This window comes from Prionailurus bengalensis, chromosome E4, assembly GCF_016509475.1.
Source record: "Prionailurus bengalensis isolate Pbe53 chromosome E4, Fcat_Pben_1.1_paternal_pri, whole genome shotgun sequence".
Lineage (NCBI taxonomy): Eukaryota > Metazoa > Chordata > Mammalia > Carnivora > Felidae > Prionailurus > Prionailurus bengalensis.
In genome coordinates, this window is record NC_057360.1 from 11,106,886 (window position 1) to 11,178,538 (window position 71,653).

General features: G+C 48.2%; 1 protein-coding gene across 1 annotated transcript; it reads right to left on the minus strand.

The window, feature by feature from the left end:
* Nucleotides 1–25,607: 25,607 nt before the first annotated feature.
* DPT (dermatopontin) lies at nucleotides 25,608–52,413 on the minus strand. The gene is made up of 4 exons (XM_043567511.1): nucleotides 52,023–52,413; nucleotides 39,996–40,121; nucleotides 29,722–29,829; nucleotides 25,608–26,810 (listed from the first exon to the last, which is right to left on the minus strand). The coding sequence occupies exons 1-4, from the start codon at nucleotides 52,352–52,354 to the stop codon at nucleotides 26,744–26,746; spliced, it is 633 nt and encodes a 210-aa protein (XP_043423446.1). The 5' UTR covers nucleotides 52,355–52,413; the 3' UTR covers nucleotides 25,608–26,743.
* Nucleotides 52,414–71,653: the final 19,240 nt, after the last annotated feature.

Sequence of the window (71,653 nt, forward strand, 5' to 3'; positions counted from 1 at the left end):
GGTTGCCCTTGCCAGACAAGGAAGATGGGGGCAAGCTTCCCTTGCCTTTCGGGGCACCGGGGAAAGGTCCTGCTTGGATTCCACCCTCTCCAAGTTGGCAGAACTGAGACGTACAGAGACAGCGTTGAAAAAGGAAGAAACGCGGGGTCTGCTAACAGCAGCTACTGTGGTTCCCGGTGATCTGCTTGGCAGGCAAACCTAGCAGATTTCATTTCTAAAGAAACCGAGGACTAACAAAGCCATGGCAGATTTTGCCCCCGGCACTTGCAGAAAGCCAGGACCCCCACAGCTGCTTGCGGTGCCTGTCTTCTGTCCCTGGCCTGCACGACCTCACTCCTCTGTGACCAGCCTTTCCGGCCACGTGCCTGCACGCTCCCGGCCTGACCCCCATCGTTGGCCTCCACTGCTGTGCACATATGACAAAACCCAGCAGCCACGGCAGTACGCATCAACATCCAGGGCTCCCGCAGCTCCCAGGGTGCCTGCCGTTGGCTCCGGCCCTTGCTGCCTGCCCTGACCCCATCGCCATGCGTGTCTGCAAATGGCCTCTGCTAATGCAGAGGCACCTGTAGCTGGCTCTTGCAGCTACGTTTGTGGTGGTACTCCACCAGCTCTGGCCATCACTGTGGCCTGCTGGACCTGGTCGCTGGACCTGGGGGCGCCACGGAGGACCCCCCAGCCCTTTTAGCCGCTGCAGACTCACTGCTGTGCTTGCCAAGGACCACGCATTCGTGGATATATAAAGAAAAAGTGGCTGGGCATGTTTCAAACCTGGGGAGAAATTTGAATATCCAAGTTAATAAAGCTTGTAGGTCACCAAAGAAAGTAAACCTAAAGAGATCCTCTCTAAGACTCAAGTGCGGAAAGGAAAAAAAAAATTGCCAACCAAGAATACTTTACCTGGCAAAGTGGTCCTTCACGGGAGGGCAATAAACCTCCACTTCTTAAATGGAAGTGTCCCCAAAACTTTCTGGATATGTGTTTTAAGCTCCTCCCTCCACATCATCTGCTGAAGGGAAGCCATGCGAAAGGTGTCAAAATATTGGGTGGCCATAAAATATTTTTTGATGGCTGGTAACAATGATGGCCATCTTTGAGACACATGTTCCAGGAGGCTACCTCCTTTCATTTCTGTAAAATATCTCATTCAAGGCTTCTGCACATTTTGAAGAAAGCAAAACATTCTTCATAGCAGAAACTTTCATTATGAGAGCCTCAATTTCAGAGTAGTAAATCACATCTGCTTTTAGCAGCATTGGGTACCAGGTGGGTAGGGCATTTAGCAACTACATCTTTCATTTACTTTCATCAGAAGTGTATAGACTGAGTGGAATTCACCCAGATATTCACCTGCAATGTCTGTCAACTATGCAGATACATTTGCTAAGTCTAGCCTGTGGTTAGATAAGATATCAAGGATCTTTTGTTTTATGTTGTCTGTGGTTTCTTTAAAATCTTCACAGAATTCAAGGGAATGATTGGAAAGCCCGTTTTTCAAACCCGAGTTCTGAAGAGCAAGGAAGGACATTTTTTGTTGCCTCAGCTTGACTCAACACTGCATTAACTGAGGAAAGCATGGTCATTGGTAATATCTGAAAGAATCAACATCTACTGTAAGGGGCCAGCACATCTATTATCAAAATTTTCATTTTGGCTCCATGCTCAATGCACAGCCCAACACAGGTCTCAATCTCACGACCTGGGAACAATGACCTGAGTCAAAAATCAAGAGCTCAACCAACTGAGCCACCCAGGCACCCCCCCCCCCCAATTTTCTTTTTTATTGAACAACAGGCATTTCAGTTGTAACTTGAGTCAGAACATATAACTTCTCCAGTTCATAGAGATGCCGTGGGAAAGATATCACAACGTTCCTTCATTGTGAGGGATGCCTCAACTAATTCACTGGTTGCTTTTCTCAACTGAGTGTTGGTGTGTTTTAGGAGACAAAAACAAAACAACCCCTCTACACTGAAAGAAATATGTGCCTGTCTCATTTTGAACCGACGAGATTAGGTCTCCAAGTCTGTGCTTTCATCATAAGTGCCCCTTTGCTGCGCCCCGATCTAAATTCTTTACTGCAGACAGTGAGTGCACCGTGCTCTGTTTTGATTACTTAGTCCCTCTATCCCGTTGTACCTGTCCTTCCAACTGTCATGAAAATAGCAGAGTCATTTGCCCCTTCTTTTTTAGCAATTTCCCGTCATGCTGCAGTAGGTGTTGCAATCCTTCTCATTTTTGTTACCTGAACTCTTAGAAAACATGGTCACAACCATCACCATGTGGAAAAATTAAAATTAGGTTTAATCTGATACAGAGCACAATAATGGATCCAGGGTCAAAGTAAAAAGCGGAGTGTAAATGCTTAGGTATACCACGCACGTAAGTTGTGCACTTAATGCTTGGAGGAAGGGAGTTAAGATGGCGGAGAAGTAGGGGGACCCTGGGCTTTCCTTGTCCCTCAAACACAGTCGTATTAAGGTCAGATTACTTGGAACAACCAGGAAATAGATCTTCTGCGGCAGAAGGATCTCCACAGTTGGAGGGAGACAGCTTGGCAGACACGAGGTGTGTGGATGTGAATTGGGGGAGAGAAAAATGGCAGAGCCACGGAGGAGAGGAAACCCCTTCTGTGGAGAGACAAAAGGGAGAGCAAGGGAGAGGGGTTGAGAAAGTGCAGCATCGAGTTAACACGAGATGAAAACCTCTCTGGACCGCAGACTGGGGAGCGAGAAGTACTGAGTGTCCCAGTTCTTCTTTTGCAAACAGCTTTTGGAGCTCAAAGTCTCAAGTGTGGGGAGTGTGCAGCTTTCTCTGGAGTGGAGCCACAGTGCCTGCTCTTGGGGAGCTGGCCCAGAGTGCGTCGCACGGTGTAGACATCTCTGGTGCACACCGGGAGAGAAGTCCCCTTCCTGGAGTACTTTTGGAAGAGGGTTTATTGTGTCCCCAGGAATTAAAAGATGCTGCAGGGGCTCACAAAAGGCTTTCCATCAGCAGGGTGGAGAGGGTCTACTCCAGAGGAGGGGAGCAGGTCCACACCGTGCCAGCTCCTTTAAGATGTTGGGTTTTGAATCCCAGCCATGCGCCAAAGAGAAGGCACGGAATACTTGTGGCACAGGGCGATCTGGCTGCCCTCGATATCCTGTGAGGGCTGGTGGGAGTTGAGATCTTCGGTCTGGGAGTGAGAAGCTGGGGTGGTGCCATTTCCCCCTACGCTCAGCACCAACGTGGTGGGACTTCAGAGAACAACATGGCAGCCCCCAGTGGAGGTGGGACCTGCTTCCACCAAACCCTGCCCCTCTGGGCTTGACAACTGCTTATTTCCTGGGGCAAGACTGATTCTGAGCCAACACAGCTGGCCTCCCCTTTAGACCAGTATAGCCGCCACCCTCAGGGACCTACAGACAACTCATTTTTAATTTTTTTCCTCCTCCCTTTTCCTTTTGGAATCAGGCTCAGTTTCTGTCTCTCTCTCTCTCTCTTTTTTTTTTTTTGGCATTGTATCTTTTTTCTTGGATCAGAAGGCTTTTGTTTTTCCTTCTTTTTCTTTTCTTTTTCCTTCTTTTTTCTTCTGCTTTTTTTTCTCTCTCTTTCCTTGGAATCCGCTTTATAGTTTTTTGACTCTCTGTTTTTGCGTGCGTGTTCCCTTTCCTTTTCTCTTTTTATGGGATCAGGCTTCCCTCCTCCCTTCTTTTTCCAGGGTTACTTCAACAAACAAAAGCACATCTAGTTAAGGGTCCAAGCCAGGAGGAGCTCTGTGGAGGACTGGCCAGTGGGAAAGAGTGACCAAAATGCAACAGCAGACTGCAGGCAACATACACTAGAAATGCTTCCCAAAGTGCCAGGCCCTGGACAACGTATGGGCCCTTTTTAATAGAGCAGTACTCTCAGGTGCAGGAAACATAACAAGCTTTTAAAACATGCAAAAGATAGAAACTTAGCCAAAATGACAAGACAGAGGAATTCTCCCCAAAAGAAAGGTCAAGAAGAAGAAATCACAGCCAGAGACTTGCTCAAAACAGATATAAGCAATATATCTGGGCAAAATTTAGAATCACAAGCATAAGACTACTAGCCAGGCTTGAAAAAAAGCATCGAGGACACCAGAGAAACCCTTGCTGCAGAGCTCAAAGACCTAAAAACTGGTCAGGCTGAAATAAAAAAAATGCTATAACCGAGATGCAAAACCGACTGGATATAGTCACGCCGAGGACTGAAGAAGCAGAAGAGAGAATAAGTGAAATAGAAGATAAAATGGAAAATAATGAAGCTGAAAACAAGAGGGAAAGGAAGTTACTACATCATGAGGAGAGACTTGGAGAACTAAGTGATGGAATGAAACGGAACAATACCCATATCATAGGAATTCCAGGAGGGGAAGAGCGAGAGAAAGGGGCTGAAGGTGTACTTGAACAAATCATAGCTGAGAACTTCCCTGATCTGGAGAAGGACACAGCCATCCAAGTCCAAGAGGCACAGAGACCTCCCTTCAGACGTAACATGAATCGATCTTCTGCACGACGTATCATAATGAAACTGCCAAAATACAAGGATACAGAGAGAATTCTCAAAGCAGCTAGGCACAAAATGTCCTTAACCTACAAGGGTAGACACATAAAATTAGCAGCAGACCTGCCCACTGAAAGTTGGCAGGCCAGAAGAGAGTGGCAGGAAATGTTCAATGTGTTGAATAAGAAAAATATGCAGCTAAGAATCCTTTATCCAGCAAGGCTGTCATTCAGATAGAAGGAGAGAGAAAAACTTTGCCAGAAAAACAAAAATTAAAGGGGTTCGTGATTACTACACCAGCCCTGCAAGAAATTTTAAGGGGGACTCTCTGAGGGGAGGAAAACAACAACAACAACAACAACAACAAAGCAGCAAAGACTACATAGGACCAGATAACACCACCAGAAACATCAAATCTACAGATAACACAATGGCACTAAATTCGTATCTTTCAATAATCACTCTGAATGTAAACGGACTAAATGCTCTAATCAAAAGACATCCGGTATCAGAATGGACTAAAAAATAAGATCCATCTATATTCTGCCTACAAGAGACTCATTTTAGATGTCAGGATACCTGCAGACAGAAAGTGAGGGGATGTAGAACCATTTAATATGCTGACGGAGGTTGAAAGAAAGACGGAGTAGCCATACTTCAGCCATACTGAAGAAGGGTATTATATCACAACTATCCAGGAGATCAAACAGTTGTAAATACTTATGTCCCCAACTTGGAACACCCAAATATATAAAGAAATTAATCACAAACATAAAGAAACTTATTGATAATAATAACATAATACTAGGAGACTTTAATACCCAACTTAAAGCCGTGGACAGATTGCAAAGCAGAAAATCAACAAGGAAACAATGGCTTTGAACGACACGCTGGACCAGATGGACTTAACGGATATATTAAGATTTCATCCTAAAGCAGCAGGATACACATCCTTCTTGAGTGTACATGGAACATTCTCCAGAATAGATACTGGGTCACAAATCAGCCCTCAACAGGTACAAAAATATTGGGACCATACCATGCATGGTTTCAGATCACAATGCTATGAAACGTGAAATCAACCACAAGAAAAAAATTGGAGGGCTCCCAATATATGGAGGTTAAGAAACATTCTACTAAAAGATGAATGGATTAATCGGGAAATTAAGGAAGAAGTAAAAAAAAAAATACATGGAAGCAAATGAAAATGAAAACACAACAGTCAAGACACTTTGGAATGCAGCAAAGACAGTCCTAAGAGGAGAGTACATTGCAATTCAGGTCTATTTCAAGAAGCAAGAAAGGTCCAAAATATACAACCTCACCTTACACCTAAAGGAGCTAAAAAAGGAGCAGGCAATAAAGCACAAAGTGAGCAGAAGAAGAGAACTAATAAAATTGGAGCAGAAATAAATGATATAGAATAAAAAAAATAGTAGAAGAGATTAAACTAAAAGCTGCTTTTTTTGAAAGAATAAACACAATTGATAAACCCTTAGCCAGACTTCTCAAAAGAGAGAGAGAGAGAACCCAAGTAGTTAAAATCACAAATGAAAGAAGAGAGATCACAACCAACCCCACAGAAACACAAACAATTATAAGAGAATACTATGAAGATTATATGCCAACAAACTGGACAATCTGGAAAAGGTGAACAAATTCTAGACACTTACACACTGCCAAAACTCAAACAGGAAGAAATAGAAAATTCGAACAGGTCCATAACCAAAAAGAAATGGAATCAGTTATCAAAAATCTCCTAACAAATAAGAGTTCTGAGTCAGATGGCTTCCCAGGGGAATTCTACCAGACATTGTAAGAAGAGTTAATACTTATTCGACTCAATTGTTCCCCCAAAATGGAAATAAACCTGCCAAACTCATCCTATGAAGCCAGCATTACCTTGGTTCCAAAACCAGACCACGACCCAACTAAAATGGAGAATCACAGGCCAATATCCCTGATGCATCTGTATGTGAGAATTTTCAAGAATATACCAGCAAATCAAATTTAACAATACATTAAAAGAATTATTCACCATGATCAGGTAGGATTATTCCTGGGCTTCCAGCCTGGTTCAATATCCACAAATCTATCAATGTAACACACCACATTAGTAAAAGAAAGGATAAGAACCATATGATTCTTTCAATAGATGCAGAAAAAGCATTTGCCAAAATATAGCACCTTTCGTGATAAAAACCCTTGAGAAAGGAGGGATAGAAGGAATATACCTCAACATCATAAAAGCCATGTGTGAAAGGCCCATAGCTAATATAATCCTCAATGGGGAAAAACTGAGAGCTTTCCCTAAGGTCAGGAACATGACAAGGATGTCCACTCTCACCACTGTTGTTCAACATAACACTGGAGGTCCTAGCCTCAGCATCAGGCAACAAAAAGAAATAAAAGGCATATAGGTTGGCAAAGAAGAAGTCAAACTTTCACTCTGCACGGATGCAAAACCCGGAAAGACTCTACCAAAAACCTGCTAGAACTGATATGTGAATTTAGCAGTGTCGCAGGATATAAAATCAGTGTGTGGAAGTCTACATTAATAATGAAGCAGCAGAAAGAGAAATAAAGGAATTGATATCATTTACAATCGAACCAGAAAACCATAAAATATTTAGGAATAAACTTAACCGAAGAGGTAAAATATCTGTCCCCTGAAAACTATAGAAAGAAATTGAAGAAGACGCAAAGAAATGGAGAAACATTCCCGGTATGGCACTGGCACAAAAATGCACACATAAATCAATGGCACAGAACAGACACCCAGAAATAAACCCACAAATGTATGGCCAACCAATGTTTGTCAAAGCAGGAAAGAGTATCCAATGGAAAAAAGTCTCTCAGAAAAAGGTGCGGGGCAACTGGACAGCAACATGGAGAAGAATGAATCTGGGCCACTTTCTTTAAAATATATAAATATATGTTTATATATTTATATATATATTTATTTATTTATTTTTGCTGGACCACTTTCTTACACCATACAAAAAAGCAAATTCAAAATGGATTAAAGACGTAAATGTGAGACAGGAAACCATCGAAATCCTAGAGGAGAAAAAAGACAGCAACCTCTTTGACCTTGGCCACAGCAACACCCAAAATACAAGTGATCCAGTGAAGAAATGGGCAGACACTTTTCCAAAGAAGACATCCAGATGGCTGACAGACACATGAAAAGATGGTCAACATCACTCATCATCAGGGAAATACAAATCAAAACCACAATGAGATACCACCTCACACCTGTCAGAATGGCTAACATCAACAACTCAGGCAACAACAGATGTTGGTGAAGATGCGGAGAGAGGGAACCCTTTTGCACTGCTGGTGGGAATGCAAACTGGTGCAGCCCTCTGGGAAACAGTATGGAGGTTCCTCAAAAAGTTAAAAATGGAAATAGCCTACAACCTAGCAATTGCACTACTAGGTATTTATTCAAAGGATACAAAAATGCTGACCCAAAGGGGCACCCCAATGTTCATACAATTAACAGTGCTGTCAACCATAGGCAACTTGTGCAAAGAACCCAAATGTCCATCAACTGATGAATGGATAAAGGAGATGTGGATTATAAATATAACAGAATACTACTTGGTGATCAAAAAGAATGGACTCTTGCCATTTGCAACAGTGTGGGTGGAACGAGAGTGTATCACGCTAAACAAAACAACTCAGGCAGAGAAAGACAAATATCATGGGGCGCCTGGGTGGCGCAGTCGGTTAGGCGTCCGACTTCAGCCAGGTCACGATCTCGCGGTCCGGGAGTTCGAGCCCCGCGTCGGGCTCTGGGCTGATGGCTCAGAGCCTGGAGCCTGTTTCCGATTCTGTGTCTCCCTCTCTCTCTGCCCCTCCCCCGTTCATGCTCTGTCTCTCTCTGTCCCAAAAATAAATAAACGTTGAAAAAAAATTAAAAAAAATACAAATATCATATGATTTCACTCATGTGTGGAATTTAAGAAACACAACAGATGAACATAGAGGGAGGGAGGGAAACATAAGATAAAACCAGAGAGGGAGGCATACCATAAAAGACTCTTAAATACAGAGAACAAACTGGAGGTTTCTAGAGGGGAAGTGTGTGTGGGGGGGTGGGCACAATGGGTGATGGGCATGAAGGAGGGCACTTGTTGGGATGAGCACTGGGTGTTATATGTAAGTGATGCATCTGATGCATCGCCAAATTCTACTCCTGAAGCCAGTGCTACAATGTATATCAACAAACTGGGATTTAAATAATGCAAACACACACACATACACACACACACACACACTCAGAGTAATGCAACAGTGAAGAATCCATTACTGTGAACTATAAATAATGGTTGTCCACATCAGCCATTGCTGTCGTCTGAATATTTGTGTCCGTCTTGAATTCATGTATTGAAACCTAACCCCCAAGGCAATGGAGTTAGGACGTGGTGCCATTCGGAGGTGATTGGGACGCGAGAGTGGCGCCCTCCTGAAGGGGCTTCGTGCCTTTACAAAAGAGGCCAAGAGAGCTCCCTTGCCTCTTGTGCCACACGGGGACAGTGGAAAGATGCCCTCCGTGAACTGGGAGTGGGCTCTCACCAAACACAGATTCCGCCAATGCCTTGATTTTGGACTCCTGGCCAGAAGAGGGAGAAAGAACTTTCTGTTGTTTCTAAGCTATTCAGTCTGTGATGTTCTGTTACAGCAGCCCAGACTAAAGAAGTCATGGGGGGGGGGGAAGCATCAATAGCCACCCTAGAAGCTGGGTAATCTGCATTACATGCATTTGGTACCAAAAACAGTGTTCTTTCGGCCCTGTTTTTTGGGCTGTACTTTCCCTGCGCTCTTCCATGTTGACGGCCATTGGGCTTTTATGCACCAGGTGGAGACAAGAGACTTTCAGTGCTAAAACACTTCCGGTGATAATCCTGGGCAAACTGGGATGGCTGGTCATCCTATGTTACAGAGGTCCCTATACTCCAAAAGGGTCGACACTATTTAGCCAGTAGATAAATACAGGTTATGAGGCCCATCTTCTAAATTTGCCATAACTGTCTCTGCTCACCAAGATCCTGCAATGGCTTTCCCTGGGGCTACCTTTCTGTCTCCGCTCTGTTCTTCCTTCTCAGCACCCTTTTGCCGGGCCACTTATCTGAGAGGCGAAAGTAAAGCGACAGGGAGCTTCACCATGGAAATAAAGAATTGAGGTGGTCGTCTGCACAATCGAGACAAAGAGGGAGATGTGGGCATGGGGCGTGGGTAATCTGATCATTGCTCCCTTCTGTACATTTTGATACGTGCAAAGAAGGAGCCTGTGCATCTGAGCCAGATGCTCCAACTGAGGCCAGTAAGGAAGACAGGAAGTTTCTGAAACTCCCTGAGAAGTGTCATTGAATGGAAGAACCACTGGTTGGATCTCTAGGATTCATCTTTGATCTTCCCTTCTCTGCATCTTTTATGGAATTCTTTATTTCTGAAGGGTCTGTCTTCAACAAATGGTCCTCACCACTAATCTCCAGAAATGAACTTCCCCTTACTTCATCACTGATGATTCCTCAATCCTCCCCCTCCACTCCGGGGCCAGAGTCAGAAAGGAGTGTGGCCTGTGACCACCTGGTGGGCTATTTGAATTTGAGGTGTGGTTGGCTTACTCTACTGTTGTATGCATTCACTGTCTCTTCTAATCTTTTTCCTCTGTTTTTCATTTATTTTTACTTGTGGTGATTACTCACCCTCCGTCACTGCTCAGCCCCCTCCCTTTCTGCAGGTAGACAATCTAAGGAGGTATTTGGAGCTCTAGAATCTTTCGATCCAGTTGAGTGAGGGGCTAAATTTTGCCTAAGAGGTCCATTTTCCTGAGAGGCTTACACTGCAGAAAACAAACAAAAAACCTGAATGGGGGAACTCTGGGAATGATACTTTTCTTTCAGGATTTAAGAAATTTAATATCTCTACTGATCTCGTCTTGGGAGGGGGCTAGACTTTGCCTTAATGGCCTGTTGTCTGAATTTCCCCATTTTTCAATGTTGTTCATTTAGAACGTGTTCCCTAGCGAGATCAACAAGTTTCTGCAACTCTTCACATGTCCACAAAAACAAAACGAAGCAATCAAAACAAGAAGAAAAAAGTACATCTATCTCCTGAGTAATATTTCAGCTGCACCGAATTGCACCATGACCTATGAGCACATTTCTGGAACACAGAAGTACCTCCAGGGAGGAGAAGCAGACTCTGGGTCAACTGGAAAGAGAAGATGTCTAGCAAGCCTCAGAGGTTGTGACCTCCCTCAGCCCCATTCTATGAGCTGCTCAGATCCCTGCAGCCTGCACACACGTTTTAGGGAGAGGAAGAGCTGCCGTGGGAAGGTCCAATGGTTTACCTTCAACACTGGGAGATTTTCAGTTGGGTGGTGTAAACAGAGGCAGAAATATCCAGAGCCACCAGCTGGAACTCAGAGCACCGTTTGAAAAACCACTGGGGTTGTCAAAACCATATTTTATCCGACTGTCTTTAATGGTGACTGAATCTCCCAAAGAGCCCAGCAGCTGTTTTCTTGGTGTCCCCTGGGATCCCAACCCTGAGCATTGCAAAATTGCTAGAGAAAGCCAATTAATTTGCTGCCAGAAGTGTTCTTGGTGCCAGACAAGGATCCTTGCTCTTGCGTTTCTCCAAGTTTTTAACTTGCTCAGCGGTGGTTTCAAACCAAGATCCTACAGCAGACACTCCACATTCCACGATTAAAACGTTCAGTGCTAACGTGTCCTGTCACTAAAATAGGACAATGGGGATGATGTCCCAATTCACAGAGAAAAACAAAATGACAGAATAGATATCCACTTGTAGCCATTTCTGCCATAAAAGTTTTGCAGCCCGTCAGCCCTTGAGCGAACAAGTAGCTCATGAAAATAAAAAAGAAAACAATGATTGAATGCATGACTCTTGGAATCCTAACTCGGCCACTTAGATGGGCAAGTTAATCCACTGCTCTAATGCATTAATTTTATCATCTATAACATGGAGACTTAAAAACTTAGCTTATTTGGGGAGTTGTATGAAATTAGGGGAGATTTAGAAATCTTTATCTTGATAGTTATCTTTTTAAGTATACTTATCTTGGACATGTTACAGACTCTAGTAAGATATTTTTCCTAGTTTGTGGGCTGGAATCACATGCACGAGTATCTCCTTGTGTTTGGTTCCACTCCAAGGCCTCTTGACGGACCTTGTCAATCAAAACACTTAGAATCTTCTATTCTGCCTTGCAGCAAACTTCACTGAACAGGTTTCCTTATACATTTGCCAACACTTCCACCTTTGTCTAGGCAGACAGGAATCCATGGGCTAAGACCTAAATTTTGGATTCCGTCATTTGGTGTCCCTTCAATTACTTTGTCCTTCTTTTCTGGATAAACTCAAGACAACAGGCCCAAGTGGAGTTGCATATGCTGAGCCCTGCGTCACCAAACTGAGGCTTACCTTGAGTACAGTTTCAGCTCTCCCAGAACTGGAATTTTAAACTGGGCGATGAAGAATCACCTGATCAGAGCGAGTGAATAATCTGCCTGATAGATCCCTCCCACACGCTACAGGAAAGTGGCCTTTTCATACCAACTCACTTTTCGGCCTAGCATAACTTCCTTGTGCCCGCTCCTTTGTGGCTATGGAAGTCTTTCCTTTTGTACAGTTCCTTGGAGCTCCTTTCCATTTGCTAGAACAGATACTGGCCAATCCCATTTGATTTTTGCTCAAACTCTTAAAAATTTTAATATACCTCTGTTTCTTTTAGCATTGGTCTCAGTTCAAGTGGCTTCATTAAGGGATGAGCATTTCCTTAGTTTAACCTCTCTAGATGCCCAATCTTCACCTAGCTCGTGAATCTTTTCCCACAAAGCCTTGTCTACCCTTCCCCCCTGTTATGTTTGAATCCATCCGTTAGGTCTCGCTTAATTGGCCTTAAATCTACCTCATCTTGATTTTCTTCAGTATTTATTTCTTTTGCATCCATATCATCTGCACGATTAGATTACGAGGTCCTTAAAGTCGGGATTCGCACACCTTTCCTTTATTTATTGTTAACCCTTGTAACTCCTGATGGAGTATGGGACACACACTTGGTGCTCAATGAATGCTTGCTTTACCAACTCTTTGAGGACATTTAGGGCATCCTGAAAGGATTTACTCACGCCATCCCAAAGGGCAGGTAAGAATGTGGAACCACATAGGGAAGGGAAGGAAAAATAAGAGCAAAACAGAAAGGGAGGCAAACCATAAGGGACTCTTAAATACAGAGAACAAAACTCAGGGTTGCTGGAGGGGAGGTGGAGGGATGGGCTAAATGCGTGATGGGCATTAAGGGGGGGCACTTGTTTGGATGAGCCGTGGATGTCATATGAAAGTGATGAATCACTAAATTCTACTCCTGAAACCAACACTACACTGTAGATTAAGTAACTTGAATTTAAGTAAATAATAATAATAAAAGAATGTGGAATTGATGCTCATAACGTATCAGCATATGGTTATGTATAGTATGTTTCACCATAACTAAATTGATCTTCACAACAGCTCAGCGAGGAAGGGAGGAATTTGGACAGCTATCTTTATTTTACAGAGAAAGACTCTGACTCATGAGAATTGACTTACTCGCCCAAAGTTGTGCAGACGGCACATTTTAGAGGCAGAATGAGGACCAGGAATCCTGATGGTATATTCCATACCCTCCCAATGGTGCCACGCTGCTGCCTTCCCCGCTCAGTTGAAGACATATTTCCCTACCAAACCTCCTCTGTATCTGTATGCATCTGATCCAAGGCAGGAAGTGCCATACTTTACCCTGGAAGCAAAAACTCTCTGGATAGATAAAGAAATTCCAGCTTTTCTCATTGGAACTAAATTTACATAAGACTTGTGGTCCCGGTTGGGGGCAGATTGCTTGCATTTTAAGGTACAGTGTCCTCCTTCAAGGAGGATGTTTGTCCTGGAATTTAGCAATTAGAGTAGGTGACCAGGCTTGGAAGTCAGCTGACTAATCCTGCTAGTTGCTGAAGGCAGAGAGGCTAATGTCCCTGGGCTGTACTTAGGCTCTCTCCTTGTGATATTTTAGGACTATTCTCATTCATGGTGGCACTCGGAGGAAGCAAGCCACCATCCCTGGCTTCTCAGAGTTTACCCTGAGGACAAAAATTTACCATATAGGAGTTGCCTGACAGCTGCAAATTTGCCTCAAACATTGGACGCTGTCTTCCAGTCAAGGGGGGAAAAAATTAGAAGCTCCAAAAGATTCTCTTGCTAGTGATTCAGAGTCGTAGTTTAAGGCATACCTTGAGTGTCCTAGAACAGTGGAGAATTCTGTGAACATTTAGTAAGTACATAATGCCCAAGTCATAGCAATAACACATTCGTCAATTTAACAGAAATTGAAAAAATAAGCAAGGGGTATTGCGGAAGAGTATAGAGATCTGATGGAAGCCAGAAGAGACTAATTTGAGTACTTCTGGATGGCTAACATGAATTTTAACAGACTCTCCAATACCCAAAATACAGTTTAATGAAGGTATAGTGCTGTTGACAAACAGGGATCCAGCATATTACATGTTACAATACTGAAGGAATGAGATAATATCAATCTTGGACATGACCATGGCTGTGTTTCACTCTTAAGTGGCTTAATCATGGTGCTTGAATCACTTGGCTAGATAAATCAGATACATTGTTTCTTCATTGCCCTGATCGGTTGCCTGATGGAACAATCCAACATATGTAATGGCTGAATCATGACAACATTGATGGTATCTATAAATATAGTCCAGTGAGAATTATGTACTTTTCAGATTAGAAGACACATTATAGATTTCCTAGCCCGACACGTGTAAGCAAATCTGCCCTAACAGATCACATCCATAAAATCTCACGCTGGAAGGAATTTGGAAGGATGAATGATTCTGTTTGGCAATATTTGACATCTGTTCCTTGCGCGATACTAAGAAGACATTGGGCTTCAGGGTCAGAAGATGTGAGTTCGAATTTTCATCTGGTCTCCTATAGCTACGGAAACCCGGAAAAGTCCCAATTTCCGGGTGGCCACCTGCTCATTTGCAAAACAGGGGTAGTGAAACCCACCACACAGGTCTGTAGAAGAGCTATATGGTTATTTGTTACGTTTGTGTTGTCAACTGAAAAAGAAGTCCCTGAAAATTCAAGCTAATGGGCATTTATTTGGGCCATGAGAATTCCAATTTCAGGAGACACAGAATCAGGTAGAAACCTGACTGGTGTTCCGAGGAACGCAAAGAGGGTGGGGTTCTTCTCATTTATTTCCTCTACGTAAAACAGGTCCTCTATGAAACTGGGTTAACCGGGATTGGCTGGGTTAATACACAAATGAGGATTGAAACTTGTCAAATCCCATCAGCTCCTTTCTAAGTGAGGAATGCAAACGATTCCCATGTCGGGGTGAGGAGGGAGGTAAGGCCAGGCCGAGGGCCTGCAGCTGGCAAAAAGTTTCATAGTTCCTCTGATGAAAACCTGCATGGTTTCTCCTCCCTTATGGCCTCACGACGCTATTTCAAAAGAGACTTTCTTAGCTAAGCTTGCTGGCTTTGTTGTGCAATCTCCTACCGTGCTCGTGGTAATAATCATGAATCGAACATGTATGACGGCGACCAAAGCTGCTCTCCGAGATGGGGATCAATTGGTTCGGCATCTTCAATTTTAAAGCGTGTCTGGTAAATGAATGAAGAGACAGACAAAGGTAGTGGGCGTGTCCCCTCACAGCTTGTAAGAACCTTCTTCTTCTTTTTTTTTTTTTTTAACGTTTATTTATTTTTGAGACAGAGAGACAGAGCATGAATGGGGGAGGGGCAGAGAGAGAGGGAGACACAGAATCCGAAACAGGCTCCAGGCTCTGAGCTGTCAGCACAGAGCTCCACGCGGGGCTCGAACCCATGGACCGTGAGTTCATGACCTGAGCCGAAGTCAGACGCTTAACCGACTGAGCCACCCAGGTGCCCCCTCGCAGGAAGTTTTTGACAAATACTTGTTGGCCAGTTGACTGAAACCTTCCCTGTTGATGGGGATTATCATGCGTTGGCAAACAGTGAGACGGAACATATAACAGAATGCAATCAGCCATGTATATACTACGAATAAATGCAATGATGTTAATATTATGTATCATTAGTTATGACAATGCATGTTCAAAACTCGCTTTATGCAATTCACTGCATTTTATGAAGATTATCTGCCATTTTGTTTTCTACTTATTTTTATGATCTAATCAGATTTCGATTTGTACCAAAGGGTATTTACGAAATACCGTCCTCAGCTGAAGACGTCTGATGAAAAATGTAAGTCCCCTAGCCCTTCTGGGATACACGAAGTTTCAAGTCTGTTAAGAGGCCTGTTCTTTGTCCAAAAGATGCTTCTCTTTGCAACACTTCTCTCGCCAACCCAGATACGATTAATTCAGTACCCAGGATTGAGCACCAGCTATAGGTCAATAACCGTGCTAGCTACTAGGGACCCAGAGATGAATATGACACAGCCCCTTTCCTCAAGGAATTTACTGTCTGGCGATAGGAACATCATTTAAATAGTTGCCATAAAGCATTGTGGCAGAGGTGATGGTGTTCTGCACACAGTAATGTGGGACTCTCCACGAAAGCTTTCTAACCCAGCCCGCGAGGGATGAAGGCAGGCAGGGAATGGGGCAGGGAGAGTGTTGATGTTCTATGAGGATGTAGGACTTAAACCCACGCCCTGTGGGGAGCATGGAAAGTGTAAGATTAGAGGGAGAGATCACTGCCTGCTCACTCTGGCAGCCAAGCGTGCGTGGGATTTGAAGGTGATGAGGAAGGATGGACCCAAAAAGCCTGGGTAAAAAGCTATTGCTTTTTTGGGAAAGATGATGGGCTTTGTGTGTATTTTTCTTTTCTTAAAAAAAAATTTTTTTTTTAACGTTTATTTGTTTTTGAGAGAGGCAGAGACAGAAGGCGAGTGGGTTAGGGGCCGAGACAGAGGGAGACACAGAATCCGAAGCAGGCTCCAGGCTCCGCGCGGTCAGCACAGAGCCCCACGCGGGTCTCGAACCCGCGAACCGTGAGATCACGACCTGAGCCGAAGTCGGACGCTCAACCGCCTGAGCCACCCAGGCGCCCCTATGTGTGTTTTTCATGGAACCGTAGACTCTCAGGTGTTAACAAGGCACTTCTCTCACCGTTTGAATACTTATATAGTTAATAGGTAATGAACACGCACTGGTGCTGGGTGCAAAAAGACAAAAAAACCCATTTAGTCTCTGTCAAAACAGGCCGAGGCACAAGTATGACACGGGCTATGAGGTACGTGTATGATTAGGTGTTATGGCAGCACCGGCCAGGGACCTCTACCTCGCCCTGGGAACCAGGAAACACAGCACTTCACGTCAGCCTGGGAAAGAAGGTTCAGGTACAGAGCCCTCTGGGTATGGGAAATAATACAAGACAGACACGATCGCTGCAGGGAAATGGGAAAATTCTGTACGGCCGGAGCACAGGCACTTGGGGGCCAGCGTGTAACGGATATCATGTCATTGAACGTCATGTATGTTCTGCTCGGAACGCGTTTAGGAATCACAAAAGGATTTTTTTTTCCAGCTTTTATTTAAATTCCAGTTCGTTAACGGACGGTGTAAGATTAGTTTCAGGGGCACGCTTTCTATGCACTACCTGGGGCTCATCACAAGCGACCTCCTTAATCCCCATCACCCACTCCGCCCATCTCTACCCCTCCTCCCCTCTGGGAACCCTCGATTTGTTCTCTATAATTAGGAGTCTGTTTCTTGGTTTGCCTCTCTCTCTTTTCTTCCCCTGTGGTTATTTGCTTTGTTTCTTAAATTCTACCTGAGTGAACTCATATGGTGTTTGTCTTTTTCTGACTGGCTTCTTTTACTTAGCGTTATACCCTCTATCTAGTTCCATCCGTGTCCTTGCAACTGGTAACATTTCATTCCTTTTTATTCCATATATATATATATATATATGTCGATGGACACTTGGGCTGTTTCCGTAATTTGGCTATTGTAGATAGTGATGCTCTATACGTTGGATGCATACCTCCTTTTGAAATAGGATGTTTGTATTCTTTGGGTGAATGCCTGTCATTGCAACTGTTGCATCATAGGGTGGTTCTACTTTTAACGTTTTGAGGAACTTCCGTCGTATTTTCCACAGTGGCTCCTCCCCTCTGCATTCCCGCCAACAGAGCAAGAGGGTTGCCTGCCCCCACAGCCTTGCCAACACGCGTCGTTTCTTAATGTTGTTGTTGTCGGTCATTCTGACAGGTGCGAGGTGACATCTCCTTGTAGCTTTGATTTGTATTGCCCTGATGACCAATGGCATCGGGCATCTTTTCACGTGTCTCTTGGCTGCCTTCTTTGGGGAAATGTCTACTCATGTCTCCTGCCCTTTTTTAAGTTGGATTATTTGGGGTTTGGGTGTGGAGTTTTGTAAGTGCCTTATGTTTTTTGGGTGCTAACCCTTTATCCGATCTGTCATTTGCAAGTATCTTCTTCCACTCTGTAGGTTGACTTTTAGTTTTGTGGATTGTTTCCTTTGCCATGCAGAAGCCTTTTTTTTCCTTTTAAGTTTATTTATTTATTTTGAGAGAGACAGATCTCTCGTGAGTGCAAGTCAGGGCAGGGCAGAGAGGGAGAGAATCCCAAGCAGACCCTGTGCTGTCAGCGCAGAGCCCTATGTGGGGCTTGATCCCATGACCCGTGAGATTACGACCTGAGCTGAAATCAAGAGTTGGACCCTTAACTGACGGAGCCACCCTGGTGCCCCAAAGGTTTTTTATTTTTGCTTTCGTTTCCCTTGCCTCAGGCGACATATCTAAAAGGAAGTTGTTATGGCCAATGTCAAAGAAGTTACTGCCTGTATTCCCTTCTAGGATTTTTATGGTTTCAGGTCTTTAATCCATTTTGAATTTATTTTTGTGTATGGCAAAAGAAAGTGGTCCAGTTTCCTTCTTTTGCATGTCGCTGTCCAGCTTTCCCGACACCACTTGTTGAAGAGACTGACTTTTTTCCATTGGATGTTCTTTCCTGCTTTGTTGAAGGTTAATTGACCGTATTAGCTGTGGGTTATGAGACGATTTTAAGTAGGGCTGCAGCTTCTTGCGTTTATGTTCAGAAAGATCGTCTCCTAAGATGGCTGCATTTCCTGAAGAAAAGACTGTATGGCTAAGGAGATGGGGAAGCAGTGATAAGGGTCTGGGAAAAGGTGGTAGTGGGGGAAATAAATAAAACAGGTGAAGATCAAGAATTGCTTACGGGGCAAAAATTATGACCCATGAGTCCATAGTACTCAGACCATATGTGAACGCACAGCCAAGAAGCCAGTGGGGGATGGGTGGGGGGGGGGGGGGACAAGATTCATGTAAAACCAGAAGGTGAAGCATGAGTCTGTGAAAAGAAGGAAGCTGGATGATTAGGATTAGGATTATTTTGAGCTGTGTGATAGAGGTTCCCGGAGCTTAGATGAGATGAATGTTTGGGGATATGAGGATGAGAACAGGGGATATAATCAAAAGAATATGAAATAATAGTATGGGAGAGAAGGTGGATAAAGTGGCTGCCACTTAGAGCATTAGCCAAGAATGATCAACCAAGTAAGTCATTCATTCACTCCACAAATATGTATTAATCTCCAACGATGTACCAGGTATTCCTCTAGGTGAAGGGGATACAATCATTCCCTTCTGCTCCATGGGTCCCAGGGAGGAATTGACTGGCCCTGTGATTTCAGATAAGCTTGACTTTAAATTGATCTGGTGCCCGTGCTGGCCCCAGATAGTGAAAGAAAGGGTGCCATTGGCATCCACGGCATTGACCATGGAAGGCAGCATAGCAACGTCTATATTGGAATATCAATGTTCTGGACTCGGTTAAGCCGGAGTCTGCTCTGATGTGTAGGATGTGTGCCTTGAGAAAACAATCCAACTGATGAGTCTCAATTTTTTCATTGTAATATGAAGATAATGACAGCCACCTTGTACGTGTGCTATGAGCATTCAAATGGGGCGCTTTAAGGGCCGAGTAAGGTACCTTGCTCTGAGTATACACAAAAATAATTTTCGCCATCATCAGTATCTGGTGCATATATCCATAGCCACAGGCAAATAAAAAACCCGGCTACCTCAGGAAATGGAGACCTCCTCTGAATTCACTGAGGCCAGTGTGGGTCAAAGCTGCACCTAATGTCAGAAGCAGCGTCCTTAATGGCCGTAGAGATTGGTTTCGTGTGGAAGGACCTCAACGTGGCCACTACCGTAAACTTGCTTATTTCTCTGCTTTCGGCAGGTGAAATCTCTACAATGTCTCCCAAAACGGCAACACAGTATTCTCTTGTTTTGGATTAGGCGTCCAAATTTACAGCTAACGAAACATCACGTATGTATCTAACGAATTGGTTGTAACTACCAGATGCCAGTGATTGCTCTGGTTTACGATGCAGGTCACTGCACGCTCCAAAACAACCCTGGAGGAAAGCCTCATGCGATGAGACGGGTTAGAGTTTTGAAGTCAGCCCAACACATTTCTGCTAACAGACAGGGTGTCCTGGGGCTTAATCCACTGGGGAGAATGTGGTGCTCGTCGAGCTAGCTGATTCTCCAGGCGGAAAGCTTCTCGGAGCCCACGTGGGAGGAGGAACAAGGCCGTGACCCTGCGTGGACAGCCAAAACCGTCGTGGAGGCTGGAAGACCGAGCAAAGACATTAATGTCTCAAGTCTTCCTTGGGTTAGACTGAGTTTGTGGAATTGAGGGTTTGCGGTGTATGAGTCATTTTCTTCAAGGGTAGACAACAGACGTTACTCTAATTGCAGGAGATGTTGAGTCTGCTCCAGATTTTATCATGATGGGTGAAGCCTGCCATACTATGAAAAAGTAGAGTAGCAGCACTCTACTCTACTCTAGTAGAGTAGATCCGACTCTGCCACTAACACGTGAGGTGTCCTTGGGTAAGTCATTGACCTCAGTGGGCTCCAGCCTCCTATGGGTAAGATGTAAGAATTGGACTCCTAATCCCCAAGGTTCCCCTGGGTTCCTGGAGGAACAACCTCTCTGGCTCACGTTTGCTCAGGAGTTTCCACCACTGGCGTGAACCTTAGTGTTCTTGTACCTGTCCTACGGGCTTCGGTCTCATCAAGCCCATGGCGATCCTCCTATGTCTGCAGTAGCAAGATTTCCTGCATCACTCATCATGACTTGATTGTGAACAGCCTTATTTTCTGTATTAACCTCTCCAGATGTTAGTTCTCATCTCCCTATCTCGAGCGAACGTCTCCCTGGGTAAAGGAGTGTGTTTTATACGCTTGGCCTCGGTCGGTATGTGCCAGGAGCAAAGCAGGTGGTTAATGGCACCTTGTTGAAGTAACAGTCAACCTGATGTGGAGAAAAGCACAGATGTGCAAGGTTTTGGATTTGAGAACAAGAAATGGTGTCATTCTGAGAAGAGCCAAGCCTGGTCCCTCTGCTCCAAACAATCCACTTGTGCAGCTCCTCTCGTTTTTGTTTTTTTTAACCCCTTGGCAGAAACTTGCGAATTTTATCAAGGCTTACCTACGCATGCAGTGAACTAAAAGCCTGCCTTCTCTCCGAGTGAGTTTGCCTCCCGCGGAGGGAAGCCCTTCTCCAACTGGGGCTGCGGTGTTTTGTGCTGTGAGAGGTTTGCCATTCCTGTCTCCTGGAAGCCTGTGGGCAGAGCCGATCTGCATGACATTGCACCATCTCGGTAGGGGACAGGCAGATGTGACTCAGAGCGAGTTTGATTTCCAGGAACATCTTTCCTGGGGGGGATGGCGAATGAGCTCACCTTTGAGTCTGCCAACAAACGAGACCCATGGAAACACTCAGATCAGTGGAAATCCAGCCGTGGAGGGGGAAAACGCGGGACACCAGAGTGGTCTCTGAATGCCTGCCAGGCAAGCCTATAAACAGGAAACCACCTAACTCTGAGAAACCGGTCTTACTGCTTGGGTCCAGCTAACCAGCAGCTAGTTCCACAAGTGAACCCTCAGTGGGAGTAAGAACAAAGAGAAAGGGTCAGGCATGAAGCAAGTCTCCATTCATGAAGTCATAATCCAGGTTAGGATTTGTCTTCGGGCTCTACTTTTATTTATTCATTAAATATTTGCTGTGCAGGGGGTACAATCAAACAAAACTCACGGCTCTACCTCCCCTGGACTCAGATGCGTCTCGATTCATACAGGATTGCCCCTATTTTCCCAGCCTGAACCCCTTTGTTCCTTAGTCCCCCAGTCTCCGCACCGGGGCTCGTTAGCAAAGCGCTAGGGTCACACTCAGCACGTGCAGAGTCCTATGCTGGCTGCTCAGATGTTGATTTCACTACAGTTCAGAGGTCACCACCACAACAAAATTGGCATTCGGGTACCTAGCGTGGTGACATACGCTTTCTGAACGTGTAAGGGACAATTGTGACTGATTGGTGTGTTTTTCCAACACACCCGACGTTAGTGAGTAAGTAGCTCTTTAAAGGCTAAAATTAAGGGTCACCCAATGATGCTGGAGGGCATTAATCCTCACGGAGGACTTCGGGGAGTGAAGGAGTTTGAAGTGTCAGTTTCCCATTGGCCACCTGACAGAGTGAACACCTGTTCCACTGTCTGGGAATGGTGAACAGCACGGGAAGGAGCAGGAATTTCTGCATATGAGATCATGAGCCACCAGTCAATTGGTTGGATGAAAGGGTTTGGTTTTATAATCTCCTTCCATGAAGCCGCCATATGCTTTTACCTTTAGACTGGAACGCGGTCCCAGGACCGAACTGCTTGGCAGCTGGTGACTATTTTTGTTCCATAAGATTAGAATTACTTTTCTTCTTCTTCTTCTTCTTCTTCTTGATTATCAACAGTCAATGGTAATCATTTTTTAAAGCCAAGGAAGATAGAAAAGGAAAGAAGAACAAAGAAATAAAGAGTGATGTCACGGCACAAATGATATAATGTGGGGGCTAAGATTAGGAATCCCCTGGGCCTGCACCAATGGGTTAATAAGGCGTAAAGAAACACAAAGTCGTAAAATGCTTACACCCGAGTTCGGGAAAAACAGATTGGCATGCTAAGAATAAGGAGGCACAAAGGTGCCAAGCATAGGGAGGCACAAAGGTGCCAAGAATAGGGGGGTGCAAAGGCACCCCAAAATAGGGAGGGGTTACTATACCGCCCAAGATAGAGAGGGAAAGGCAAAGGCCTGAAATTGAACCAACACAAAGGTGCCCAATACATGGGAATAACGAGATTAGATATTTGGGGTGAAAGCACCCCAAGTTTAGCACTACAACAGAAAGCTGCTTTCATAGGAGAATAGGGCCAGGGCAGGTAAATTGGTGTATTGGACTTTGGACCACTGCCCTGCAGGCAAAACAGCCCGGAGCAGAGATGGTTAACGAAAGAAAAGGTGTCTTGTTAACCCTGAGGTTACTCCTCCTATCTGTCTCATCCCCTAGACTGGCAAAGATAAACAGGCAAGGCGCCTCCTCTCTGCTGTTAACAACCATCTACCCATCTGCCCGGCACCTGGATTTTGTTTTATATTGACCCAAACCCCAACACTGTATATCTTCAAGACCCCCCTTTTCCCCCTCACATCCTCAAGTTAATGTTCACAGCTTCTTTGTCTCTTTGTACACGCCCATCGTGTTTGTAAGCCTTCTGATCTGAATAAATACGAGGCAAGGGCCCTTATTTGGGGCTCTTGTCTTTTTCCCCGGACATTAGCCATCTCTCGTTTTAATCCTCCGTCCGCTCTTTTGCTAAGAAGAAAGAGAACTTTAGACTTAGAGTCTACGACAATACAATAATTTGCATTTTCCAAAATTTCCAATTTCAAACATTTCCTAATAAATAGGTTTACAGAACGTGAGGGGTTGTGGTTGTTTTTTAGTTTTTAGGAGACAATGGACATTCCATTCTGTTGAGAAGTTGTAAGCTCCATGAAAATCTGAGTTGTGTGTGAATGTATTACTATTAATCATTAAAATGACTTTTGAAGGAGGTGTGTTTCTTCTCCTGGCTTTACAAAAGAATGAACTGATAAAAGAAACTCAGCAGTTCGATACCTAGAGGGTAACACAGCCACGTAGGCTTACGCACCATTTTGCAAAGGGTTTCCCTTACCTCACTGACTCCAGAACCCAGAACGTTAACCAGGTTCTGCTATCGCTCCTTAGCAGCGCATTTTGATTTAACAGAACTAAACAGAAGTGGTTTAATTGAAATCGGTTGAGGTTTTTTTGAGAGTGGATGCTATTGACTATATGACCTTGGTTGTGTTGACGTACCTGTTTGGGCGTGGGCACACAGTGAAGCAACATTCTCCCTTGTTAATAGGGGGACAAAGACTGGGAGGGCAAGGAGAGAGCCTAGCAGGCTGGGGGTTAGATGGAGGACCGGGTACAAAGAGGTCATGAAGTTGGTAAGTGACAGAGCCAAGATCTGTGCCTGGATAGTCTGAACAAGGTCTCCCATGTTTTTCTACTCACCTCAGGGGTTCTTGTTGTCCCTCGGGGCCAGGCAGAGACTTGGCTTCCTCAGGAATCTTTCCTCCACTTGTGTCTTCATTGTCCATGTTCTCATCTCTCCCCGTTAGGACTATAGGCCCTGGGAGGCATGAATACTCTCCCTTTTTCCCATTTTGTGTGCCCACCATCTTATGAGGTTGTCAGGAGAGCGGTTTCTGTCCCTACCAGGCGGCTGAGGAAAATGGCGGCCTGGGGATTTGAGGAATACTACAAGGCCACCCTCTGTCAGAGCCAGGGGTCGTACTTAGCTTTTCAGCTCTCGTGCTGGGCTTCTGATCTGGAAGAAAATGCCTTAGCAAGGCTCCTTACAAGCAATTGGGGGCCGGTGATGGAGTTCACAGAATTCTAGAATTGCAAGAACCCGCAATGGTTACCTGAAATAAATGTCCTCATAGAATGGGGAGGTGGCGTAGCCAAGGCTGTGATGCATGTTAGCAGAAAGATTGGAGTAGTGAGAACACGGAGTTAGCCTGTGGTCTTACTGACTGACGTACGTTATCGAGTATAAATTATTCAGATGTGAACCAAGTGGGTAATGCCTTTACTATCATTGTCCTTGGCCCGCATGCAAAGACTAGTTTTATTCTTAGTGAAACCTATTTATTCTGCTTGGTGCGGGCCCTTATGGGATTGCTTTATCAGGTTTTGTTGTTGTTGTTGTTGTTTTAAATCAACTTTGCTCCCTTGCAGTCCCCTGGACCTCCCCTCCCTGCCACAGTCATCCCTCCAGCCCCCCAGCCCCTGTACCCCCCACGCTCTCACCAACCCTTTGTTTTCCTCATGGCTGCCTTCCAGCTGGGCTCCACACACCCCTCTAAGGCCATTTCCTGGCTGCATCCTGAACCGGTGCAGCAGTTGCTAAAATATTAATGGCTCCCTGTGTGAAAAATAACACAGTGAAGCCTGCTGTAAATTAAAATTGCCAGGGAGGTGGAAACAAAGAAATGGAAGACGTTACGCAAAGTCAGAACACAAAAAACGGCCTTGTAGGGCAACGGAGGCAAAGGAAGTTATCTTAGCTCTGCTTCCCTTTCACGGTACCAGGCGTCACCACGGGAAATGGCAGGTGCATTGGCTGGGATTCACCATCTTGGCCACCTTTGGTTTTGCCTGGCTGCCTGCTCTCCTGGGTCCACTGGGGGAGAGGAGGAGGGAAGGGCGGCACAGGTTTGAAAGCAAAAGGTAAACTGTGTGGATAAGAGGACTAGGGGCTCCCAGAGTGACAAGTGCATGTGGCAAGCTGGTGGGAGGGGGGCTGAAGGAGGCTGATGGCAAATCGGGTTAGGTTCAAAGGCAAAAACGCGGTTCTACCCTCGGTCCGGTCCTTAGTGAAGGCACTTGGTGCTTTATGTCTTAATTATTAGATTCGCCAGCCAGACTCTGTCCCTGCCATCATTGTCGTCCTGGTGCCTCGCGCGGTGCTTGGTGCTTGACACAAATCACAACGCTAAGTGACATTTGCTGAACGGCTGGCGTGAGTAATTGGAAAGGAGAGGGGCAGACAGCAAAAATCGACCCTTGACATTTGCAGCACAGTGAATGTTAACATTTTTATTTCTTTTATGATGAAGAGAGTACAGAGGGCTGGGGACAGAGGCATCAGAGGAAGAGGAAAGACAGTGTCCCCTCTGCAGAAAACACCCCTAAACTGTACATAGACGAGAAATGGAGTCCCAGGGCCGCCTTTCCCAGCCGGAAAATCGGGACCAATCCAGGTGAGTTTTCCAGTAACTCCCATGGCTACAGGGCATATGCCAGCCTTCCCAGGAGTCCTGGCCATATCTCCAGGTGCCAGGGGCTCAAACCCTCTCTTCTATTCCCAAAGCAACCTGGCCACTCTTTTTTTTTTTTTCCCTCTCAAGTTCCTGACTCGGGTCCCATGCTCTGGTCTCTGTCTCCTTCCTTGTACTTGTCTGACTCGAGCCAGATTTGCACGCGTTCCTCTGGTTTCTGCATCGCTGTCATTACCATTGTCATGCCTCAGAGGTATGCCAACAACCTTCCTCCCACTCAGAAGATTCTTCCAACGCCAGGCCTTTTAGCTCTGCCCCAGACCCTCTTCTCTCCCTATTTGACCTCCCTGTCTCCTCCCTCCTGGAGCGCAGAGCTCTGCACTTGGACTTCCAGACAAGCCTGGTTTATGTGGAGGGGGAGAGTGGAAGCATATCCCCTCAAGGCTTGCTGAGGACCCTGGGTTTCATCCAAACAGACTGAGCTGCCAAGAGCTTCCCTGCCACCCTCTTCAGTTTCTGTCATTCACTCCCCTCCACTGAACCCCTTCATAGACAGCACTCAGCCCCGGGCCCGCCTGCAGCTCATTTGGTAGTAAAAGCCGTAGGGAGGCGGTGACAGGTGCTCCTGGAACCAGGCATTTTCCCGGCTGTGAGCATGCCCACTGTTGTATGCGGTGTGCAAGGAAGCCGTCGTCAGTCACGTGAAACGGTTGCTATGGAATGTGCGGAAAGTGAGAACACGATTTAATTGTGGATTTTATTAGAAGTGTGATACTCGTCAGAAAGGCCCAGAAAGCTGGCGCTGTGGCCACCAACCAGCTCAGGGAGAAGAAAAGAGCAGCAGAAACCGCTTTGGAGCTCCAGCTGACGTGGACCTGTGTGGACGTCCTCCGGTCTCCTGGCCCCGTTCCCCTCGCCCAGATTTGGTAGGTGGAAGCTCTAAACATTCGCAAATTCACAGTCATAGTCGGTCATTCGGCACATTATGAACTTCCACTGGCGATCCCTGTGGGGAGAGAGTCAAAAGGCAAGCCAGTGAGGACTATCGCTGCCGAGGGAGAAGCAGTGAACGACTTTTGGAGGATTTAGGAACCGAAGGGGCGCCTAATCTCATGTCGATATCTACGAAGTCTCTAGAAAACCCACAGGTAATCCATCTGTGAGGTCAGGAGTTCTCGACACCTCCTTGGTCAGGGCAGGTCGCACCTTGCAGGTGACTGACAGGTTCCTGGCCACGTGGAGGTCCCGTTTGTCACCCGGGGTCTGCTGGCCACTGCTCTGTCCCATGAGTACCTCCAGGACAAATAGGTGCACAGTTTGGAATAAAAGCATTTATTTAGCATCGTCTCCTTTCCACTGTAAAGAATCTTCTCTTCCATGGGCCATCCATTTGCTCGTTTATTCCTTTACTAAGTGCTTCCCGAGTTCTGGGCTCCACACCATACACTATGTGTTTCCGTTCAGAAAACACCATGACGGGGAAATGAAGCGGGGGGACCCACAACCCTAAACCCCCATAAAGCGAACAAGAAAATGCCCGCCATCCACACACGGCGGAAATTGCATCGCGTATTCGTCCCAGAGGTCAGGCACGCGGATGAAAGGCCATAGCATTGTTGCATTGGGGAGAATGAGGTGTGGTGGGTACATTTCAATGGATGTTCTTTGCTAAGGGCAAGCCTACGTTCTTTGTTCACCCATTTAACTGCGCATTTAACTGCGTATATATACGTATATACTGCGTATATTTTTGAGCGCCTGCGTGGTGCTCTTCTGGCATAATAATACCGCCTAACAGCGATATGACAATTATACCCGCTATTCGCGGAGCAACTTTGGTACACCCAGCGTCACACTGGTGCACAGGTTTGCTCGTTTAACCTTGACAGTGATTCATGGGTTTAAGTGAAGAAGCAGACTCCGAGAAATACGTGCCTTTCCTTAAGATAACTAGGCAGTGATTTCAGATTCCAAGAGTGTTGAACTCAAATCTTCCTCTTTCTCCTGTCCCACGATACCAACTGTAACTACGTGCCCGTAACCCCACCGGAGGACATGGCTGTCGCATCCTTCGCAAAGTCCCAACGAAGGGCAAAAATAAAAACCCATTCCATCCGTGGTCACGCAGATCCTTCCAAAGCGCAGCCTGTCGTTTAATCTTAGAATTATCCTTCTCCCCTTTCAACCTGCCAGGCTACTTCCCAGTTATCGTGAACAATAACCAATCCCGAGAAGGTCTCCATCCAGCCTCCGATCTGGAAGGTAGTTCTGGGAGATACCTCTGGCCAGCAGCTCTGGGGCGTGCTGCTCAGTCTGAGTCCGGATTTGGAATTCTGAGTCTGTTGTTCCAAGTCATTTGCTTAAAATCATTGGCAGGAGGGTCTCCCAGTTGCTCCCCAAGGGTTTTTTTTGTTGTCACAACTATGGGGGAGGGGAGGTTGCTAGTGCCATCTAGTGATAGGGGTCAGGGATGCCGCTAAACATCTGGAATGTCTGGACCCGCACCTGCAACAGAGAATCATCTGGCCCCCGATATCTACAGCACTCAGGCTGAGCAACTCCATACCAAGAAGAACCCACTATGATTTGCATATGGAAGGAAAGCCCCTGCCCAGTAGGTCGGTCCTGCCCTGACAATATTTCTCCAAGGAGGTGGCCTTAGCATCTTTCAACAGAGCTGAAGGAACCCACATTGAGGATCTTTAAGCCACTGATTGTTAGGGACAGTAGCAAAATCTCACGGGCACGTTCATAGTAAACAAACGCGTGACACGGTATCTCAGTTTTCCAAGGGCCTGGGTTAATCCCCATAACTGATACATTTCAAGCCAATGGGAATTGGGTATTTTTACCGCCAACATATATGTCTTTTGTAGTGATTTTGGGTGGTATTCTTTCCATATTGTAGTCTTTCCTGCCTTCTTAAACAGGCAATGCAGAACTAATTTTCCTGTTGATGTGGAGACGTCACAAGAATACTGAATGCCCTGCTACACTGTTATCCAGTCTGCCCTCTGGGACGGCACAGCCACTGATTTTCACCAGGCTCCCCTGGTTTTTGAGTTCTCAGGTCTTTCCTTTTCTTAAAAATAGTGTGTGTGTGTGTGTGTGTGTGTGTGATGCCATTTGGCGATTTCTTCTCCCTGGTGAAGAGTTTCATTCTAAGCACTATTTTCCCTGATCATTTTTAGACTTTGTGCTTCTAGAAAATAGACAGCTAAGCTAGTTTAAAATGCGTCTAAAATAAGAATGATTCATGTGTGAGAAATGAAGGGTTCCCTTATGAATAAACATAAAGGTTCTTTGATGATGGAGCCTGAACCATGTAGGGGGCCTTTTCAGAGCTGCTTAATGTTTGTTCTTTTGTTTTTTGTTTTTTGTTTGTCAAATCCTGGGCCATGTTAAATACTATCACTTCAGTTAGGTGAGATGTCGTTTCATTTAAAAGCATAAATTTCCCCAAAAGGTAAGCCACACTCACATTCATCATAGTCCATTATTGAGTGAGTCAATGTAAGTTTTGTTCTGTTTGCAAAACACGTATGGGTGACTTTTTGGGAATTCATATGCTGTGTGAGGCGATTATCACCTGACAGAAAGTCCCTGAATTTATAGGGAAAGCGCTCTCTGAAATCGAGTGAGAGGCAGAGCTTAGAACATCATGGGAGACCTAGCTGGGGTTTTCCTTCTCTGGAGCGGCCTGGAACCCATCATTATTTCCAAGGGTGAGCTGCTCCATGAAATGGTTGATGAGAATATCTCCATTCCCACAGCCGTCCATCGCCCTGGCAACCTCTCCCTTAATTCTAGACCAAGGAGGAAATAAACTAGAGAAAACCCCGGATGGAAGTTCCTGCTGACACGGTCCTTGCTGGGGTCCCCAGTTCCTTGGACTCCTAGCCCCTGGGCAGGCTCACCTTTCCACCGCAGAGAAGGTGGTGGTCGCTCCTCGCATATAGTAGTCGTAATTGTAGGAAATCATGTCCATTTCTTCCCCATAGTGGCCTGGATATTCTGTGGTCAGCCTATGCGGGAAGAAGAAAAGTTTAGAGGAAGAAGCACTATCATTACAAAGAAGAGAGGGCATCTGAACATCACGGGAAATCCAAGCCAGAGTTTGATGGCCTCCAGTAAACCTTTCCAGGCTGCAGAAAGGCGATGGGCAGTTGCCTCCCACTTCTCACCTTCCTTCTTCTTGCCATTAAACTACACACTGAAAAAGATGTAGATAACTCCTCGGGCCTTGAGGAAATATTAATTAATATCACTAGTAGTCTGTTCCAGACAAGTCCACTGGAATCGTGTTTCCAAACTGTGGATTGTGACTTCTTAGTGGATCATGAAATCAACTCACCTGGTTATTTCCAAGTGAGCTTTAAAACATAGGGGCGCTTGGGTGGCTCAGTCGGTTAAGTGTCCCGCTTCAGCTCAGGTCATGATCTCGCGGTTCGTGGGTTCGAGCCCCGTGTCGGGGCTCAGAGCCCGGAGCCTGTTTCAAATTCTGCGTCTCCCTCTCTCTCTCTCTCTCTCTCTGCCCCTCCCCCGCTCGCGCCCTGACTCTCCCTCTCTCTCAAAAATAAACAAACATTAAAACATAAAAATAAACAAATAAAAAGTGGAATAGGAAATATCAGAGCACATGCTGAAGGTTGTGTACGTGTGTGTAAAAACTTTGTTTCAAATATACTGTATGTGTGTGTGTAATTATGACGTATGCATGGTGTGATAGTTTAGTATGTGTTTTTTTTACTGTGAGTCGTGATTAAAGGGTTTGAAACATATGAAAATAATATTTAATCCCCACAAAGGTAGTCTTTTCCTTGTCCACTATTGTTTTGTGGCACCTGGAACAGTTCCTTCTATGTAGTAGGTATTTGCTGAATAAATAAATGGCCTTGGGAGAGTCACTTAATCTCAATTTCCTGGTGTAGCAAAGAATGAAAACTACCTTATAAGCTTGTTATTGGAACTAATGCTCGTATGTGTGATGTACAAATGGCAGAAGTTGAGCCATAAGGAGCAATTTGTTTCTTCTTCCTCCTCCTTTTTCTTCCTTCTCCTCCAAGATGAGGTTGATCCCAGGCCTCCCTAAAAGTAGGTTTGCTGTGGTCCACCCTGGAATAAATCTAGAACCTCCCGAGGAGGCTCGTAAGGGGATCTTCAGGACCAAAAAGGGTCCTTTCAGGGTGAAATGGGTGTGCCAAAGTCTTCACCTGCGTCCCCAAGGCAGTTAGCGAGTGTCAATAATCTCATCCGATTTGGATTCACCAGGTCATGGTGCGTTATTGTATATCTGTTGATGATCCAAAGACCTTCCATTATGTGGACTTAGTATTGCAATGATTGTCATGAAATCTTGAAAAGACTGGTTTGTAAACTGGAAGGGCTCGGAGGAGGATCTCAGAGCTTGGCTGCAGCAAGATCAATGGTTAGCGCAGGATAACGTGGGGTTAGCTAGAGCCCCAAAAGCCCGTTCTCGAGGCTCACAATTCGTCTTCACATTATATAGTTGCCCTCCTTCTGAGACTTTTCTCAAGACATAATTATGCTCCATTAGGAGGCCAAGCCCAACCCAGCGGGGGTTATATGTGTTTTTGCCTAATGTGTTCATGAAGGAAAATTAGACTCTGCTAATTCAGAAATCTATTCAGTGCTTCTAAAGGGACCCAGAACAGGAACTTCCCTTTCTAATGAAAGTGTTAAATGACTCATAAATGGACTTAATAGGGCCTCACTTGGATCCCATTGGTTTCTGATCCACGAGGATTCTAACAAGTGCTAGACTAAAGTTTATCCCCGCCCCCCCCCCCAAAAAAGAGGCATTGGTTGAGAATGTTAATGATGCAAATTAGGATTAAAAGAAATGGGGTAGGAGGTGTTTTCCTTACTTCAGGGAACGTAAAATATTTTCCAGAACTTTGAAACACTCTTTGGATACAATGCATGAAAGCTAAGTGCCAAACAGTTTTATATGTGTGAAGGCAGAATCTACATATGGCAATACTCTATTGAGCTAAATCCAATTACTAAAATTATTTGGAAATGACCAGGCTAGATATTTATTTTTTTTTAAATTTTTACTGATCTGACCTCAGATTACTTGGTTAGTTAAACAAATTTGGACTAACGTGGAAAAGAGAGGCTTGCATTAAAAAAAAATCACGAAGTTCTAAGCTTCGAAGGGGACAAATGTATCCAATACTTTAACTAGCATTTTCTATTGCTTTATTTTTGGTAGTGATCAGATACAGGTCCCCTGATCAACTGGATAGTTGGTCTCTGTGGGGGACTGCGATCCAGTAAATTTCTAGATTGCCCCAGAGAAGGCGTGCATGTTCATTAGTACATTTCTGTCTCGGTCCGGCCGGGTTTTTGTTTTATTTGATGTTTGGTTCTTGTTGTTATTTTGTTCCAAAACTGTGAGATCAAGTTTGGACTCTCTTACCGGCCCCTGGATTAACGGGGCCAGGGAAGGAATTTACATATTGATGGAAATTATGCCTGCTCTCTGACGCTAAAAATGTAGAGAAAGAAATGGCCCAAGTCATGAGTGGGAAGTGAACAACCCAAAGACCATCCATAGAGGGAACTACTGTTTCAGTACGATCCGGGATCCTGAGTTTTAGAACCAAATACATGTGTCGCCATTTTAGTTCTTGATGGTGTTGGGTACACACAACATGTCTTAATAGAGGAAAGCCCCAGCAATAGCTTCTATGAGAGAAAAGAAAGAATGTAAACTTTCATAGTTGGACGCTGAAACAGGGGCGTGGGGACTTGTCAGGACATCAAAAGAGCCCATAAGGAAGCAGAAAAACACTGAAATGGGTAGATTATTGAAAGTCTCTATTGGGATCCTCACATACTCCCTTACACAGAACTGTGTGTGTGTGTGCGCGTGTGTGTATGTGTGTGTGCGTTCCTCCTATCACTTTGGATGAATGACTATTGGGGTACACTTTCTCACCCCATGATACCTAGCTACATACATAACTACATACATAAATGATACCCCATTCATGCCATCTGCAGGCAAGACAAAGAACTTGACCGAGAACTTGCAAAGTGAGGGAAACTAAGCGAGAACTCGATAACGTAGAACCCCTTTACAACTTCCTGTGTTAGATGGGGTCGAGCGAGATGGAAAGAAATTAAATAACATCTCACGAGCCGAAGAAAACTCAAACTGAAGGGATTTTTAAGATTGATAGAGGAGATTCTCATCTAAGATTCTCATCTAAGATTAAAGCCCTGAAATTATCAACAGGCCCAACTAGAGTCAAAACAGGACTGCTGCGGTGTTCGTTACCATTGATGGAGCCACAGCCGACAGATGTCCCTGCTCCTTTTGCTGTGAGAATGGGGCGTATCACAGAGCCAGGCCCAGATATATGTTATCACAGCCATTTCAAAAGAGGGAGTAGAGCTACGATTTAGTTGGATAAAGAGGCCGGTCTTACTGGTTGTTACAGGTTTGGCTGAGGACGGGGTTTAATAAAGGAACGGGTTTTAAATCTATTCCTCGGCGGAGAGTGACTCAGTGTAAAACCGTAACAAAATCCACCTCTATCATCGATTACGGGGCAGTTGAACCTACAGTCAAACGTCGCAGCCCCAGGATCGGTTTCCCACCCACCTGATCTGCTGGCGGTGGGGACAACTGGATTATACGGCGGCCTCCTGCAGGCTGCTGTCGGGCCGTGTGCCCCACTGATGTGCACACGGACAACGGGGCCTTGTCTCATGGCCCCAAGTCAGTCAGGACCATGTCCCCAACCTTATCCCGCCGCATGGGACAGCAGGGGAGCACACACCACAGCCTCCCGAAGGTAAAAGCTGGAAGAACAACCCAGCTTTTACAAATTAATGCGTCAGGATGGGAGCTTCAGCTTCTGTCTAAACAAGAATAAACTGAGGATGTTTTCTGACCCGTTCTTTGGTGAGTAGCCCACGTTTAATCGACATTTTAGAGAAGCTGCTTCTGGTCAGTCCAACCTCTAATCTTGTTTTCCTCCTGTTTCCTCCACTTCCCAATCGGCACCTTATTATTTTATTTTATTTTATTTTATTTTATTTTATTTATTTTATTTATTTCATAGTTTGAGAGGGAGGGGAGAGAGAGAGAGAGCGAGCGAGCAGGGGAGGGACAGAAAGAGAGGGAGACAGAGAATCCCAAGCAGTCTCCACGCTGTTAGCTCAGAGCCTAATGCTGCGTTCGAACCCGCGAACCGTGGGATCATGAGCTGAGCTGAAATCAAGAGTCGGACGCTTAACCAACAGAGCCACCCAGGTGCCTTGTGCACCTGATTTTAAATACCCTCTTCTAATGTCCTATTACTTGTCGGCCCCACATACGTAGCATTTAATTACAAAAACAGGATCCCACAAATATGTCTTTTTTTCACGATGATGACCAATGTGGCGAACTCCTTAAGGGGACAGTGGCCCCCACAGTGGCGTGAAGGAGAAATTCAGCATTTGTAGAACTGATGTGTTGAGGTTGGCCTACGTTCTACATCCGGCTACAAAGAGGTTGTCCCTCTCTGGCAGGCAAATCACGGAGAAGTTTGTTTTTGTTTTTGTTTTTGTTTTTGTTTTTTGTTTTGTTTTTTTTTTTTCAACGTTTTATTTTATTTTTGGGACAGAGAGAGACAGAGCATGAACGGGGGAGGGGCACAGAGAGAGGGAGACACAGAATCAGAAACAGGCTCCAGGCTCTGAGCCATCAGCCCAGAGCCCGACGCGGGGCTCGAACTCACGGACCGCGAGATCGTGACCTGGCTGAAGTCGGACGCTTAACCGACTGCGCCACCCAGGCGCCCCTGTTTTTGTTTTTTAAATAAACAGTCTGCTCACGATCAATCCTCTTGCACAAAGCTATTCCAGGCAAGCCAGCAGGCATGAGGATATTTCAGGTTGGACCAATTTGCTAATGGCCTGGCATCTCCAATAGGAGCCTCATCAGAACCTGTCTGAATTATTTGCGCAAAGATGTGCAAAGACCCAAATGCAGTTATGCGTGAAGGAAAGCACCTGCGAAGGAACAGCCACCTGGCTTCTCACCCAGAGAGCTGGGGAACTGGCCCCGTGGGGCTGAAGGCCCAGGTCTCTGCCGTCACCCAAGGGCCATCCTCTGTGGAGAGACCTTAGACCCTGAAGGGAGGAAAAATAAGAACCTCGGATGCTCATGTCGACCTTCTCCTGGCGTTTTGGAGATTTAGATCGCAAAAGGTTCAAATACGTAACACAGCACATGGAAATGCGGTTCCAGAGACATCTCTGACTTCAGTCAGAAGAGGAGAACCTCTAAAGATTTTCCCAATTGCTCTCTTGGAACTGAATTTCCAGCTCACTGGCCACGCCCAGGGCTGCTCAGCAAACACATTCATTTCCACGCTTCCTGGCTCTCATCAGCCACATTGCATCACGGTCGCCCCGGTCTTCAACACTGAGGGGAACAACTCCGCGTCCCACATCTCTGCCCCAGCTCACATCACCCCCTTCTCTGCTGTTTTCCCTTCTAGAGGCCCCGCCGCCTTACTCCCTGGTACTTCGCCCCTGTGGGTCTTAGTTTCTCCTCTGGATTGAGAGAGCTCAGCACTGCGTGTGGAGCCTAGGGCTGGGAGGCAGCTGGACCTGCTTGAAGTAAACAGCAGGTGCACGCTAGGTGCTCAAGGCATAAAGGGTACCGTCGTCATCCTTCCTGGGAACTGAATCCAAGTCTCTAAATGGTAACCTACTTTATATCCATTCACATTCACTGGCTGCTGAGGCAAAATTAATGGAATGAGTGATGGTCTCTAGACTCCAGTAAAGGCAAGCAGACTGGCTAGAATGACGCAACAGATTACGTCTATCACCGCGAGGCTTGCCTTGTTCTGAGGAGCTACGGGGCCTGGCCTTGGGGTGGCCGACGCTCACTCGCCAACGAGCCACACCTCTGAAATTGCTGCTTTTGAACTTTGAGCCTAGGGTGGGGGTGGTGGGGGGAAACGCATCACTGCCATGCAGGCAGCACATACAATTTCTCAAGTGCAAAACACTGTGAACAGCCGCTCGGGCTGATGAAAGGTGTGACTGATTCTGCTCAGGCTCAGAGCGGCTGGTGTCCCCCGAAAGGAGCGCTTTGGGCCTCAGGCAATGCGAGGCAGCCACTGTTCATAGAGGAAGTGACTAAACTCAATGTGAGTTGCTTTAAAATGGGAGCGGAAGGGAAAAAAAGTGGTTAGAGAGGGAGGGAGCCAAAACATAAGAGACTCTTAAAAACTGAGAACAAACTGAGGGTTTATGGGGGGTGGGAGGGATGGGTGGGTGGGTGATGGGCATTGAGGACGGCACCTGTTGGGATGAGCACTGGGTGTTGTATGGAAACCAATTTGACAATAAATTTCGTATTAAAAATAAATGCAACATCCGGTCCTATTGTCTCAAAGCATGGGTGTCTCCACCTCTCTGATACTGGCTCCCAATGGCTTGGCGGAACCAGTGTAGAAGCCGCCTTTCTTCCCAGACTCTGGGCACAGCACTGAGCAGGGGCGGGGGTGACAGACACAGCAGTGGAGGTGCCCGTGACGCCATTCTTGTCCCTGCCATGACTTCAGGCAAACACCACCCATCTTGTATTGAAATCTGAACCACGAGACCCAGAGTTGAAGGTTAGTTTGATCGAGTGCTCTAGAGTGGGGGGAGAAGAGTGTTCTGGTAAGCTGATTTCATTGTCGTGGACTCGAGCTATCTAGGCATTAAGGAAAATATTCTCTGGCGTCAGACTCGAGCTTCAGGGAGAGGGGAGCTGGGCAGCGGAGAGTATAACATGCGAGAGTCATGGGACGTCTGGGTTGGAGGAAAACTAAACATGTCGTCTATATTGATTCTGAGGAAGAACATTATTCTTTGTCCATCCAAACATACTATGCAATGAACGTAATGAAAGGCCACAGGTCTGGAGAAGAACCATGAGAAAAAGGAAATAGATGCTCAATTCAAAACCGTTGGTTCCTGGGACCCATCGTCTACACGTGGCCGGCGTCACCTGCCGATGGGGGACATTCTGGTACGTGGCAGGCAGCAGCTGTAGCTGCTGGGAGCCTGGGGATTATTAACACACAGGCTCCGAAAGGTTGTGGCTCCGTCAGCGACATGTGTTTGTGGTTTGCAGACAACCGGACAAAGATTTTGAATTCTCACATGTAAATAAAGACGTGTAAGATGTACATATGGAACCCATCCAGTGGGGACTGTTTAGTGACAGCGTGTCTGAATCTATCAGAAATTCTCTCTTTTGCTCTACTCTCTAATGAGAAACTTCAGTCTGAAGCGAGAGCAGCACCTCGGTCTGAACTAAACAAATGAATCGCTCGCTCATCTGGGAGGTGGTGGGGTGATTTGTGTTTTTTTTTTTCCTCTCCCTGCAAGAGCGGTGCTATTTCTGAATCCTTAAAGGCCTGCACACACAAAGAGGATAGATGCTCATTTAGCAACTTCCAAACAGTGTCGGGCTCAGTGCAGCAGATCGGCTTTCAAAGTGGGAGAGAAAAAACGTCCCCCCACACACGCGTCTAGTTCCCGGGGAGGTAATTCAAGCCAGTTTAAGTGACAGAAAGGGAGGCTACAGATTGGAAGGTTATCAGCGGTTTTCACCGTGGGAAGGTGTGCGAAAACACTCCTCACCCCGACAGGCTGTTAAAAGGATCAAAGAAAACAATGCGCGTGGAAAAATCCTTTTCAACTAGAAAACATCATCCTAACAGTGTCAGGTTTCACCATGGTTCCTGTTCCTATGGGCTTGCAACGTTCATCCTAGAAATTGATGAAGGGCCTGTTTTGTGCCAGGCAGTCCTTGGCGAACGAGACCTAATTTTTGCCCTAGAGACTTCATTCAGTTTAGAAAGACATATAATAGAAGGAACATCATGACTCAGTCAATTTAAAGACATATGATATAAGGAACGTCATGACTCGGGCAATTCAAAGATGCTACTAAGATGTCTAGACAGCCCAGTGGGATAGTGAGTGCGTGTGGCAATCTCACTTTGCAGCTTCTCCAAGTTTTCCTTGGGACAGCCATGGTGGCTCTCGGCTCTGACACCATGCAGTCAGAATAGATGCAGCTAAGCAAAGCATTCCTCGGAGGGGTTTGCCTCCAAGTTGACTTGCAGTGTCTTTCTGAGTCATTCTCTCCACTTTCCCCCCACTGGTTCGGCCAACCCTCTAGGGTGGGGGGGCGGGAGGGGGGGCACCACAGGCGAGGCTCGGGGTGAGTTTTGCCATGGGGCCCTGAACGTTTCCGGCAACTGAAGACAAGTTGCTCATCTCCCTTTTCCCGTCTTTAACCCAAGGCATTTGTTCCTTCGTATCTACGTCCCCATTCATGAAATTCTTCACATCCTAGCAAGTCGTGGGTTGCATCTAAGGGAACTCAAAGAGTCGTTTCTAAAGTGTGTGAGAGGAAGGACATCCAGCCCTTGTGAGGAGCAGGACGGAGGCTGGAACCAGCGCTCCAGTGATCAAGGGAAGTCCGGGGCATCATGAGAAAATTAATGGAATTTTGAGATATAACGATCTGGATGCCTCTGGGATCTCAACATTTATTAGTTGGCCAGGAGGCTGGGTCTACACGGCAGCTGGGAGGGTTGAAGGGGACAGATCATAGCCGGTGGCAATACCGGGTATATATTATCTCAGTCCTCACAAAATTAGGGCTGGTGTCCATCCTGCCCAGGGAGGCCCGCTCTGGGCTGACTCCTCTTTACCCCCTCTCTCCTGGACATGCTCCTCTGGGCCACCTGGTATCCTGCAACCCTGATGGCTCCTTTGGAGCCTAAGGGGAAATCTTGCCAATGTGGTGATGGATTAACTGACTATTAGTTTGTGGCTTGCTCTTTCAGATAATTTATTTGCAATGTAACTGGCTCTGAATGCCTTGCCACAAGGGAGGCGGATTTCATGGTGGGGGTGGCCTCTGTCGGCCGACTTGGGCCTGGAAGATTGGGGAAAGCCCCATTTCTCATGTCACAGTGGGCAGGCTCCTACCTCCTTCTCTCTCTCAGTGGGGCCCAGTCATCTTTCGGACCCTCATCCTCTCTTTGGAAACAATTCTGGGCATCTGGTTGCCCTTTGCAAAAGCACCTTTGGAGTCAAGGAATTTTTAGGGCTCAAAACAACCTCAAAGATCTTTTGGTGGCTTTCGGGAGTTTAAGGACTCCTGGAAATTCTCTGTAAACTTTTATTTAAACACGCCGAAGACAGGATCTATAGCTTTCATGAGATTCTTAAAAACCTCAGAGATCCAGAAAAGATGGCTAGATTTGAGACCCCGTAGAGAAGGAAAGTGACTTTCTAGAGATGTCACAGTGGACAAGGAGGAAGGCTGGGGGAGGAGGGGAGGGAGGGAGAGGACACATCAACACAGAGACACAACCTCAAGCTTCTTGTTGCCCCATCAGGGTTTCCACACTGTGCCACCACGCACGGGCTTTAGGTCCTTGCCTTTGGGACCTGTCAAAGTTCTAGCCTATGTCCTAGTCATGCCTGTGCACCTGCCACGGTGGGGTAAGAACTGCTTTATGGAGGCAGCTGTGGAGAGTTGGAAGAGGCTCCTGCTCCATCATATGGAATCTGGATTTTCTAGTCACCATAACTTTGGACAGAAAAATGTTAAGCCTTTGGAACTGCCCATCCTCAGAGCCACGCAGGCATCTGTGGAGGAACTCTGGTTGCAGAAGACAGCATAACCCACAAGGCTGCCCTTTCTGGCATCACACCGCAGAGAGGTAAATCACCTGAGTGAGCCACCCTTCAAATGTTGCCACTTTGGGATCCATTTGTCCAAGGTGGAAATGCCTGGCTTGTTTGCACACCCAGGAATTTGGGACAAGTTCTAGAGGTGACATCCCCATGAAACAGCTGGGTGACTTCAGACAAGTGACTTCCTTGTCCTATCGTTCTGTCTGTTTTCTTTCCTGCCAAAAGAGGGGTGTGGGCGCATTGGGTTGGCGACCTGTAAGGTCCCTCCCTGCTAGGATATTATTCTAGCCCTTTCCTTAATTTTATTTGTTCATTTCCTTCTATATGCTGGCTGTTGCATTCTAAGCTTGTCTGTGACCGCCCAGGCTTATCTGAAGCCAGAAACATGGACCAGAGCACCCCCCAAGCTCCCCTCTGGACTCCAGGCTCCTTCCGCCAGGCTCACCAGCAGGAATATGGACATCTCTTGCTGTAGCGACAGCAGTAAAATTGCCATTCCCGATCCAGCACGGACTCAAAATAGCGGCTCTGGAACCCCGCCACCAGCCCATTGTTGGAGCACGTCTGGTACCTGAAGAGAAGAGAACAATCCAAAGTGAACTAACGGCAGAGACACCCAAGACCCCGGCTGCCACCGTTACCAAGCCAGGCCATGCTTTGACTGACCTAGATTCCCGACAACGTATTCCATTTGTATGCAAACAGTCAAGACTTCGTTATATTTGTAGAAATCACATTACGCTCACCGTTGAAAGTCACATGATTCAGAATCTTTCAGCTGAAGGAAACTTGGGGGGAACACTGTTCCCGACAGACTTCTACGAATGTAGAGTTGGATAGAGGAGAGCGTGAATGGATGAAGGCACTTACCCAGGAGTCTTCCTACCTCCCGCTAAACCATAAGCTCTACCTGGTCAGAGCAGATTTGGGTCAGATTTATCCCCAGTGCCCACGGTGGGTCCTGGTATATGGAGGCACCACCACAGGGTGGTGACAGGCCAACTGGGCCTCAAACTGGGCCTCAAACTCCCTGGACAAGCATTTTTCCTGCCTGAGAGGTTGCGTTCTAATTCCTCACAGAAGGTATCCCCTCTTTTCTGGTCCACAGACCCTCCCCTCGACCATGGGCGTGGTCACCCTTTCCTTGTCGCTGGGCCCTCACTCTGGGGATCGGCCCCTTTTCCCTTCACAGTGCCTTCCTCACTAAGCATTGGTTTTGGATGGTGTGTGATCATTTCTTCCTTTGTCCCACCTCCTTTGCCCCACTTCCTCTCTCCCACTCCCCACCCCCCCCCCCAAATCACACTGGGGCCTGAAGGTTGCCACCTCCAGCTGATATTGAGGACGCTGTTCTCCACCTGGCCACAAAGGGCTCCCCCCCCAAGAGGGTGGGGGTCGCTCACAAGTCCTTCCAAAATAAGTCTTTAGCTCCTTTGGATTCTCTGCATTCCCCACCCATCCGGCCACGGAGCCCGATCCCTCTCTCGAGTGAGCGGAGCAGGCAGTTGTCTCCGCGTCCTGGCCTGACAGCTGCCGGAACACAACCCCGTTTTCCCAAGTCCCGGTACGTTTCCAGAAACGATCACAGATAAAGAATAAATGCTCCGTGCTGACGGGTGGGAAGGGCCGTGCTGACACACAAACTAGAAAACCATCAGTGGTGACGGGTTTCACGTGATTCTTTGGAAGTGCTAGAAACGATCTTGTGGATCTGACGACACTAGCAATTAAATATATTTCATGGCTCTGATTGGAAGGCTTTACTCTTGCATCTATTCCGTGTTTCCATGTGGAGAGAACTGAGACCTGGGCTTGGTGCTTGGCCAGCCGTGCAGATTAGCCTGGGTTGCTGTCCCTGGAACTTGCAACAGGTGCCGGGACCCTAGAGCCCTCAGCTCCAGGAGCTCAGGAACGCAGATGAAAATGCCCTTGACGCGCTCGCCTTCTCTGCCCTACCGTTGCCCACATCTTATCGGAAGCAGTACCCCCTTGGGAAGACGCCTGGCACGTGTTGGAAGCCACGTGATTGGCAGTGGAGTGTCCAAGATGGTCTATGACAGACTCATTCTAGCAGCGTGAGTGAGAGCTTTTCAATAGAAAGCACTAAAAGTTGTCCGCGAAGCTTCTGGTGTCTTCTTTCTTACCATCACTACAATTCTGGCTTCCTCTATAAAAAAACAAAAAATGTTCCTTCTCAGAACTGAGCCAGGCTGTGGTTTCCCTGTGGCTGTTGTTCCATTGTTCTGGTTTGTCAGAGGCACTCGGATCACCACGGGGACAGGGTTCCCAGGGTGATCATTTCCCTCGAGTAAAAATTAGTGCGGCAAGAGAAGCTGACCTGAGCCCGTGGAGTCCTGGTGCTGAAGGCACTCCTTGTCCTGTGACTTCTCTGCCTGGCGGTCAGCCGGGCAGCTGGCCCCACCGTCCCGTAGGGCAAGTGTGCCTGTCACTCCCTCATTCGCCACCTCAGGAAGGCTGCCCTGTGAAGGTCATTTGGACACGACAGGCGCGGGGTGTAAGACCGTGTGGCAAAAGTTAGAGAACCACACAGGGCTCGCCTCCCCTACCTTCTGTCCCGTCACCTACACGTGTTGCTAGAGCGAGCCTGCACCGGGGTTTTGGTAGTGCGTGTGGCCGAGCCGTGAAATTATTCCTCCCTGAAGTGGATTTTTGTCGGGGTCCATTTTCACTCTCACGAGGCGATCGGCGGAGCAGAAAGGCTAACAGCATAGGATATGCTGCCGGACCAAGTGCTCCAACCACCCCCAGCTGTGTCACCTTGGGTGGGTTTCGTAGCCCCCAACAGCCTTGGTTTTCTCATTTGCAAAACGGGCATAATAATCGCACATACTTATGTAGGTTATCGTGAAGACGAAATAACACCACGCAGATAAAATCCTGGTGCTTACTAAATGACTTATTACTGACGCTTTCGACGGTTGCTCGGTCATTTATTATTGCCATCATACTTTCGTTTCGTCCACTTGACGACTGTTGAGCATACTTAACGAAAGCAGCCTCGGCTCCCCAGTCTCTGGTCAGAGGAAAGCTGGTGGACTCCAGTGCATTCTCTGAGGGTCTGTTTCCCTAAAACAAAGCTCACGGGGGTTGGATGCCTTGGTTGCAGACACACACCCACTTTGGGTTTTTTCTTTTAATTTTTTTAAATGTTTATTTGATTTTTGACAGAGAGAGACAGAGCCTGCACGGGGGAGGCACAGAGGGAGAGGGAGATGCAGAATCCGAAGCAGGCTCCGGGCTCCGAGCTGTTGGCACAGAGCCCGACGCGGGGCCCGAACTCACGGACCGTGAGACCGTGACCCGAGCCGAAGTCGGTCGCTTAACCGACTGAGCCGCCCAGGTGCCCCGACACACACAACACTTTGTAGTATAGATACTTAGGTCTCACTTTCACCCCCAGTAGAAGGTAAAATCCTTAAGGGACAGCTTGATCTTTAGTTTGAAGTCCCCACAGTGCCTGACACAAGGGGTCTAGCAGATGTTTAACAGAAGAACGAACGAACGGATGACTGATGACGGAGTTGACTTGGGAGAGCCCATCGCTTAGACCCAGAAAGGACCCTGAAACTGCCCCCCCATGAAATTTCCAGAACCCAAGTGAGTGATCATCTCCCCACATCCACCTTCGCCCTCAGGAACCAAGCCTCCTCAGGCTGAGGGTGTCAACTGAATAGAGCTTTGGGCATTCCTCCCCTCCCTCCTGGCAACTTTCGATCTTTTCTGAAAGCACCTTATTTGACAAGAGTCACTTAAACATTTGGCCACAAGCTGCAGAATCACAAACACGGAGCAGGCAGGGGAGAAGAAGGGTGAGGGTGGCTGTAGAGGGGAGGGGTGCGGGGGAGCAGGGGAGGGCTGGCATGGCTCGAGTGATTCAAACCAGTCGTTAACAATGGTTAGTGATGGGGGCGCCTGGGTGGCTCAGTCAGTTGAGCGTCCTGCTCTTGACTTTGGCTCCAGCCACGATCCCAGGGTCATGGGGTTGAGCCCTGCATCAGGCTCTGTGCGGACAGCGGGGAGCCTTGTTGGGATTCTCTCTTCCCTCTCTCTGCCCCTCACCTGCTCGTGTGCTCTCTGTCTTGCAAAATAAATAAACATTAAACAAAGGAAGTGGTTGGTGATGAAAAGGCACAACAGAGGCTCTGCTCCCCTTTCCGGCACCTGTGCGATGCTCCTGAAGGGGTCTACGGGAGGATAAGGACCCAAGCCCGTAGGCTTCTGGGTGGCTTATGACGGGACCCCATGGAAGCCCTGGGCCCAGATTCCCTGAGAACCTCGGGGTGCCCTGCTTCAGAGGCTGTCTACTCCCCACGTCGGAAGGCAGCCTTTCCTTCTCACCAACCCCGTGAAGGCCGGAGGCTTGGTTTTGTCTCACAACCTGGATCATCGTTGGCCCGGCTCCCCCTGATGGGAGAAACTTTCCAGAAGGTAGACTAGGAGGCAGTTACTTAGTCCCCCCCTTACGATCCTCAGGGAGGAACCTTCTCTGGGAAGCGGCCTTTGGAAAATGGCTGGTCTCGGGCCTGTTGCCCCGAAAGCAGAGACAGAAAACGTTCTCCTGTATCTGCCGCCGTCCAATAAAGAAGCGTGCAGGGGAAGAGCTTTTGTTGAGGTCTGCGCCTGTCCTGTCTTTACCAGGCCGTGCGGAGCCTCACCCAAGTCACCATGAAGACTGAATGAAAGAACGCCTGCAAAAGTCTTGGCCAAGACAGAAACCGGAAAAGCCGGTGTTGGGGAGACTGTGTGAGACACGGTGACCCGGCCTCCTTCACTCGGCCAAACTTCTCCCCCAACCCGGCTTGAGGAGGGCTCAAGTCCCCCCAAGAGAGACTCGGTATTTTGGAGTGAAGCCTCGATTCCCGCTAATTCTCTTTTCCCCAGAATAATCCTTCGGGTTCCTCTAAGGCATTTATAAGAGAGTTCACAGGGCTTTAGAATGTTTCCTAAGTCTTTCAACAGACCCTCCTCAGAACTTCCTCTGTGCCTGGTGCTATCCTCGGTCTTTCCAGAGGGCTGTGCTGGGAAGCACTCACTGTGGAAATTCAGACAGTGGGGAGAAGAAGGGGGTTGACACTAAAGGCAGAGAAGAAAAATGAGAGACCAGATGGGGACCTTGGGACAGGGAAGCGGCCAGGGGCAGAGACGAACCCAGTTTAGGGGCAAAGTGTGACAGTGCAGAGTTTTTGGAGGTCAGTGCTGCACCGCTGAGTACTGGGCCTCCTGCCACAATGGTGGAGACGCGAACTACCTATTTAAGTAATGTCGAGCTGTCCGCAGGCTGTTCTCTGCCTGCCCGTGTCTGGGGAAGAGTTCTGCCGTCTTCTCTGTCCCGGTTTCATGTCTGCCGGCCTGTCTGCCAGGTTTCCAGATGGGGAAGCACGAATGGCCTGCCGAACAGCTTTTCTGGATAAAAAGACACAGGCCAGGACCGAGGGAGAAAGACAAATTCTCCCCACAATACAAACTCCAGCCCCGTTTTGGAAAAACACAGGAAGTCAAGGCTACCCCGAAGGCCTCTGAGAAGATGCAGATGAGCTTCTATGATGGATTTATGGCCTGAGATCAGCTATGGCCTGGGAACAATTTCAGGTCACGTGGGGACTGCAGGCTCAGCCCCGGGAGACCTTGAACATCAATTATCGCAATGTTTGTTGACCAGGAGATCTAACGCTACCTCCAGGTCTAACTGAAAATGTGACACATGTTCCAGACGCTCGTAATGTACATTTAAATATTCACAGATCAGAACCGAATTGCATGTTCCTAAAACAAAATGGTACGTACCCATCAGGGGTCTTTGTAAGCCCTGTAAGCCCGATTTATATTTCAGCGCCGGCTGTCCAATTCACTGTGTGAAACTGAGTTTCGGTTTCTACAGAGTAGTCATAAGAGTAAAAAGAAGCGACCTTTGCCGGGGACTTTCCATGTGCCAGCCGTTGTGCTCAGCACTGTCTCTGTGTTCGTTATTTCAATCACCCAAACAATCCTGTGAAATGGCTTGAATAACCAGTCCCCCCCTTCCCCCCCCACCACTCGCATTTGGTACACAAGGATACTCGGGTTGGGAGAGGTTAAGTGATTCCCCCAAGGACACACAGCCAGGAATGCCTACAATATTATCGAAGGTACTTATCACAACAATTCTAGGGGGTTGTCTTTGTAGAGGTAGAAACTGGGTCTTGGAACGTGGACATGATTTGCGTCAGCAAATCGGGGGAGGGGGCAGCGTTTTAAGAATGGTCCTGTTTGGGGGCGCCTGGGTGGCTCAGTCGGTTAAGCGTCCGACTTCAGCCTGGGTCACGATCTCATGGTCCGTGAGTTCGAGCCCCGCGTCGGGCTCTGGGCTGATGGCTCGGAGCCTGGAGCCTGCTTCTGATTCTGTGTCTCCCTCTCTCTCTGCCCCTCCCCCGTTCATGCTCTGTCTCTCTCTGTCTCAAAAATAAATAAACGTTAAAAAAAAAATTTTTTTTTAAAAAAGAATGGTCCTGTTTGACTCCAAAAATTACCTCTCCACTGCTTCAAAGAAACACACACGCGGACGCACAGAAGAAGCAATCCTAAGTCTGTGGGTCAGACTTATTTACTGGGAAAATTATGTCTGACAAGTACCCCGGCAGGAGCAAACCCCCTACCGGAGGAGGGAAGTTTTGCCCTCCTGATCAGCCCAACCAAGAGCCAAGTTCGCAGAACTCAAGGTTTCCCCCAGACGATTGATTCCTAGTACTTAGAGGCGCGACCTTGATGGAAAATAGGCAAGAATCCTGGATCTGCCATAACCCTCCTCCCACACTTGCCTCCTTGCCTCCAGAAGTCATTCTTCGGTGGATGGGATATCATCGCCAGCCCAGCACTCACCATGGCTCCATCCAAGCACAAAAACAATGCCGACCTTTCACATCCGCCGTCAGCGCTGTGGCATCAGACTGTCTGGCTTGGCCCCCCCCCCCCCCCCGCCCTCTGCTACTCATCAGCTCGGAGCCGGCAAGTCTCCCAACGCTCTGAGCTACAGTCTCTCATCTGCGAAACCGGGAAATAGGCCTGCCTCCCAGTATTACCGTGAAGAACAAGTAAGATTAGATAGACCATGAGGAAGCCAAGGGCGTACGTAGACTGTATATCATTTGTCTTCAGGTTCCCGGCGTCTGGCAAAGTTTGTGATGATGAGCATTTGGTAGTGAATGAATGAGCAAAGGAACGTATAAATGGGGAATGTTTATAAACTCCAAAGCGTCACCTAAATTAGGCCAAGGGTAATAGCTCCTATGCCGAATGTATTTCTGGCTCCCTTGGCCTTTATTCCTCTTATACAAAGCAAGGAGACTGCTGTGAATTATTCTCCAGATCCCTCCCAGCTCTGGGCTTCTTCGACTCTGTTGCCGGTTCCTCATTAACTCCCGGTACATACCCTACTAGCCTGCATCGTTGTTTTCAAATATCTTTTTAGTTTGAAATAGGTGCAGATTTACAGAGGAGTCGTTCCCTTGACCCTATCTCTCAGAACTCCGGTGCCTTGATGAACACCAAGGAAGTGACATCAGTACGACCCTAACGTCCCGACTTCACTTGGAATTTCGCCGGTTTTCACACTAATGCCCTTTTGCTGTTCCGAGATCCAGCCCGGAATCCACATGGCACTGGGGCTCTGTGGCTTTTGAGATAAAGAGTTCACTACTGTATTTTCTTTTCTTTTTTTTTTTTTTTGAAGCTAATGGGGACGTTAACATTTGGGGGGGTGGGAGAGTGGAAGCTAAAAAAGAATTTATCTTAAGGTAAGTGTGTCAGCCATCCTTTGTATGTTTTAGAGAACTTTGGGAAATCTCAAAAGACCATCCTGCAGGGCCGCAAAGGCAACTCGTCACAGTGAGACGTGAACAATAAAGTTGGGCCCTATATTACGGACAGTGGAATACCGAGACTCAAAAAATGGAAACCAAATGGCGTCCCCTGCGGAAAAATCCGCAGGCTTCTTTGGTGAGGGCGGTGGGAACACCGGCTGGGATTGGGACTGCCCAAGCCACTAACGAGTCAGATTTGGTCTTGCATACATATTTAGCGGGCCTGCTTTGCACAAGCCTTATCCACGGCGCTGGAGAATATTCTACGCAGCACTGAATAGGACGAAGTCCCTACATTTGCGAAGCCTGTTTTCAAGGAGACGAGCAATATACAAATACACATTGGCTAATGACAGGTGCACCACCGCAAACATAAAGCGGGTTGGGGAGTGGAGGGTGAGAAACGTGAGTTTAGAGACGGTGGTCTGAGGAAGGATCTCTGAGGAGGCGGGCGCTGTGTGTCCTGAGTGCTCAGAACCACAGATCAGGAGGGCTTGCCCCGTACTACCCAGAGCCCTGGTCTCCATCAGAATTGGAACACTGAGATTATGGAAAAAACTGAGTTTCTGCCCACCAGTCCCAGGTTCAGACTGACGTGGGTGCTCCCACAGCTCAGTGGGAGAGTTTTCCTTTCTCCTCTTCTCCATCACGTGGCTTGTCGTTCACGAACGGTTCATTTTGCTTTGAATTCCCTTGCCTTTGGAGGCGCGTTGAGTAAGAAATCGAACTTGAATACGTTGAAATTGTCAGCTCTGATGGAAGCGGCCATTGCAAAAGGTCTTCCTGAGGTCCTTTGAAGTCCAGGGGAGGGGAGTGGAGGAAGAAAGCAGGTGCCAATAAACACAATGCTGTTCCTCTGAATGCAGGCTCCACGCAAAAGTGGCTTGTCCAAACCCAGCCTCAGCAGATTCCAGAATCTCTGAACCTTTACTGACCGCCCAGGATGTGCCGGGCATCTGTTTACATTTAGATTTGGAGTTCCCGTATACACGTAGGGTTCCTGTACACATTTTTCCTTGCACCCCTATTGCGAAGCGGGTGTTACACCTTTCTTTCTTTCTAGAATGAATGCGCAGGACCCCAGGGCCGGCAGATGATAGACACAGGAGCTGTGAATCGGGGGTTTCCTGACTCTAAGACCAAAGCTCTTTCCACCGCGTAACAGCTCAGCCTGACTAGAAAATTGCAACTTCATCTTGTTCCGCCCAGGACCGACATGTCCTACAGCTTGTGCTGTGTCAATTTAGAGAAGATTCCCCGGGAACTACAGAGCCATGCCCTGAAACAGCAAAATGCCACGCTTGGGACCTACGTAGAGCCTCCTGGTGGTCATTAGTTGGGGAGCCAGGATCCACACACCAGAATCTGGGACTATGGTTTCTACAGAGAAACCATAGCAAACAGCAGTGTTACGAGCCGCTCAGCCACGGTTGGAGCACCTTTCAAATCTGTGCTCTTATTAGCAAGCGTCTTTATTTTTTTTTACTTATTTTTTTATTATTATTATTTTTTAGCAAGCGTCTTTAGTAGATCTTATGTATTGTTGTCACACCTGCGCTCGAGATTCCTCCCGCCTCTTAAAATAAACCGGCAAGCTGAGTCAGTTATACAAGGCGGCCAAATTGCTTTTGGATACTAGCCCTTTATCCGAGATGTCATTTGCAAATATCTTCTCCCGTTCCGTCGGTTGCCTTTTAGTTTCGTTGACTGTTTCCTTTGCAGTGCGGAAGCTTTTTATCTTGGTGAGGTCCCAACAGTTCATTTTTGGTTTTCGTCCCCTTGCCTTTGGAGACGTGTCGAGTTAAGAAATTGCTGTGGTTTCTATATACAATGGAATACTACTTGGCAACGAGAAAGAATGAAATCTGGCCCTTCGTAGCAACGTGGATGGAACTGGAAAGTATTACGCTAAGTGAAGTAAGTCAGGCAGAGAAAGACAGATACCATATGTTTTCACTCATAGGTGGATCCTGAGAAACTTAACGGAAGACCATGGGGGAGGGGAAGGAGGGGGGAAAAAGTTACAGAGAGGGAGGGAGGCAAACCCTAAGAGACTCTTAAATGCTGACAACACACTGAGGGTGGATGGGGGACAGGGGAGGGGGGGAAGTGGGTGATGGGCATTGAGGGCATCTGTCGGGATGAGCAATGGGTGTTGTATGGAAACCATTCTGACAATAAGTTATATCTAATATACATATATATATATAAAAGGCAGCCAAATTGCGCAAAACCATCAACGACTCTTTCCGCAGATCAGATTACGCGCTTGCAGCCCGTGGGAAGACGTAACTGCCCCTCAGCCTACAAACAAATCCCTTCCTTTCAGAGTTTTCACTGACAATGAAGTCTCAACTCGAGGCAATAATCATCTAAAACCATGCCTCTGGGGTAATTGGTGTTGGTCCTGGGGCAGCCGAGGTTTACCGTAAAGGGGCTGTTTTGCATGGTTGTGCATTTTTAACTCTGTGATTAGCTGAGTAGCAGGCTGGCAAGTTTAAAACTAAACATCATTTGCTTCCTCTGCCTAGCAGGGATAAACACAAGGATCAACAGAACGCCAGAAAAATCCAAGTGCGTTTTCAGGGCCAAACGGAGCGTGGGGTGCTGGAGATGTGGATTCTTCTGGGATCATGTAGTGGGGCCACTCGTTCTCCAGATGAGGTGGGAACCCAGAGAGTTGAACCACTGGTCCAAGGTCACATGGTCTTTAGAGCCCGGATCCAAACCCAAGCCTTCTGACTCAGAGCCCGGGGCTTTTCCTTTGGGGTGAAGAAATCATCTCCGAGTGCCGTTTTAATCTGTCTCTAAAAGGGGGGATTAGAAAGGGGATCCGCCCATATCATGGCCCCCCAGATGGAAGGACCAGGTGGAAGTATAAATGGGTTGGTCCTGAGCTCCAGGCCAGGCACCGGGACCTGCTTCAGGTCTTTGAGGTGAGGCGACATTCTGAGTTGGCCGCCTACCAGAAGGAGTTTGGGCTGATTGAATCTGCTCACCGGAGGCAGTGGGGTAGACGGGGAAGGCCGGATGAAGGGCCCCACTTGCAGCTGCTTGTGGGCCCCTCTCCCCATCCCTTCCACAGGCTGGCGGAACCCCTCGTCAGTCACGGGTACCGAGCTGGTCCCCCGTCCTCCAGGGCCGGGCTTGTGCTCTGACCTTTGCAGATCCCATCCTCCCAGGACGAAGAACTGCCTTGAGTCCAGCCCTGGCCCCCCAGCTGAGCCAATGGCCCCCACTGGGCGGGGGCAGCGGGCTCTCAGATAGCTCATCACCGGGACCACGCACATCCACTTTGGAGTTAAGATCCAAATCCTGGCTCCAGCACTTTCCGGCTGAGGAAACACCTGGGTCTCTAGACCACAGTTTGTCTGCCTATAAAATGACTTAGAGATTTGTTTTGAGCACTAACGAGGTAATCCATACAAAGCACTCAGCATGGTGCCAGCCCAGCAGAAGCACTCAGTAAACGGTGGCTGTTTTTACCACTCAGAGGTCCCTTCTCTTGCCTGGCTCCTCCGCGGGTCACTGTCTTTGCCTCTTGGCCTCTCATCATGGTTCTGTCTGTTGACCGAGCGATCCCCCAGAGTTTGACCACCCCAACCCCCTCTATGCCACATGCCTGCTGGAACCTTCACAGAGCCCTGCCTTACAGCAGCCTCCCAGCTGGGCATCCTCCTCCCTGGACCTGCCTCCCCTAGGGCTGCCCTCCCCTCCCAACCTCCCAGGGCTCCCCTCCCCCTTCCCACCCCCCCACCCCCCAGGGTTCCTGCCCCCAATCCAGGCTGAATGAATAACCAGCCTAGCCATCAGTAGTACTGAGATGGGCTCCTGACCAAGTACTGGGGCTGGGACGGTCGCACCCCACAGCGAATCACAGACTTGGACCGTGTCCATGCCATTGACTGTGGCAGAGCCCCGTCAGGCAAAGAGCAGCCCTTCTCCCAACAACAGTTTTCCTTAAACTATTTCACGGCGGTGAAACCCACTTTCGGCTCGGGCAGAGAGAAGGGGCTCAGTATTTATAGTTGAGAGAGCACATCTTCTCAGGGCGACGGAGAGGTTTTTCATTTCGCTTCTCTTGGCCTACATTTCTCTGCCCCCCCCCTCCCCTCATTCGCTTGCTCTCGGTTCATGTTTCTCAAACGGTCTGTGGGGAGGGGCCAGTCATTTCTTGCCCCCCGACAACCGTGCGCCAGTCCTTTGGTGAAACACTAAAAATAAATTGCTGCGAAACGAAAACGCTGTCCGGACACCACAACGACGTTGGTTGTGGGCTCTAAAGTGTCTTAAAGACTGCCAATTTCCGTACGCCTCTGGTCTGCAGGCTGGGAACCTTCTCGCAGACCCAAAGCAGTCCCTGGACCAGATTACGAGGAGGGCGGCCTCTGGAAGGAGCAAAGGCGCGGGAGGGCCCGTCTGCACTCCCCATCCTGGGTCTCTGTCGTCTGATGTCGCCGCTGGGCGGCCGGCGGCCCGCTTCCCCCCCCCCCCCCCCCCCCCCCGGAGAAAGCTACAGTGCACTCCTGGCCTAGTCCTTGGAGGCTGTGGTCAAGCCGATGCCAGGGGACAGATGTGCCACCAAGCCCCCGCCCGAGAGCCCAGGCCGCCCTTACCACTCCATTCCAGCTCTGTTGATTTCCTCCCACCAGCACTCCGTGGGCTCCCCGAGGTTCTGGGGCGTGGGCATGCAGGCATAGTTCCACTGTCTGTCCGAGCCTTCTTTCTTGTTGAAGATGCTCCTCACGGCCACCACCACCTGCCCGTGGGGACACTGGTAGCTGAAGCCTTGCCGGTTCAGGTTGACCCACCCGTCATCGCTGTAGTCATGGTACTGTTGGTAGGGGTACCCGTAGTCACCATACTGGCCCCAGGCCACGGTGACCAGGGCCAGCAGCACCCACAGCCGAGTGAGGTCCATGCCGCCCGGGCTTCTGGCAAAAAACATCACCCTAGGTCTGCGGGGCTGACCGTTTTATACAGCTGCCGCCGACATGTGGCTTCCAGATGTGGGAGAGCAGGTTCCAAGTGCACTGTGTCATTGCTGAAGCAAAACCTCAGCGTGGAGAGCCCGGGCCATGAGTCGGTCCAGCTCGTTTTAAGGTGGAATGCTAGGAAAATGTAAGGAACATACAAATGAAAGGAACTCCCTGGAGAAAGAACCACCCTGCGGGGAGATTATAAAGGCAAATGGCTTCACGCCCCTTAGAGGCGCAGGGTGTCTGCCCCTCGTCTCTCAGGACCTCACCTCCCTCTGCTACCCTCCCCCAGGAACCCCCCCCCCCCGCCATTCGTTCCCCCAACTAGCCTTCCAGGACCCCACGGGTACCCGGAGTGATTTCAAAACACCAAAATAGTAGGGATGAAGGGACGGAGTCATTTAGATTTCTGCAAGGCCAGATGCCCGGTTTCTTTGAAGTTCCCAGCCCAATGTCTTTTGACCTTGAGTGTGTGCATGTCGCGTGCCAGTTTGCAAGGCTGCTCTGTGAATTAGGAAGTCGCTCATGGAAGTGCTGTGGGCCCCGGGAAGCGAAGGTAGGCACCATCTCTGCACTTGAGCAACCCCCTGAGCTGCTGAAATTGGACCCCCCCCCCCCCATCTACAAGCTGTGCTCTGCTCTCCAGTCTTAACGAATTTAATCCGAATCATCTGAACTCATCGTTCAGTGGTTTTCCTCCACGTTGGGGGTTTTCTTTGTATTGAAGTATAATGTCCATACAATAAAATTCATCTTTTAAAATGTTTAGCATACGGTCATTTAGCCCACACTATAACTGAGATGTAGAGCAGGTGCATCAGCCCCCGAATCCCTTTTAGACCCCCTCGGTGATCAAATCTTCCCCCATACCCTGTTCCTGGTAATCCCTGACCAACTTTCTGTCACTATAGCATTGCGATTTCCAGAACGTCCGGTAAATGGACTCATACGTAGTCTTTTGTGTCTGACTCCTTTGCCTTAGAATAATGCTTTCTAGATCAATCCCTGCGGTTGCGTGTGTCAATAGTTCAGCTCCTCGTACTGTTGAGTGGTGTTCTATGTTATGGCTGTACCACACGTACAGCTGAAAGACATTTGGAGGGTTTTCTCCCCCCAGTTTTTGGTAATTGTGAAAAAAGCGGCTATAAATATTCACGCACAGATGTTTTGTGGGAGCTTTGGTTACAAAATTTGTGTGAACACCTTTTTTTTTTTAATTTTTTAAAAGTTTATTCATTTTTGAGAGACTGAGACAGAGCGTGAGCGGGGGTGGGGGGGGGGCGGGCGGCAGAGAGAGAGGGAGACACAGAATCCGAAGCAGGTTCCGGGCTCTGAGCTGTCAGCACAGAGCCCGACGTGGCGCTCGAACTCACAAATTTCAATATCATGACCTGAGCTGAAGCCGGACGCTCAACCGACTGAGCCACCCAGGTGCCCCTGTGTGAACACATTTTTATTTTATTTGGGCAAATACCTAGGAGTGGGGTTGCTGGACCATAAGGCAAGTGTATGTTTAAGTTTATAAGAAACTATCTGATTTATAAAGCAGCCGAGTCATTGTGCATTCCTCCCAGAAAACTGCCATTTCTTTCTTTCTTTCTTTTAACCATTTTAATTGGGTCATAGGCATCTAGAGGTATTTCAGTGGGGTCTTGATTGGCATGTCCCTAATGACTAAGGATTTTGAGCATTTTGTCATGTGTTTATCAGCACTGTGTGCCTTGTTAGGTGATTTAACTGTTCAAATCTGTTGAGCCTTCTGGGTGTCTCCTAAGTGCATAGTATTTCCCATTTTCCATCTTCTTCGGGGTTGACCGTAAGGAAGTTGCCTTAAATTGTGGTTGTAGACCAATGATCTCTTAGCTTGTTAAAATGCAGACTCCTGGCCTCCACTCCAGAAGGTACCAAATCACAACCTCACGCGGGGTGCACAGGTATCTACAGTTAAAAGTTTTCCACGTGGTTCCTAGCCACACCAAGGTGAAGAACCACTTTCCTAGAGGAAAGTGGAGCTAGGGAAAAAAGAAATCCCACTGGAAATCCCACGCCTTGTGCCACCTATGGCACATGCCCCAGCTGGCATTCGGGCTCGATTGAACATCAAGGTAACCTTGAAGGAGAAAGAAAGTTGCACAACGACAGAAAGCAAGGGTGTGTGTGCGTGCGTGTGTGTGTGTGTGTGTGTGTGTTGGGCATGCAATTTGCTCTGAGATTGTGGTTACCAAAGGGAGGGGAGGAGGCCGTGGGCTGGACGGAGGCTTAGTTTTGTTTTTAGCATCACTTTCTCCTACCACTTTGCCCTTAGGTAATTCCCCACGGCTGGCAACCGGCGTCCTTCAAGCTTAGGGCAGCTGCTCTGATTTATAATATGCTGGAATAATCATTCTCACCCCCTGTCAAAAATGACCACTAAAGAAACCCGGGAGATTTTGAAAAACACCTATGTCTGCGCCTCCTCCCAGACCCACCAGACCAGACGCTTCTGAGCAGGGCTCAGACGACAGTACCCTTTTAAACCTTCCTGTATGATTCTCCTGTGTGGAACAGGTTCCTAATGTCCGCTCCGGGATACCCTTCTCGGTGAAGCCCCCGGCAACTCGCTTCAAAGCCCTCAGCAGTTTCTGGGATCCCCCGAGACGTTGCATAAGCTGGGCTGCTTTCGGCTCTAAGTAAGAGGAAGCTACACCCACACTGGCCTACGTTATCAAGATGTTCACTCTTGCACACTGGGATTCCAGCCCTGGCATCTCTAAGCTGTAAGGCCAGAGAGGTCTGCCCAGAACAGGGGACAGGCGGGGCCTGGAAATGGTTGGAAAACGAATGTGCAATAGAGTGAAGGGCTTACAGTCCCTTGCATCGTCTCTCTCTGGGAGTTAAGGTTTCAGATGACTCATACGTCGTATCCAGAATGCAGGATAACTCACAAGCTTCTGCATACTACCACTTAAAACCCTTAGGGGAAAGGGATAGAAGAAAATCAGTAAGTCAATCAATCAATCAATCAATCGTCTACAGCAGTGGTTCTCCCATGAGAACACAGAACACAGGAAGGTCCATTTCTAGACCACGAGAAATCAACACTCAGGATGGACGCCACGTAAAATATTTATGAGGTTACGTATCTCAGCGCGCACACGTACGACTCATTCGCACTCTGGATTTCTGCGGCTCTCGGCAACATGTGCTCAATAATCTGAGGACTCTCGAGAACTGAGTTTTCAAAGTGTGGTTCTAGAACCCGCAGCCTCAGCACGGCCCGGAAACTTGTGAGAAATGCAAATCCTCTGGCCCCACCCCAGACCCAATGAATCAGACACGTGGGGGCCCAGCAATCTGTGTTTTAGCTTTTTTCTCTTTTGCATGTTTTTTTTTTTTTTTAATCTCCGGATTTTTAAAAAAAAAAATTTTTTTTTTCAACGTTTATTTATTTTGGGGACAGAAAGAGACAGAGCATGAACGGGGGAGGGGCAGAGAGAGAGGGAGACACAGAATCGGAAACAGGCTCCAGGCTCTGAGCCATCAGCCCAGAGCCTGACGCGGGGCTCGAACTCATGGACCGCGAGATCGTGACCTGGCTGAAGTCGGACGCTTAACCGACTGCGCCACCCAGGCGCCCCTCTCCGGATTTTTTAAACTTATTTTTTATTCAAATCCAAGTTAGTTAACAGAGAGCGTAATAATGATTTCAGGAATAGAATTTAGCGATTCCCAGGGCTCATCCCAACAAGTGCCCTCCTGAATGCCCCTTGTCCGTTTAGCCCCATCCCCCTACCCAATACCCCACCAGCAACCCTCAGTTTGTATTCTGTATTTAAGAGTCTCTTTTTTAAAGTTTGTTTATTTATTTATTTATTTATTTATTTATTGGAGACAGAGAGATCGAATGGGGGAGAGGCAGAGATAGAAGGAGAGGGAGAATCCCAAGCAGGGATTGGAGCTCATTGAGGGGCTCCAACTCATGACCTGAGCTGAAACCAAGAGTCGGAGGCTTACCCGACGGGCGCCCCGGCGCCCCACGTATTTAAGAGTCTCTTATGGTTTGTCGCCCTCTCTGTTTTTTTCTTATTTTTCCTTCCCTTCCACTACGTTCATCTGTTATGTTTCTTAAATTCCACACATGAGTGAAAGCATGTGATTTTGCCTTTCCCCGAGTGACTTGTTTCACTTAGCATAATACAGTCTAGTTCTCTCCACATTGTTGCAAATGGTAGGATTGCATTCTTTTTCATTGCCGAGTAACACTCCATTGCATATATATACCGCGTATTCTTTATCCATTCATCAGTTGGTGGACATTTGGGCTCTTTCCATACTTGGGCTATTGTTGATAGTGCTGCTATAAACATGGGGGTGCATGTGTCTCTTCGAATCAGCATTTTTGTATCCTTTGGATAAATACCAAGTAACACAATTTGCTGGGTCGTAGGGTAATTCTATTTTTAATTTTTTGAGGAGCCTCCATACTGTTTCCCAGGGTGGCTGCACCGGTTTGCATTCCCACCAACAGTGCAAAAGGGTTCCTCTTTCTCTGCATCCTTGCCAACATCTATATGTTGCTTGAGTTGTTAATTTTAGCCATTCTGAGAGGTATGAGGTGGTATCTCATTGTGGTTTGGATTTGTATTTCCCTGATGATGGGTGATGGCGAGCGTTTTTTTCATGAGCCTGTTAGCCATCTGGATGTCTTCTTTGGAAAACTGTCTATTCACGTCCTTTGCCCGTTTCTTCGCTGGGTTATTGTTATTATTTTATTTTTTATTTTTATTTTTTGGTGTTGAGTTTGACAAATTCCTCATAGATTTTGGATACTCGCCCTTGGGATACTATGCCATTTGTAAATATCTTCTCCAGCAGTCTGTGTTTCAACAGGCCCTCCGGGTATTCTGATTCACGCCGAAGTGAGAGCCACTATACGGAAGACATCTCAGAAAACTCTCCCCAAGTTCCAGGAGTCACTTGGTAAGGGGCAATTGAGTGCTACCAAAGCCTATCAGATGCCAAATCATTTATTTCATTCCAGAGACTACACAGTGATCACCGGACTATCCCACTTCCTAGTAGTAATGAACTTGAGATCTTTTGGACAGGCTCAGCCAATGGGCATTCCAAAGCCTGAAGGATTCTTCTTTTTCCTTCTTCCTCTCTTCCTCTTCTTCCTCCTCCTTCTCCGTTTAACAGCTCTGTTGAGATATAACTCACACGCCCCATGATTCACTGTTTAAGGCACATCATTCAATGGCTTTTAGGGTATTCCCATTGTACCACTGTCACCACGGCCGATTTTAGAACATTTTTGTCACTCAGCAAGAAATCCCGTACCCATTAGCAGGACCCCTGCCTTTGGCCCTGGGTCATCACAAATCTATAGTCTGTCTCTACGGATTGGTGTAGTCGGGACATTTCATGTCGATAGAATCATGTGGTCTTTTGTGACGGGTCTGCCACTTGGCATAACTTTTGATCCATGTTGTAGCCTGCGTCAGGACCTCATTTCTTTTTGTGGCCAAACAATATTCCATTGTATGGATATACTACCTGCTATTTGTCCATTCATAAGCTGACGGACATTTGGGGCTGTTACGTTAAATGTTTGGGTTGCACCTTGTGGCCATTATGAACAACGTGGTTATGAACATTCACGGGCAAGTTCTTGTGCGGCCGTAGGTTTTCCTTTCCTTTCTCACCCAGAGGTAGAATTGCAAAAGCTGTGGAAAGCCACAGCCATTCCGGGGACCCTTTTTGGGGTCTGGACCCACTCCAGTCGGGTAGCTTCCTCAGGCATAGAATTCCTTCTTGAGACATTCTGCATATATACTCTTTCGGCCCAAAAGAACGTTTCTCAGCCGGGGAAGGTCTTACTTAAATAGCCTCGGCAATATCCCCGTCGGTCCTCCCATCCCTCCAGCCTGCCACTCTTGGCACGACCCACTGTTTTCCTCGGGTCTCTTTTCGCACCCACCGTGGTGCCAGCCGAGGTTAACCCTGAGAGCTAACCAGCCAATCAGTCCTAGGATAACCCTTTCAGCACTGGGGAAAATGGGGTGGACAGGGGATGGGTAACTCACCCCACTTTTTACGGCTGGCACGAGACCCAAAGGGGGACTTGAATTCATCAGCCCGTTTCTTTAGTGAGGCGACGGCCTTACCCCAGGGGGCCAAGTGGTGATGGCTGGGCACCAGAGCAGATTGTAACGCTTGACACGAAGGTAGGTGGTCATTAGCAGCTCGGAGAACCCCTGGGCACTGGGGCAGTGGGCTCATCCTGCAAATCCGGGTAAGGAGCAATCCCGGCGCACCCTGGGCTCAGGGCTCCAGGGGACCTGCCTTGCGTGGACGGAGGGGACCCGTCCTAGAGTGCTTCGGAAGATCCAGTCACACCCGTTCACCGAGCCCTTCCCGCTGACCATTCTGAGGGCTGTGGGGCTGGGGGTTCAGCAGCGGCAGTAGCCTCCCTGAGGGGCCCTTCCCCTGCAGGGCGGGTGGCGTCTACACCGTCTGGCATCGATCAGTCGCTTCGCCTCTGAGGCTGCGGGGGCTGGATGTGGACACTGAGGAAGCCTCCTGCCTTTCCCAGGCTTACAGGCCCCCCCACCCCCCAAAATCGGCCTTTCCCAGCGGAGGTCCGCAGCAGGCAGCATCACAGTCAGGGAGGGACGTGCTAGTGACTCCTGCTGAAGCGGAGTCCCGGGAGACGGGGGTGGGGGTGGGGGTGGGGAGAAGGGAGCCTGGAATCTGTGGTCCCAATGAGCTGTCCCCTCACTCCAACTCGATGCATGCGAGAGCCTGGAACCGCAGGCGAAGGTGCATTTTCATTCCCGGAGGATGCTTCTGAGTTTTGTGTTCTTCCCGAGCGTGAGGCCACACGCCTCTGCCCCGTCCCCCCCCCCGCTGCTGGTCCAGGCCCAGGGTAAACTGAGGGCTCTGCGTTGTAATCCTGCTTTTGTGGAGCCCCAGCTGCCTCCTGCCCACACGCCACTGTGCAGACAGCGACAGGGCAGAACAGAATGGCGGCTCAGCCCTCCTCCTGTCCCCGTCGCCGGCCTGCGGCTGAGCTAATGACTCTCATCTTCTCTGGCAGCTTTTTAAAGGCTGCGATATTAACACCTCCCGGAAGAATTCGACTCTCTTCCGCGGTGGGCTTGCGCGAACAGAGCCGCAGCATTTCTGCGGTTGCCAAAGCGCTGCTCTGTGTGTGTGTGTGTGTGTGTGTGTGTGTGTATGCATGCGTGCGCACGTGTTTGCGTGCGGGTGCGCGCGCGTGGGCACGCACCCGCACGCACGCGCGCACACACACATGCACCTACTTTACTTTGCCTCCTTCGTGAAAATTAAACGAGACCATACGTGGAAAGGGCTTGAACAGAGTCAGGTATTCAAAAAAAAAACAACAAACAATAAGAGTTCTCATTTTACAAGGTGTTGTGCTCCACATTCTCTGTTGCGCTTTCTGGAACTCTTCTCATTTAGCTGCATGAATGTGCCTCTTGCGCTCTGGTTCCTGGGGGGGAGGGGGGCTTGGCCAACGGCAGGCATCAGGGGACTATTGAAGGATGGGAGGAGAGGGTCAGATTATTAATTCCCCTGGTTCCCTGCCTGCCAAGCCCTGGCTGCCAGTGGCTGGGTTTCCCTCCATGAAGCCTTGGCTTCTGCTGGCCGGTCCCTCCAGGAACATCACCTCCCCCCCCCCCCCCCCCAACCCTGCCACTTCAGGCCTGGAGAGGTGTTTCAGCAGTTTCTAGCCACAGCTGGCCTTGGAATGTTCCACCTTAACCCTGCTCTTACCTTAGTCGACAGTTCCTTCACTAATTCTCCCCATTAATTCTCCCTCTAATTCTCTCCACACCCCTCTCGAGTGTGCACCTGCTTCCTGCCGGGACCTGATGGATAGAAGCGATGACTGGCTGTATTCAATACAAGGAAAATCTTGAAACAACGTGACTGTCCCAGGCACTGCACATCCGTCTCCAGCTGCTGTGGGCGTTAGCTATTCACAGAAGAAAGTTCTCGCCCTCTGGGTGATGTATCGGCATGGCTCCCTCTTCAGTGTGAGGCCAGACAGACGTCCACCCGCTGTTTCTCCGTCTTCAGCCCTAACATCACTCCGTCCTAATGCCCCCCTTTGCAACCTGTTCCCCTCAGGAAGTCAAAGATAAATCTTGTCCCGACAACACATTGTTGGACAGAAACCACAGTGATGCATCACAAGCCCAGGAACACCCAAGATCGCCGGGAGCCTGATGCTTGCCTGGATCCTTCAAGGGCCTTGGCTCTGAGGACACCTTGCCTTCAGACTCGTAGCCTCCAGAAGGGTGGGAGAATCAATTTCCATTATTTGAAGCCACCGGGTTTGTGGTTACTTATTGGGGGCAGTCCTGGGAAAAAAGTACCTCCGGGTTCCAGGGGTTCTGCTACCGGGCTGACAGCTGCCCTCCTCGAATGAGACACGATCCCCACCAGCCTTCTCAGTCTCCCTCCAGCACTCCCTCGTCCTCTCTTTCTGACCCCATCCTACCCTTTCCAAGTGGCCCCTCCGCATTGTAACTCGGACGGAGCCTCACAGGGTTGACTTCCGGAGCAGCTGCTGGGCTGGGGACCGCGCGGGGTCACGAACGAGCCCTGGAGGCAAGAAAGGAGCTCCTGGGGGGTGGGGGGAAAGGGGCACCTCCATCCAAGGGGATCCAGAGGATGGAGGGAATGGGTCCTCCCTTCCGCCCACTGCTCCCAAGTGTACTTTCTCCTTGTAAACATTCCAGAGAGGCCCAGACTCCCAGGGAGCATGCCTGCCCATGCTTCGACTCTTCCCCCGTCTCTTGCATTCAGGTTTGCACCCCCCAAACGGAGCCTGAACATTTCAGTGCTGGCCTCCGGTGCTGAGTTTTAGCTGACCCTGGGAAGACACAGAGGCATCACCCGAGCGAATTAATGAATGGCTCTGGGCCTCAGTTTCCTCCTTTGTCAAGCGGGAAAATTAACAGTTCCTACTTCATACAATGAGTGGGAGAATCAGGTGAGCCGACATATGCGAAGCAAGATGTATTCGCAGCAAAGGACCCAAGAGAGGGGTCCACACCCAAGAGTATTAGCCCGATACCGTTAATACTGTTTTGGCAAGGTCTCAGTTCGTAGGTTTTTTAAAACACCCTGATTATCATAACAGACAAAAACTATCTCCTGGTCCCTTTTTACAAAAACAAAGGGTCCCTGGCTTAACTGGAAGCAAGTTCAACAGCAACAACCACCTTGTGACCATGCTGGGTGCCCGGCTAAGCGCTTTGTGCACATTTAATCCTCGACGACGACCCTCTGAGGTGGGCCTGGATCCACGTGGGAGGTGAGAATCGCTGATTCGCAGGCAGATTCAGCCCCAGGTCACACAGCCAGGTCAGAGAGCACGTGGGACTCGAACTCCAGAATTCCGGCTTCGACGCCCACGGTCTCCACACCAAAGCCAGGTGCCGGCTCCAGGGATGGGAGTGGGGTTTTTCCCGGAAAAAAATGGGAGCTGACGTTTTCCCATGGCTAATCAGAAAGGAGCTAAGCACTGTGATGCTAGTAAACCCCTAGGATAAAAGACGTTATATAAGCATCCATTATTATCACGGTTGGAAGCTAGAACGTACTGTGGAATAGCCAGCTACCATTGGAATGACTGGAAGAGTTCCGTATCACTGACTTCTAGAATGATTTTGGGGGGATGTTTCTACGCAGTCCTTTCACCAGCTGAATGGGGGCTGTATGGACATTGTACCTAGATCTGGAAAAAGTATTCACTTTGGCGATACATATTCTTGCCATCCAGGAACGTAAGATAGTCATGCATTTACTAAAAGAGAAGCTTGATTAAAGCTTGTTGGGGACTTCAGGGGCGCCTGGGTGGCTCAGTCGGTTGAGCGTCCGACTTCGGCTCGGGTCACGATCTCACAGCTTGTGGGCTCGAGCCCCGCGTCGGGCTCTGTGCTGACAGCTCGGGGCCTGGAGCCTGCTTTGGATTCTGTGTCTCCCTCTCTCTCTCTGCCCCTAACCCACTCGCATTCTGTCTCTGTCTCTCTCAAAAATAAATAAACATTAAAAAAAAAAAAGCTTGTTGGGGACTTTGGATAAGTCGCCAAACCTCCCTGAGCCTCAGTTTCCTCCCTTGTCAAACAAGGGGTGTGCATTAGACGAGAGGCCGTTTCCGACTCTGGAAATACATTTAAAATATAATCTTGAAAAAATAAATACTTTGTTTAGTGTCGACAAAGCTTCTGTCTCTAAAACTTCGAAGTCACCATTGTATTATTGGTTAGGGAGAGAGTCGGTTATTGAGAGGATAGGAGATGTCCTCTGACGATCTGCCCCCTGCCTCTTCCCCCGAGCTGTACGATTCGGCCACACAAATTACTACTAGATTTTTTAAAACACCATGATCATTCTTACGTCCTGACCCTTGCACGATCTTTCAACGGCACGGGACACTCTCCATCTCCCCTTTCCATTCGTCTGGCTCTCCTAATTCACCCTGCAGACTCCAGCTGAGCTGGCACCTCTCTGGAGAAGGCTTCCTTGACTCTCCCATGTGGATAGTGCCCGGCTGGGCATTCTTGTTTGTTTCAAGTGCCATTATTATATGCCACTTTCCAAACTCTAGTGTTCTTGCTTCTTTAGTTTTTAGACACTTCTAGATGGTAAGGTAGAAATCTTATTCACCCTTGCATCCCATTTCTAAACGGAGTATCTGGCCCATAATAGGTGCTCAATAAATACATAGCGTGGCTCTTGTAGAACTTTAAGCTCTGAGCAGTTTTCAATCGCTAATAATTACGTGAGAGTTTAGTGCCTTGGAGTAAGATTTTCACCTCTGTGGTTGTCAGTTGGTTCCTCTGAGTGCCACGGTCTTTAGAGAGCCGCTCCATATATCACCAGCGTGGTGTGGCTACCCAAAGGGTGTTTGGGCATTTACTCTATGACCAGCTGAGAAACACGCTGTTTTCACTTTTCTGGAACGGAGAAGGAAGCACATTTTTGCAAAGTCTCTCCGAGGGCCATGGAATCACCGGGATTTTCCTTGCCTCCTATGTAGAGATGATCCAGACCTGTGAAAGTGGCCTCAGAATGGATCTACTCCAACATTTCAGGAAAGAACTGCAAAGGACCACTTGTCACCGTTTAAGGTGGGTCCAATGCAAAGCTCCCCAAACCACACAAGGAATAGAACACCCCTAATCCAAACAATGAGGAAAGAGATCCATCTACAAATTTTGACTTTGAATCCCTTAAAAGAATAGTCCAGAGGAGGCCAGGGATAAATATCTGAGCGTCCTGAGTGTCTTACGTGTTCCTAATCTCTATAACCAGTGATGAATTCATCCCTACCCCCTCTATATAGTGGCTCTCTGATTTTGATCAAGGCCCTACACTGAGTATAAGTTCTTTCATGTGTAAAATGGAGAACATAATACTCATTAATCTACTCCCTTTTCTTTTGAGTTGTCAGTCGATAATCCAACCAATACCGTTCCGACTGACAACAGGAAGACAATTTGATAGAAGGGATCTAGGATTTTTTAAATTTGCCTTCTGGGTCGGGGTTGAAGAAAGGACGGAGGTAAAGGTATAGTCACGGTTTAAAGACCGGAGGTCTTTGATCAGGTCTGCGGAAACTCCTCTTCCTCTAATGGATTCGGGAGGTTGGAAAGGAGTGACCGGGACTCCAGGTCAAAGCCCTGCTCTTCGACACTCTTTGATGCCTCAGGTAAGTAATTTCAAGTCTCTGGGTCCCTTCAGTTGTGAAAATTGCGATAATAATATTCAGTTGTCAAGATCATTATGAGGATGAGATTATAATCGTGTCTGCGGGGTGCTCAGGCAAGCCGGGCACAGAGTGACAGCGCGGGGGTTGAGAAACATTCCTATCCTATTTTCTAGGCTGCCGCAGTCCTGCCCTCTGGGACTGCATTTCTGCCGTCCGCCCCATGAACATGGAAGCACAGCCTGGGGTGCTTTCCGTCTTCTGCCAGTCACCAAGCTTTCTGAACTAAGCAGGTGCGTGGTGGAGGGGTGAGGACACGGGTGCTGGAATCAGCAAAAAGTGCCTTGGGTAGCTGGAGTTGTGTCTCCTTCATAGGATGTTGTGAGTATGAGATGGGAACATTCCCGGTGCTCGGTGGTAAGCACCCCATAAATGATACCTGTTAACCATCATAGGCAATGCGGGCTCAGCTCCAACGCGCCCTCCGCTCTGCAGATTCTCCCGATCACACAACGAAGATACAGTCGCTCTCTGAGCTGCCCTAACACATGGCCCGCATGTCTTTCCAGCGTGAAAGGGTCAGGCGGCCACGCGGCCAGACTTAGCAGGGTGCCAGAGACTTCCATAGCACGTCACGTTTAACAGTCGCCTGCCCTGGGCCATCAGGAAATTGACAGCAAGTGAGAAGCGACTGAAGCATGCGGGTGAAAGTTGCAGTTTTTTTTTTTTAAATTTTTTTTTTCAACATTTATTTATTTTTGGGACAGAGAGAGACAGAGCATGAACGGGGGAGGGGCAGAGAGAGAGGGAGACACAGAATCGGAAACAAGCTCCAGGCTCTGAGCCATCAGCCCAGAGCCTGACGCGGGGCTCGAACTCCCGGACCGCGAGATCGTGACCTGGCTGAAGTCGGACGCTTAACCGACTGCGCCGCCCAGGCGCCCCAGAAAGTTGCAGTTTTAATAAGACCACGGAGACGACTCTTTATGTGTCGGAGAGAAAGGACTTCATCAACTCCTGGAGTCAGTGGCGGGAAACAGGCTGTTCTGGGCGCCCCAAGACGGATGCACGGGGCGGTGCTCTCCAGGTTTGCCAGAAAAGGGAACTGAGGTCACTCGAAGGCCGACAGGCCGTTTAACCTTTCAAATCCAACTTTGCTTAGTCCCGACCGGCTAGAGACAGAGCAGTTTGCACCTTATGCCCGCAGAGGAAGAATGAACTCAGTGGATCACTCACAAGTAGGACGTGCGGGCTCGGCTCTGTGTAGTACGCGTGCAGACAGGCGTCCCGGGGCCAGACCCCCGGCAGCGGTGGAGACAAGGGGAGGCGGGGAGCAGAGCGGGCAAATTAACTAACCCCTGTAGGTTTCCACTCCTCCCCATCTGTGAAATTTTATCGTCTCTGTTATTATCCCAGGGGCCGCTTTGCAAAGGCCTCACACCCGAAAGACCTGTTGGATGAGAAGCGAGCTGTGAGGTTTCAGGTGTCAGGGCAGGCACGGGAGTGCTTTTCCATGAAACCAAAGCGGATGGCGCCTCCCCGCTTCATCACAGGAGACCAGACGCTTGCCAAGCACCAAACACGTGCGCAGGAGGCATTTCGGGAGAAGGGACGGGGAGAGTGTTTGTTCAAGGGTAAGGTCCCGGCTCCCCGTCAGTGTGAAGGGGCCATTTACAAGCTTACTTACGGTAGAAATATTTTTAAAGACTCAATTGAGCCTCTATTGTTTGGCTGAAAGGCAAACTGTGCTAGGGGGCGTGGCTTCAATTCTTGTGTTCCTGGGCTCTTCCTCACACTCTTGGCGAATGTGGGGCAGGTTGCTAACACATTCAGATTTTAGAAGGAGGGAGGAGTGGCCCAAATGGTTGAGGTAGGATTGATGTGGCTTATCTCTGAGACACTGATTTTTTTTTTTAAATGTTTGTTTATTTATTTATCGGAGAGAGAGAGAGAGAGAGAGGACAAGCGGGCGAGGGATAGAGAGACAGGGAGAGAGAGAATCCCAAGCACGGTCTGCACCCCAAGACGGTGATTCTTAACATTTGGGAATTCATGGACAAGTTTGAGAATCTGATAAAAATGTAAACTTTCTTTCCAGAAGAAAACATGCTCATTAGACTTTTAGCATACGTCTCTGGGGGGATTTGCGGACACTTGGAATCAATCTGCAGACCGTGGGTCCCTGCTCTAAAGGATTCTGTCCTCATATTTTTTTTTTTTCCTCTCTTCGCATTTTATGACTACGAATTCATTCCAAGAGGGAGTAAACCACAGGGACATCAATTCTGCCCTCAAGACACTAATTTCAAATTCAGTATTCCAGAGAGTGTCCGGTTCAAAAATGTTAAATCTGTTATTTCCTGATCTTGAATCCATATCATACAGTAGTATACAATTTTAGTCAAAATGTCATCAAATTATAAGCCATAGTTTTCTTTCTGTACATTTGTAAATGAAAATTTCCCGATGAATCAATCTTTCTTTCCACTTGCATTGTGGTTTGAAAGATTGCTGCCCCCCTGCCCCAGGAAGGTATTTTGACCCCAGCCTGTGAATATAAACAAATAAAATAATCGCATTGTGATGCAAACGAATATCCCCCTGCAAAACCCCTTTGGCCTCATTTGGTTTGGGAAATCACTCCATATGACCATTGTTTTAAAATGTCAGGAAAACAGACTTAAGGACTGACCATTCACAGGAGTGCTGGGTTCACTAACGGGGCATTTTAAGGATCCATCCAATGGGTCAAACAGAAGATGAGTCAGGTGGGAGGGGAGAGAGGTCTAGCCCTAGAGATTGCGACGGAGGGGAAAATGTCACAAAGCGTCACAGCCAGAACACGGCTAACGTCCCTATTTGGAGACAAAAAGTATATTCCAAGGCACATCCTTCTTTCGTTCTTAAGCATTTGTTCAGACCGTCTTATTCATTTATTTGTTTCCAAAGCCCACATCAGCATCTGGCCCATTTTCTTCCCGCACATTCTTCCTCCTCTCCCATCTTCCGGCACAAATGTCAGAGTGGGAGGCAAAACTATCTGCTTGTACCTCATCCTTTGCTGGAGAGCCTGCAGTCCTATTAGACTCCGCTCCTTAGGCCAAGGTGTTTCGTGCCCAGCCTGTTCCACTTTATTATTATTTTTTAAATTCATCATGGTTTATTGGCTGATAATAATGATAATTCCTGTGGATTACATACCTACTATAGACACGTAAGGCACTGTGCTTTTTTCATCTGTCACCAATTTTGACAACAGTTCTGCCAATAGAAATAAAGATCTAGACGATGGTAATGAATAAATCAATCGGAACACACTTATAAGTGAAAAAGGTAATTGTAACGGAATCGGGAGAATTATCTGACATCCTTCTAGGCTCATATATCGAAAAGGCCTGTTTCACTTTACACTGGGGATGTTTCTGGAATGATCGAGGCTTCAATGGGATTATAATCATCACTCTAATGTGAAAGATGCTCTCTCTGTTTAATTTCTCAGAACTGGCCGGGACTGGGGCACGGGGGGAACCAAAGACAGGATTTACATCAGGGAGGGAGGGGGTCCCAGGGAACAAGTGAGGACCTTCATGCTGAGATGGGGTGTGGTGGCGGAGAGGGTTCCCGGAGCGAGGAGGATGCTGGGAAAACCGATGCGCCCGGAACTGGCCACCCTGCCCTCTTTTCAGCGTCACCCCCACTGGATTCCGACCGGTTAGCAAGAAATCGCGTGTACCGCTCTCGTCTGAATGTGGTAGTTGTTCTATTTTGAAAACCCTGCCCCTGGTAGGCAGGAGAAATACTTGTGGAATGAATGAAATGATCACCAGCACCCCTGAGCCAGATGATAACTAAGTTAAAAATCCTTCTCATTTGGGGCGCCTGGGTGGCGCAGTCGGTTAAGCGACCGACTTCAGCCAGGTCACGATCTCGCGGTCCGGGAGTTCGAGCCCCGCGTCGGGCTCTGGGCTGACGGCTCGGAACCTGGAGCCTGTTTCCGATTCTGTGTCTCCCTCTCTCTCTGCCCCTCCCCCGTTCATGCTCTGTCTCTCTCTGTCCCAAAAATAAATAAAAAATGTTGAAAAAAAAATTAAAAAAAAAATCCTTCTCATTAAAATGCAGTTCTAAAGCTGAGGCCCCCTTAGAGCTGACTGCCTTCTATCGGAACCAGGGTGGCCATCTGTCAGAAATCAATGCCTTTGAGGTCATTCTCCATAATTCTGCCTCTCTGGATTTATCAGTCATGGAATCTCTGAATTTATCCCCCTCCCTCCACACGCACACACGCACACACTTTTTTTTTTTTTTTGCTTTTCGCGATGACCATCTTGATGATGACGCTATTCTACTACTCGTCGTATTCGTGGCTTTCGTGGAGCACGGACAGAGCCCCGCGTGTCCGTGAACCGTATCCTTGCTTTACAGACGGAGCAACTGAAGTTCAAGGAGCCGAGGGCCCAGGTGGTAAGCAGGTGCGCGGGTTTCTGTTCCACGTTGTGCCCTTCCAAGCCAGGGCCCTGGAGCCCGGTGCGGGGGCACTTGTCAAGGTGGCTGACAAGTCGGGGGCAGGGCCCGTGTGAAATGCAAATTACAGTAGAGCTGAGGGCTCCTGAGAAATAGGAGACGCAGAGGCTCCGACGTCAGGTCAGCTCGGTTTAGTCTGGAACCAGGAAGCCCTCCCTGTTCTATAAAGTTGTGCCCTGAGAGCGTGCGGTTCGGCGGGCAAAATGCACGGAGGTGATCTGGCCGGGCCGGGGGCTGCCGTCCCGCTCTGCTCAAAAACATGGTTTATGGGACGCCAGGTGGCTCAGTCGGTTGAGCGTCCGACTTGCTCAACCCATCTTGCTGTAAAGCGCCCATCTTGCTGTAAAGATGATCCCCGATGTCCCCGTTGGGACGCTGTGCCTCAGGCAGGTGAGGTGACAGGGCCAAGGCACACCCTGGAGAGTGTCAGTCTGGGACAGAAACCTGGTCTGTCCGGCTAAGCTTCAGACCAGAAACCTGGTCTGTCCAGCTCCTTGATGCTGTGTCTGCAGGAGGCTCACAGGTAAGGCTGAGGTGCCCACTCCCCACGAGGGCCCTTCCTCGAGCCGAGGGCTGGGTCCCTGCACTGTCCACCCCACTGAGCTGGGACAGGCCCCACCCTCCTTCCTCACTGGCCCTCTTCCCACAGCAACTCAGTGACATTTGTGACGCTAGGAACACGGGGTTTTGCAGCAGCCTTCACCCGAGGCGAAATTCACCTGTAATCCCGTCCCTGGCTCTCTTTTCTGAAACTCCTTTGCTTTGCTCACAAATCAAAGGCTAGAGCTAGTTCCCTACCTCGCAGAATGCTAAGCCACAGACCAGAACGCCTGGGCATAAGGTAGTGCAAAGAACCTGGGCTCCGTTATAAGACAAGCTGGTTCCCAATCCTGTCATTTAGTTGCTGTGTGATCTCGGCAAGTCGCTTAACCCCTCTGAACCTCAGTTGACTCATAGTTAGCTCCCAAGGTAAATGTAAAAAATAAAAAAAGTAAATGTAACAATAAATGGAAACATAGCAGTGTGGGGCCTAACAGGGAGGGAAAGTAGTAGATTCTGGATAACTTGGAGCTATTTTTATCATTTCCAGCACTTCATGGGTTCGCGGTTTAAGGGGAAGCCTGTGCCTATGCCACGCCTCAGTTTCTTCCTCTGTAGCATGGAAATAATCTGAGTCCCCTGCGTGTCTCATCCATTCTTACAAAAGCTTTATAAGAGATTGTACCTGATTACTGGAAAAGACTGGGCTCCCTCAATGGCTAAGGGAGAAAACTTCCCGTCACCTAGGTAAACATCCACGGCCCTTATAGAGTTACATAACTTCTTTTCCTCCAGAGGTTATTGTGCTTGATAAGCATTAATTTATTCATTTTCTCTTCTTCCACTTTAACACCATACACGGAGGACTTTAAAAACCTTTTTTAATGTTTATTTATTTTTGAGAGGGAGAGAGAGAGAGCACGCGAGCGAGTGAGCAGGGGAGGGGAAGAGAGAGAGAGGGAGACACAGAAGCCGAAGCAGGCTCCAGGCTCCGAGCCGTCAGCACAGAGCCTGACGCGGGGCTCGAACTCACGAACCGTGAGATCATGACCTGAGCTGAAGTCGGACGCTTAACCGGCTGAGCCACCCAGGAGCCCCCAGTGAGGACTTCAATAAACCGAACCCCGGGAACACAGCACTGAGCCAATAGAACGCTTTTCTCCAGCTGGAGGAAGCCCGGTGCTGACCCGAACCCAATTATGATCACAATTGTCTCCACAGTCCGGTGGGGGGAAAGGAAGCTGGACTAAGACAGAGCGAGGACAGGGCCACCAGGGACAAGATGAATGGTGAGGTCAAGACAAAGGAAGCCGAGAAACACCGTGAATATCCGCTAGACTGTGAGCTCCATGAGGCCGGGAGCTGTGTTTGATTTTGCTCATGGACGTAGGGTAGGTGTGGACGGGAAGCTGTGAGGCATCCCCCCCGGCCCGGCCCAGGACGGGGGCACACGTTCCCCCCCAGCCGCTCAGAGTGTTGGCTGCTGCTGTTCACAGCTCTGTGCCTCGCAAGAAGAAAGTTCCTGGCCCCAAGATTTGTTCCCTCCACGGGCGTAGCCCAGTGAGTGCTCGATACGTGGTACAGAGGACGGGCCGGTTGCCTCAGCTCAGGACGACTCTGAGGGGCCGTCCCCTGCTCCAGAACACTCTGTGGGACCGGGTGAGGCCTTGGTCGACCCCACATCACAATTCAACTGCTCCCTTTGCCCAGCTCTGTTTTCCACACTTACCGACAGATCTCGAACCCGAAAGCACTTCTCAGGAAACCTGAGAATTCACAAATCTACATTTCACTGTTTGTCTCCGGGGGAGCTCAAGCCGAGACCCTCACTGTCTGTGGAGGTCCAAATGGGCATCGCAAAGAGGTCAAGTGGCCCGCAAAGTCAACTCCATGTCGTCGAAACATCCCTTCGGGGAGGACAGCCACCCATGAATGATGCCGCCATGGCGTATCATTTCTTTGACGGACAGATTCTTGAATGATTCCCGCAGGGCACAGTAAGCAAGAAAATCCGAGGTGATCACAACCCCCTAACCATCAGTTAACCGACTTTTAAAAAAAAACCTTCACCATCCCCAAGGCTTCGCCACGTGTGAACTCCAATAGACTAGACGTAACACTTTTCAAAGGGACATTAAGCCCTCACTAATTTTCATCTGGACGAGTGAACCGAAAGGAGAGAGGGCAGGCTGTGCATCGCTCAGTGTCTCTCAGGCCGGGTTCAAATTACGCTAGTGTAAGTGGGTCAGGAATACGGGAATTAAGTTACCCTTCGGATGTTGTGGATGTAATCCTTAGGACCGTCACCCTGGCCGACGGAGAATGCCTGCTTCGCAGCCCAAATACGGCTGAGCTCATACCCTTGGTACTTTCTAAGAGTCTCCTTAATAACCATAGTTGGCTTTTTGGCTGAGATTCTCCCTACCTTATTGATTATTTTCTTTTCAGAGGCAATCATTTGTACATCAGACAGAGTGTT

Bases quoted from the DNA above. Each gene is read 5' to 3' on its own strand.
- DPT (XM_043567511.1), bottom strand. From the start codon at position 52,354: ATGTTTTTTGCCAGAAGCCCGGGCGGCATGGACCTCACTCGGCTGTGG. The intron at 40,122-52,022 runs GTAAGGGCGGCC...TCTTCTCTTCAG, and splicing joins AACAGAGCTGGAATGGAGTG to GTACCAGACGTGCTCCAACA. The intron at 26,811-29,721 runs GTGAGCCTGCCC...CTCTCCCCACAG, and splicing joins ACCTTCTCTGCGGTGGAAAG to GGATCGCCAGTGGAAGTTCA.